At 37.2% G+C, this 72,089-nt stretch overlaps 4 protein-coding genes and 1 non-coding gene across 7 annotated transcripts; 3 read left to right on the top strand and 2 right to left on the bottom strand.

Annotated features, from left to right (window-relative positions):
- Positions 1-37,018: 37,018 nt before the first annotated feature.
- LOC141687131 (dormancy-associated protein homolog 4-like) lies at positions 37,019-38,558 on the bottom strand. Its single transcript, XM_074492298.1, has 3 exons — positions 38,113-38,558; positions 37,555-37,654; positions 37,019-37,472 (listed from the first exon to the last, which is right to left on the bottom strand). The coding sequence occupies exons 1-3, from the start codon at positions 38,324-38,326 to the stop codon at positions 37,445-37,447; spliced, it is 342 nt and encodes a 113-aa protein (XP_074348399.1). The 5' UTR covers positions 38,327-38,558; the 3' UTR covers positions 37,019-37,444.
- A 440-nt stretch (positions 38,559-38,998) lies between these two features.
- LOC141687130 (putative complex I intermediate-associated protein 30) lies at positions 38,999-43,317 on the bottom strand. 3 transcript variants are annotated; one of them, XR_012560940.1, is made up of 9 exons: positions 43,174-43,317; positions 42,898-42,979; positions 42,518-42,631; positions 42,132-42,188; positions 40,680-40,771; positions 40,214-40,294; positions 39,964-40,062; positions 39,782-39,882; positions 39,321-39,451 (listed from the first exon to the last, which is right to left on the bottom strand). XR_012560940.1 is itself a non-coding variant. In XM_074492297.1 (8 exons), the coding sequence occupies exons 2-8, from the start codon at positions 42,947-42,949 to the stop codon at positions 39,263-39,265; spliced, it is 684 nt and encodes a 227-aa protein (XP_074348398.1). In that variant the 5' UTR covers positions 42,950-42,979; positions 43,174-43,316; the 3' UTR covers positions 38,999-39,262. The 3 variants fall into 3 exon arrangements, 1 of the variants encoding a protein (XP_074348398.1); XR_012560941.1 differs by having other exon boundaries at positions 39,782-39,860; XM_074492297.1 differs by lacking the exon at positions 39,782-39,882 and having other exon boundaries at positions 38,999-39,451; positions 43,174-43,316.
- Positions 43,318-57,726: 14,409 nt separating this feature from the next.
- Positions 57,727-57,833, top strand: LOC141687612 (small nucleolar RNA R71). The gene has a single exon (XR_012561103.1). It is a non-coding gene; the product is annotated as a small nucleolar RNA R71 (small nucleolar RNA).
- Positions 57,834-60,662: 2,829 nt separating this feature from the next.
- Positions 60,663-62,414, top strand: LOC141685503 (uncharacterized). Its single transcript, XM_074490596.1, has 2 exons — positions 60,663-61,739; positions 61,920-62,414. The coding sequence occupies exons 1-2, from the start codon at positions 60,663-60,665 to the stop codon at positions 62,412-62,414; spliced, it is 1,572 nt and encodes a 523-aa protein (XP_074346697.1).
- An 18-nt stretch (positions 62,415-62,432) lies between these two features.
- Positions 62,433-63,095, top strand: LOC141685501 (uncharacterized). The gene has a single exon (XM_074490595.1). The coding sequence runs from the start codon at positions 62,433-62,435 to the stop codon at positions 63,093-63,095; it is 663 nt and encodes a 220-aa protein (XP_074346696.1).
- Positions 63,096-72,089: the final 8,994 nt, after the last annotated feature.

Below are 72,089 nucleotides of genomic sequence, written 5' to 3'. Positions count from 1 at the left end.
TTCCCATTGTCTGAAATGAGCTTGTAAGGAATACCAAACCTGCATACTATGGAGTTGAACATAAAATCCCTTATCTTTTTTGCCGTGATCGTGGCTAATGGCATGGCCTCTGCCCATTTGGTGAAGTAGTCCACAGCCACCACAGCGTATTTCACACCCCCCTTTGCTTTGGGTAACTCTCCAATGAGATCAATCCCCCACATGGCAAAAGGCCAGGGACTTGTTAATGAGGTAATGGTGGTTGTCGGGATGTTGGAATAGTTGGCAAACCGTTGGCAGTGATCACAGGCCCGGACAAAATTGAAAGCATCCTCCCTCATAGTCGGCCAGTAGTACCCTTGTCTGAGCACTTTAAATGCTAAGGAACCACCCCCCGAGTGATTTCCACAAATCCCTTCATGTACCTCTCTGAGAATATAATTTCCTTCTTCCCTGTCCACACAACGTAACAGTGGCTGGTTAAATCCTCTCTTGTATAGTACCCCGTCATACTCGACATACTTTGCAGCTTGGTACCGAAGACGTCGAGCCTGTAGTTTATCCTCCGGTACAGCCCCTGATTGAATATAGTTATGGATGGGGGTCATCTAGTTTTCTTTTGGGATTTCTTGCATTTGACACACCTCCACCTCTGGGATACTTGGAACTTCCTGGATTCCCAAGGGGATTTGTCCAAGTTGGACGCTATCCATCTGCGACCCCATCTTTGCCAAAGCGTCCGCATTACTATTCTCTTCTCGTGGAACGCTTTCCAGTCTGGCACTTGAAAATTTTCCCAGTAGGCGTCTTGGACATCTCATATACAGCTCTGTCTGCGGTCCTCGGGCTTGGAATCCTCCGTTGACTTGATTGACAACTAATTCAGAATCACTTCGAACTATCAAATTCACGGCCCCTACCTCCAGAGCTAACTTCAGACCGTTAATCAAGGCTTCATACTCAGCCTCATTGTTGGTAGCATAAAATTTGAGATGAATAGCACTCATCAAGCGGTGCCCCTCCGGAGTGATCAGGATTATCCCGGCACCGGACCCGCTGTTGTTTACGGCCCCGTCCACATGTAATGTCCACCACGGGTGGGGGAGTTCCTGCTTCTTTTCGTCCTGATGACTTTCTTGCGAGGTTGGTTCTGCCGGTACTATGGCCTTATCATCAATTTCCTCATCAAACTCAAGTACGAAATCGGCCAGCACTTGTCCTTTGATTGCTGTGCGTGGACAATATTCCAAATCGAATTGCCCTAGCTCTATGGCCCATTTTAACATTCTTCCCGACGATTCGGGTTTATGTAAAATTTGCCGGAGCGGATAAGCGGTGCGAACTTCTATTCGGTGAGCCTGAAAATACGGTCTTAGCTTTCGTGCCGCAAGAATAAGAGCGTACACTAATTTTTCCATGTTGGTATATCTGGTTTCTGCATCCAACAACCTTTTGCTTACATAGTATACAGGCCACTGGTAGCTTGCTTCTTCCTTTACCAAGACGGCACTGACGGAATATTCTGACACCGCCAAATATAGAATTAATGTTTCTCTGTCTTCTGGCTTGGTCAACATCGGCGGATTTCCCAGTTGTTCTTTGATTTTCAGAAAAGCTTCTTCACAATTAGGGGTCCACAGAAAATCCTTCCCTCTCCCTTTGATTGCTTTGAAGAATTCTTTGCACCTATCCGACGACTTTGACACAAATCGATTCAGGGCTGCAATCCTTCCTGTTAGACTCTGTACCTGTTTGACACTGGTGGGGGATTTCATGTCTAACAGAGCTTTTATTTTTGCCGGGTTGGCCTCAATCCCCCGGTTATTGACCATGAATCCCAAGAATTTTCCCGATTCTACGCCGAACACGCATTTCTGCGGGTTTAGTTTCATCCTATATTTTCTCAGGATATGGAACATTTCAGTTAAGTCGGCGACGTGGTCTTCCGCCCTTTTCGATTTCACGAGCATGTCATCCACATACACTTCCATAGTCTTCCCAATCTGCTTCTTGAACATTTTGTTTACCAACCTTTGGTAAGTGGCACCAGTGTTGATCAGACCAAATGGCATTCCAATATAGCAGTAGAGCCCTCTATCAGTGATGAAAGAGGTGTGCTCCTGGTCAGGCTCATACATAAGGATCTGGTTATACCCGGAATATGCGTCCATGAAGCTGAGCAGGGCATGCCCCGCCGTGGCGTCGACCAACTGATCAATTCTTGGTAGGGGAAAACTATCTTTTGGGCATGCTTTATTTAGGTCGGTGAAGTCCACGCACGTTCTCCATTTGCCGTTGGGCTTTTTTACCAATACCGGATTTGCTAGCCATTCTGGGTAAAAAGATTCTCAAATTAGTCCGACGTCTAGGAGCCTTTCTACTTCTTCTGCTAGGGCTATAGCTCTTTCTCCACTTACGGCCCTTCGTTTTTGTCGAACCCCTTTATGCTTGGGGTCGATATTCAATCGATGGCACATTATTTCTGGATCAATCCCCACCATATCAGAATGGCTCCATGCAAATACATCAAGGTTTTCTAACAGAAATATTGACAGACCTTCCTTTAACCTTGGTGTCAATTGGGACCCTATTCTCAGAACCTTACTCGGGTCTTTTTCATCAACGGGGATCTCGATCGTATCTTCTGCTGGCCCCATCTTTTCCGCCGGCATTGGTATCCGGGGATCCAAGTCAAGGGGATTATAGATCTCCTGATCTTGTCGAGAGGGTGCATTCCCTTCAGGAGGTGTGCCTTGCGTAGTAGAGTTATCAATTTTTTCAGTATATTTTGCGGGCGGGGGTGCTTCTGCAAGAGGAATGACGTCACCCTGTTCGAGGCTTTGCAAGACACCGAATCTTCCTTCTAAACGTTCCCCATGGAAATCTTCTTGGACTATGGTATACATCGCCTCCTCTTCTTCTTCCAACATCTCAATTCTGATTGTGTCTTCCAGGTACAACATTGTCGAGGGCAACTCAGAGGGATGTTCTTCTTCTTGCTCAACATAATAGTGGACTCGGATTTCCTCGGTTGGTTGCTCAATGCTTTTCTCTCGATCCACGTCCGGAGTATCATCGGCGTGGGAGTCTTTTCTGAACCCTTTCATTGCTTGCCTGTAGCACTACCGAATCATATTGGGAACCCCTGATGTAACACCCCCAAATCCGGGGTCGGGGATCCGGGTTGTCACGAGTTCCATTTCCCTTAATAACACCCAATCTTAATAATTACTCAACTACTTTGTACTGTGACCCCACAATAAACACACACACCACACGTTATAGTCTCAGAGATGAACATCCAAAAATAACCACAAGTCATTTTATTCCACAATTATATGCCAATACACCTTAAACAGGTTTCTGAATAAATTTACATTTCTTTGCCATTATTACAATTCATAAATATACATAATCTGATACATCAAAAGTTGAAAGCCTAGCCTATTGGTAGTTCCTACCTCAGCTATGGCGGCATCAGTGCTTCTAGAAAACTGCGGAACGTCTCCTAACCTCTTGCGAATCGGGAGCTTGGTCCGGTTCATCTTGTCTATCTGATGTTGTGTGATGAAAGAAGAAAGCAAGGGTGAGCAGCAAGCCCACCAAAATAATATGTATAATGATTAATAGTATATGAGCCTTCTCTTAGTACTCATGAAAGTCTTGGTCAAAAGAAATGAACCAAGTTGATATCTTAATGCGATGAAGTCACAAAATATTCAGTATATATATATACATATATACTTTTCAAAATATTGGAAGTCCTCTTCCATGCATAATATACACAAAGTCCCAGTGTATAACTGTATAAAAAATATCGTTGCAAGGTGATCTCATATATCTAACCTTGTCTCAATGTTTTTCTGAAAGTCTTTGTCATTCGTAAGATACTCATTTACTAGATATAAGTTTAAAAGATAAAGTTACAAGATACTCCAATATACTTATATCTTTTCTAAATATTACTTGAACTACCACCGTTCAAGTTATAATTAGTTCAAAAGTTCATCACATAGATGAGACTACAAGACCAGATTTGAATAGATTAAATCTTTAAAATATCATCAAAATAAAATGAAGTTACGAGATACTTCATTTGATGCAAACATCATTTTGAAAACTTGACCCTGCCAACACTCAACAATCGCCCAACCGTAGCCTTTCTATCGAAGTGCTCTGGGTAGTGTTGCAGAAATATCCAATTGGATGATGAAGTCATTACGGGAGTTTACCGCGCCAGGAAGACTACTTACGATGATCAGTCGTAGTAGTGCAACCCCACCATTTTCTACATGTAGAGGAGAACCTGTCGGATTTACTTGTCAACCGAACACTGAACTCCTAAGGAATGGACCGCCTTAGCGGAACTTCCAGGCCATTTGGGCCAATATAATAAGGCTGGGCCGGCGCTAATCGACCACTTACGCCACTCCTAGTTCAGATGAAATCCATGACTCTGAAACGTAAAGCTCGTCCCCCCTTTCCCCAAGTAGAAACTTGTTGATACGGCTCCACCAAGAAGTCGTATCTAGTTGGAAAGGAAAACTCACCGATATTTCCCAGGCGATGCCTGTTAATGGATTAACTTGTTCCAAGAATTTTACTTCCCGAGTATTGGGTAAGTAATCAAAAACTCTTTTATCAAGACAGCAACCTTATTGCGAATATAAAACACACCACAGAGCCGGATCCCTCAGGTTTTGAGCGAGTATTTAAATCCCCTTCGAAAGGAGGATCTTAAATATAAAAATGAGTTTTGGGATCCGCTCTAACTTTTAAAAATCATTTTGAAGACTCGCAAAACATTTTTAAGAATGTTTGGAGTGATGCTGATTTAACAAAATAAATCAGTCCCAATATATTAGAAAATATCTGAATATTATTATTTAAATAATATTCCCATAAAGAATAATCTTTATAAAAATAATTGAAGTAGAAGTATTAAAACTTATACTTGAAACGAGTAGCAAATAATCAAAGATATACTTATACGAAAGTAATATCTTTATTTGAATAATCAAAAATAAGTTTGATTATCGACACCTTATTCTTTAATACAATAAAGAATATTATTAAGTAATAAGCGGAGTCATAATACCTCGAATGAATACTATAAATAATATTCATAAAATAAAGGAGTCATACATCCTCAAATGAATATCCAAGTAATATTCAATAATAATATAAACTGAGTCATAAGCCCTCGAATGAATATTCAAATAATATTCAAATAATAAAATAAACTGAGTCATAAGCCCTCGAATGAATATTCAAATAATATTCAAATAATAAAATAAACTGAGTCATAAGCCCTCGAATGAATATTCAAAATAATATTCAATTAAGTAAAATAAAGGTATCGAATAAACCTTATTCGATCAATAGTTTTAAAAACTATATCCATATATATATATATATAATATACTCGGGAACATCGACTCCCGGTTTAGAAATATGTTCACCTTTTATCCCCTATACTAAGGGTATACGCAACTACTTGCTTATTTCTAGCATAGGTATTATGCAACTATAAGCATTGAAATCAACATATAGATAACCAGATTATGAAACAGACATGCATATATACCATATCAGCATGCTCCAATATATCGCAAAATTTGCTAATAACAATCATGCAATATCACAAGATAATGCATATACATATATTTACATCACAACAACAGTATAACGGGTAGAAAACTTGCCTGAGCGACTGGGGGTTACGAATGGCTCGGGACGAGTCTGGTAACCTATAAGCAACAAGTAAGTTGGAATTAAACCAAAGTCAGTTGTAAATCTATACTCTAACCGACTCAGACTCTAACGCTCGTTTTGCGCTTAACGATTTACTTAAGTCGCTCGAGTACCCTCGGCTCCACCATTTTTAATAATTTACCCATTACGAGTTTTAAGGCGATTCTTTCGCGAGTGTCTTATCAACTGCCTAACACACTCTACATAAATGTTTCATGCTCCAATTAGTCATTTAAGGGCCTTAACCAAGGTTTCAAAGTAAGGCGAGGGGTAAAGGTTCGTTCGCGAAACACCGTTACGTAAAACGGTCGTTTCTCCTAAACCGTACATCGGATTCAAGCAAACCACATATCAAAACGAAGCTTGAAACATAACCTATCTAAGCATGGAAGTGGTTAGTTTATAGAAGTGGGTGTTCGGGTCCAACAGTTAATCACAAAACAGTTTATAGAAAATCGGGCATTACGACGGCTATAACCTAACGATTTCCAAAGTTTAAACTACACCAAATCATCACCAATTCAACAACAATCCAACATCCATCAACATCAAACTAAACCCATTCATCTAAGCACTATTATCATCCAAACAAACCAAACTTAAAACTAAGGGTTCAAGAGTTTATACCTTCCTTGGAGAGTGGGTAGTCACTAACAAGCCTCTAGGAACCTTGATCTATGCTTAATCAACCTTAAGCTTTCATGAAAATCAAGAAAATCAAAGTAAGTTACTATTCACTACTATTCATCATCATCTTTGATGAGTGGATTAGCTATGCAAACCATGGAATCTTGATCTTAAACTCATGGTATAACTAAGTTATGAAATATAGGATCCAAGGAAACAAACCTTGTAATTTTCCATGGCCTAGAACTTGAGTTTTGAAAATCTATTTCTTTATTTCTTGAAAAGGCCGAATGGAAGAAGAAAGAAATGGGGGAGAGATTTTGCTTGCTTGTCTTGCCTTGATATTTGTGCAAAGAATGCATGGTTGTGGTTAATTATTGGCTAAATATCTTGTTTTCACTTGCTTATGTCATTGCTTGCATCACTACTTTGCCACATGTCTCATTCTTGTGGTGTGATGATGTCACCTTGCTTCTAACCACATGTTTTAGCTTATATTAGAAGCTTCCTTCTCATGTTACTTGCATGTGCTTGCCCCTTGGACGTTTATTTGTTTTACGGTTCGCTTAACTCTCTTTCTCGTTGATCGTTTGAGGAATCGTACCCGGGATCTTATTACTTGGGTTCCCTTAACCTTTCTCAATACATTATATTCCTTTTTATAATCCTCTCTTATAATCCTTGAATTTAAATCCCTTTAATCATGTTACCTTATACTCAATATTTTCGGTATCTGGTGGATTTTCGAGAAAAATCAAAGTGTTCGGAATTGGATTCTGACGATCTTTACATACACTTATTTACTTTATGGTATACTAATACGATCTTAGAATATCCATAACAGAACCCCTACATAGTGTGGCATGAAAAGTTTTCTCATTCAGCAAAAACACTATTCATAAGGGTTTCAAAAATTTCCAAAAATTGGGGTTATTACACCTGATACTTCCCACTCCATTTGGCGTTGGAAATTTGATTGTTAGGTGATGAATTGAAGTGATGACTCTCATCTCCCGTAGAAAAGGTCGTCCCATTAACACGTTGTGGGATGATTCCTGATTCAGAACCTTAAATTCGAGCATCTTTGTTACCGACAGTGGGCTTTCCCCTAGTGTGCATGGGAGCCGAATTGACCCCATGACTCTAACTCCTGCACCTGAAAAACCATAGACCCACGAGTCTTCCCCCGACATATCCTGATCAGGTAGTCCCATCTTCTTGAAGGTGCTGTAATAGAGGATGTTTGCGGAGCTTCCATTGTCCACGAAGGCTCTATGGACATTCTTTGTACCGATTTGGATGGAAATAACCAACGCATCATTGTGTGGGTGATGTACCCATCGGGCATCTGTTTCTCTGAAAGTGATATCCATGGACTCCCCTTTAAACACTTTGGGTGGCCGGGTTTCCACCCTATGAATATCTGTGAGAGGCCTAAACCGGGCTTCCCTAGCGTATTTTGCCAAGGCTCGGTTGCTGCATTCCATTCCGGGATCTCCCCCGTAGATTGTTCGGATACTGCCATCTCTGATAAATTTATTTTCCTCCGGGGTATCATTGTTTGTCCCGCGTGGGGCTCGTCTTTCCTCTTCCCTTGTCCTGTCATCCTTGTGCTTCCTTACTTCCTTGACTACCCATTCTCCGAGGTATCCTTCCTTGATAAGCGCTTCGATTTCGTCTTTTAAATGTCGGCACTCGTGCGTGTTATGTCCAGATGATTCATGGTATTCACAATATTTTTTCTTGTCTTTGCTTTGCCATGATGATAAAGCTTCAGGTTTCCTAAATAGCCCTTTATTTCTGTTTACCTCATAGATATGGTCGATAGATGCGACCAAAGGTGTGTACCGGCTTGTCTTGTAGTCATAGTTTGAGGGAGGGCTCCATCCCCTCCTTGTGCTTGTTGTATTTATCCGGTCTGGGCTTCGACTATTCCTTCGGTATCTTGGGCTTGGTGACCTATCCCTCTTCCTTCCTTTGTTTCTTTGACTCGACTGTGAAGTTGGTTGTACATCTGCCAAAGATTGTTCTATAGCTTTAAAGGATTCTGCCAAAGCGAAGACATCTGCGAGAGTGGCCGGATCTTTCCCTTGCAAGTGCTTCCAAAAATTTGAACCAACCCTTAATCCTGCGATCAGGAAACTCTTTAGGGCTTCGTCTGAGGCCCCCCTCACGCTAGTAGACTCGGCGTTGAACCTTTTAAAGTACGATGTTAAACTTTCATTTTCTCTTTGCCTAACATTGGCAAGAGTTGTGACAGAGGGAGCGTATCTCACCGCGGCTTGGAACTTAGTTAAGAACAAATTCTTCATCTGATCCCACGAGGTGATCACTCCTGGCCCGAGCTTTTGAAACCACTGCTGGGCGCTTTCTCTAAAGGTTGCCGCCAAGAGATGACATCGAGCCAAGTCCAAGACTTGGTACACATCCATCTCTATATTAAAATAACCCAGGAATTCCACCGGATCTGAGTTTCCGTGGAAGCGGAGATCGCTGGTAGTGTTGCGATACCCGGCCGGCAATTGCGCATCCCTTACTGCTGCCGAGAATGGGGACGGGATTTCAGCTGTAGCCGCCACCCTGCCTTCGAGATGGTTAAGTAGCCTTTTCAGATCTCCTACATTAAAAGTTCCCACGCCGGGAATGGTCTGCATTTGAGTCTGTGAACCTTGGGGTTGCAATGGAGGTATTTCCACTTGATTCCCCCCGGGAGGGGCTTGCTGCTGGTTTGTATTCTGGACATCTTCAGGTATTACAATTATTTCAAGATTTCGTCCCTGATTTCTCCCTTGATTCTCTTCTCCACCTTGGCCGCGGCCTCAAACCGTACCGCGGTCATAGTTTTCTATATTCCTGGGGTCATCATGTTCCACATAATCATAGCCATCTGCTTGGTTATTCCAGCGGGAATCGAGGTGTCTGCGGTAATTGTCACGACGGTATCCGTCTAAATATCTGCCTCGGCCTCCACCTCTTCCCCTCCATTGAGGCCTTCTCCATCGATCGTTTCCATACCCACGTCCATGATCGCGGTGCCGCTCCTGATTTTCCTGGGGATTCGGGGGCACACGCGTTGGATCGCGGTGCCGCTCCCGATTATCCTGGGAATTCAGGGGCACACGCGTTGGATCGCGGTGCCGCTCCCGATTATCCTGGGAATTCAGGGGCACACGCGTTAGATCGCGGTGCCGCTCCCGATTTTCCTGGGAATTCAGGGGCACACGCGTTGTATCATGGGGCATCACATCTCCGTGATCAGCTTCTCTCTGCCATTCAAGTAACACCATTCTCAAATCGTCATCGCCCAAGCGAATCCCCAAGCGATCTTTCAGAGCTGCGAAGCCTCGTGGCTGATTCTCCGGTATTGACTCCGCCTGCCGGCGTTCCTCGAGACTACGTCCAGAACGGTGTGGATGGGTGGCTCCCCGGTTATCTGTTCGCAGAATTTCCCGTCCATCAGCATCTTCTTCCACTAGCTCAACGATCGGGGACGTGTCATTAGAATAGTACAGGCATCGCGGGGTTATCGGCACGCGCCCTCTTTCACTGTGGCCATGGCCGGCCGAGACATCCCTGTCTGTCATGGGTGCTTTTCCAGGTGCCTGAGCCGCTCGGTTGTGGCGAAGACCTCTCCTACCCTTGCGTCGTTCCACGGTACTTAACCTTGAATCGAAACCATTCAAAGCATCGCCCATGCGATACAGTTGTTCCAACAAGTCAGCGTTGCTGATGAGCACAGGCGGCTGTCCTCCAACGTCCGGTGTGGGACGGTCAGTCATTGGCGGAACGTAGGGTTCATATTCATAGCCATGATCGGAATCTTCTTCAGAACTTCCATCGTAAAAACCTCCATCGTGATATTGAGACATCCTTCCTCCCAGATGTAGATCTTGTTAGGCCCCTCCTTCTAGCGCCAATTTGTTGACGGGGGAATTTGGGAACAACAAAACTTGAGGTTAGTAGCCGGAAACAAGATCTGTGATGGCGGTTCTTTATCGGAAACGTGAGCAGTAGTCGGTGGATCCGATGAACAATACTCGTCGGAAAAGATGAACAGTGTTTGTTGATTATTGGGGGCTGAGATTGTTTAGGGTTAGTGGTGACTCCTTTGTGCTCTCGCTCCTGACCCCTTACAATGTGCCTACGTACCCCTATTTATAGGGGATCAAGCCCACGTAGTTCTTGGGGAACAAGAAACCTAATGGGCTTAGATTTCTTATCCCGAGGCCCAATAGGAAACCTACTGGAAACCGTCTTCTACTAGCTTTAGGAATGTCCGCCGATGAGGCCCAACCACAAAGGCCCAAGGCTCGTCCGCGGCTTCGAGACTTCATGGATAAGGCATCTCCCTGGCCAAGGATAACCCTCCGCTACCAGCTGTTTCTCTAGTCCGTGGACGCAGGTATAGCCGTGGTTCACCCCAAATTTTGGACACATCCTTGTCCCCCGATAAGGAGCCCCTACCAGATTGCAGGACAAGTGATCCCAAGCTTTTGGGTGCAAAGTGCAGGATACTCCGAAGTCTCCCAACGAGGACACCCGTTGACTACAGAGACAGAGCTCTCAAAGCACACACCAGATTTCACCCCACATCCCCAATGAGGACACCCATTGACTACAGGAGGAGGCCTTCAGTCCAGGCATACCCCTGGAGGTCTCTGACCACGGACACCGCCTTTCCTGTAGATATGCTACAGGAAGGAGTTCCTCAATAGAGTACCTGCATCAAGTAGGTTAGTAATAATAATCTCCATCTTCCTTGAGCCTTCTAGAGAATCCACCTAATCAGCACATAAAAGCTATACTTATGTCCAAGTAGAAATTCAAGGCGCGCCCTAACATCTCTGTATGTTGGCGCCGCCCTGTATCACCAGCTTTTGGTTTCTCATACCATTTTACATCATAGGGCGCGCCCTAAACTATTCATCTTTGGGGCTGACTTTAATTCTGCCCAAGCCACAGTATGGACATGTCGAAGTAATCATGTCCAAATGATCCACCCAAGGAGCCTTCCTTACCTAGGGCGCGCCCTAAGGCTCACTATAGGACAGATTCCAATTAAGCCACTCATCTATCTTTTTTCAACAATTGGACGCGCCTCGTCATGTTCAAAGGTGCGCCTTTAAGGCAAAACGGTCACGGGCCACTCAACTGTTTAACCAATGCAGCGCGTTCTTAGGGCGTGCCATCTGTTTATGGAAAGTTAATCTTATCTTTTCCTAGTTTTTAGGCTTTCTCCTTCAATTTTACCTATTTTATCGATCTTAATCTGAATATTGTTTATACCAACATTTGGGCATAACACTACACAATCAAATAAGGAATACTATTCTATTACAATAAGGAATCATAAAACATATCATTAATTTGATTGCTACTAGAAGTAAATCCTTTCACCGACTTGAATTCTACAAACCCTTTCCTTCTTTGATATCTTCCGACTTTCAACTGAAGTGACTAAATACTGATGTTTATTTACTGATGAGCAAATGCTGATGACACATGTTGCTGATATCAAATGCTGACAATAAACTTTGATAGTTTATAACATGATATCATCAATTTCTTCTAACAGTTTTACTATTTTCTAATAAATTTATTTCTTTATTGATGGTGTATCTACCCAGTTATTGGGTTTTATCTACCCTTATCTGGGTTTGTTCTCTCTCATCGTGAGAGTTTATTTTGTTTTAACGTCCTAGATCACATATCAACGGAATTTTTATAATACTTATTCATTGATGAGTTACATGTGCTTGCAATCACAATTGAATTTGCGGATATGCTCAGGTAAAACAAATCTTCAAGTTTTTCATGACTATAACTAGACCTGGAAAAATGGGTCTAGATCCGAAAAATAAAACCGAAATTCATGAAACAAAAATATGAATCATATAATTCGATAATTATTTGAAAACCAAACTAAAGTGAACTAAAAATTAGCCGAGCCAAAAATTTAACAAAAAATGACTTGAAATACTAGATCTGATTATAAATTGGAACCGATCAAAACCGAATAATATATTATCTAAACCGAATATGAGTAGAAGTAAGAAAAATTCGTGCTTCAAATATTTTTTGGTATATGAATACAGAATTATTTAATATTATTTTTTTTATAAAAGTACATTATTTTATATTAGAAATACTGCAGTTAATGAAAATATATTTTTTAAGTCTCGAAAACAAGTTAGGATCCAAAAAATTCAAACTGAATTTTGTTCGATCTTAATCAGAATTTAATCTGATATTAATCCAAATTACACCAGAATCAAATCACATCCGATCTGAATGGTCTCCTAATATATCATTATCAGAAAGTGGTAACTATACGAAATAGATCCGTTCCGGAACAGATCCGGTTATCTCAATTGCCAGGTTTGACTACAATGGACAGTTAAATTGTCCTTTAGAAAAGGCTGTATGTTACAACGATGAAAGCGGGGGATACTACGCATTAAAGTATCTACTCAACTATTTGATGAAAAAATGTTGATTGCATATGTTTCGGTATATATTCGTTAACATTTAATTATTTTATAATTGATGTATGGCTTTTTCTCTGTGAATTAGTTTGAATTTCAAAAAAATATACAAATATATTTTTAATTTGAGCTTAAATCTGGACGCCCAAAAATTTAAAAATGTAGGACAATATCAGTTTAAATTTACATAAAAATTCATGATATTATATTATAAATATGATATTTTAACTCATAAATTTGACTATATTTATATATATATTCATTTTAATTTGCAAATATAAAATCATATAAAAAACATTAATGGTGAAAGAGTAGTCCTAAAATAAATGACAGATAATAGACGCTGTGTATATCAACCTTTACAATGTTATAATCAATACATTAAATATCCTGTTTGGTATAAATGTTCAGTGTTGGAAAATATGGGTATAAGTCCCATATTGGTAAGTCATATTTTTGAGCATTATGACTAAAAGATGTGTGAGATATGATGATATTCTCTTAATAATGGAAATTATTATTTTCCATTAGAATTTGGCTCAAATATTATGGCATAAATTAATTTGATTTTGTTTCAGATTAATTGATATGGTGTATGTCTTGATATATTTAATCTGATTCTGTTTCAGATTATTTATGGAATAGAGTAGCTTGCAAGTATTACACCGATTCCATAATTAATGATATTTAATTATGGAAAAGAGTAGCGCACAAGTCTATCTACACCTATATAAACACCTCTAAGGCGTTAGGGTTAGACACACCAAAAACATATTCGCCTCTAAACACAAATCTCTCTCTCTCGGTGATAGTTTCGTGCCCGTTCAAGCTCGCTGAAGGTGCTCGTTATCCGTAACGCCGCCGCTACCTCGTTTAATCCTGGGAGGCTATCGACTCGCACATACGGTGAGAGGCGAAATAGCTTTAAGGAGACAGTTTCAACTGGACTCGAGGATCTCTCTTCTGTTTATATATTTTCTTCCTCCGTTTGATTTCGTTTACTCACGCACACACTTGTTTGATTATTTGTATTAATCGCAGATTGTTTTCACAATCTTAAAGCTATTTATTTTATATACATCTGTGACTGATACATCTGTATCTGCTTGTTTTGTTGAGTAACAGATCGATGGAGAACCAAACTGTGAACGATTCGATGAACATGACGGCTGATCCCAATGCACAGATCACTGGATCTGATGGGGTTCACCAGCAGCCGATTAACCCTAACGCACGGATCGTACGATCTGATGGGGGTCAAACGCCTGTTGGACATGTGCCTTCGGGACATGTGCCTGTGGGACACACTGTCATTGGACAGTTTAGTGTTCCTCTTGGACAGATATCGGCAGGATTCACTCCTCCGATCATACCTGCGGTGCCTACTGGTGTGCATACACCTGTAGTATAGACGCACGTACCATCTGTTCCACCCGTGGTGCCTGCTGCACCTGTTATGCCAACTGTGCCTGTTGCACATGCTGAAAAACCTGAGAAGTTCAACAGAACGAACTTCAAACGTTGGCAACAAAAGATGCACTTTTATCTGACCACGTTGCATATGGATCGCTTCCTTAAGGAAGAACCACCGTTGCTCACTGCTGAGAGTAACATGCAGACTGTGTATGCTGCTGATGCTTGGAAGCACTCCGACTACATCTGTCGGAACTATGTGTTAAATTGTTTGTCTGACTCGTTGTATAACGTATATAGCGCGAAGCCAACAGCTAAGGTCTTATGGGAGTCACTTGACCATAAGTATAAAACCGAGGACGCTGGGGCAAAGAAGTGGATTGTTGGCCGCTTTCTTGATTATAAGATGGCAGACTCTAAGACTGTGGTCAGTCAGGTGCAGGAACTGCAGGTGATCATTCATGACATTCATGCTGAGGGAATGGTCATAAGTGAGTCTTTCCAAGTTGCTACTGTTATTGAAAAGCTTCCACCTGGATGGAAAGATTTCAAGAACTACCTTAAGCACAAGCGAAAGGAGATGTCTATGGAGGATCTTATTGTTAGACTTCGTATTGAAGAAGACAACAGAGGGTCCGAGAAGAAAGTTAACGTTGCCACTGAGAAGGCAAACATGGTGGAGCATGCTCAAAGCTCCAAGCCCAAGAAGGCTAATTCTGGTAAAGGGGCAAAGCTGGCACCCAAGGGAGGGATTTCGAAGTCAAAATTTCAAGGGAAGTACTACAACTGTGATAAAGTTGGTCATAGGTCTTCTGACTGCAAGAAGCCCAAGAAGCCCAACAAGAAGAAAGAAGCAAACATGGTAGAGAATATCTCCAAGGAGATGGGTGACATAGACCTCTGTGCTACGGTCTCTGAAGTGAACCTGGTCGGTTCTAATCCACGTGAATGGTGGATTGATACTGGTGCTACTAGGCATGTTTGCTCAGACAAGGCGGTTTTCTCTAGCCTCAAAGCTTCCGATGCTGGTGAGAAGCTCTACATGGGGAATTCAACAACTTCTACCATTGAGGGTGAAGGCACGGTGATCCTGAAGATGACCTCTGGGAAGAATCTGACTTTGAAGAATGTACTTTATGTGCCTGATATTCGCAAGAACCTTGTGTCTGGTTCTCTGTTGAATAAGCATGGCTTTCGCATTGTAATAGAGTCAGATAAAGTTATTTTGTCTAAGAGTGGTATGTTTGTAGGCAAGGGTTATTTAACTGATGGGCTTTTTAAGCTCAATGTAATGTCCGTTAAGGACGATAATGAAATGAAGAATTCTTCTGCTTACTTGCTTGAGTCTCCTAATTTATGGCATGCTAGATTAGGACATGTAAATTATGACACTTTACGATGTTTAAGTGCAAAAGAATACATACCTAAACTTACTATCGATCCAAAACATAAGTGTGAGACTTGTGTTGAGGCAAAATTAACGAGATCATCATTTAAACGTGTGGAAAGGAACACCAAAGTGCTAGACCTAATACATAGCGACATATGTGATTTAAAATTCGCTCCAACAAGAGGAGGAAACAAGTATTTTATTACATTCATTGATGATTGTACAAAATACTGCTATGTATATTTGTTGAAAAGCAAAGACGAAGCTATAGATAAATTTAAAATCTATAAGGAAGAAGTTGAGACACAACAAACTGAGAAAATCAAAACGATACGAAGTGATCGTGGAGGTAAATATGTTGAACCGTTTGGGGAATTCTGTTCACAACATGGTATAATCCATGAGGTCACTGCACCATACTCCCCTCAGTCAAATGGCGTGGCTGAAAGGAAGAATCGCACTCTGAAAGAGATGATGAATGCGATGTTGTTAAGCTCTGGGCTCCCACAATCGATGTGGGGAGAAGCCATCTTAAGCGCAAATAATATTTTAAATATTACGATGCGCAAGAATAAGGATGTAAGTCCTTATGAAATGTGGAAGAAAAAGAAACCAAGTTACCAACACCTGAAAGTATGGGGGTGCCTTGCAAAGGTACTGATCCCTACACCGAAGAAGGTGAAGATAGGTCCTAAGACTGTGGATTGTGTCTTCGTCGGATATCCTCCACACAGCACTGCATATCGGTTTCTTGTTCATGAATCCAAGATTCCTGATATTTAAAAGAATACCATTATGGAATCAAGGAATGCCTCATTTTTTGAGACGATGTTTCCCTGTAATCCAGGAAACCAACAACCTACGACGTCTAAACGATCTCATGAGTCTGTAGATGACGATAATGAGAGTGACGAAAGTGAACACGAAAATGTGGGGGTAGTGAGAAGGAGCAAAAGACAACGAACGGAGAAATCCTATGGGTCTGATTTTATGACCTATTTGCTCGAAGAAGGTGACCCAAAAACTTATAAGGAGGCGGTTACCTCACCTGATGGGCCTATGTGGAAAGAGGCCATCAAGAATGAAGTTGATTCAATTATGCAAAATCATACTTGGGAATTAGTGGACTTGCCAACTGGTTGCAAACCATTAGGTAGCAAGTGGGTTTTCAAGAAGAAGTTGAAAACTGATGGCACTATTGATAAGTATAAGGCCAGACTTGTAATTAAAGGATACAAGCAACAAAAAGGCCTTGATTACTTTGATACATATTCTCCTGTAACGAGAATAACGTCCATAAGGATGATGTTTGCTATTGCTGCAATGCGTAATCTAACTGTACATCAAATGGATGTGAAAACAGCTTTCCTAAATGGAGACATAGATGAAGAAATCTATATGGAACAACCTGAAGGGTTTGTTGTCCCAGGACAAGAAAGGAAAGTGTGTAGATTGGTGAAATCATTGTATGGTTTGAAACAAGCGCCTATGAAATGGCATGAAAAATTTGATGAGGTCGTGCTGGCCAATGGTTTCAAAATCAATGAATGTGATAGCTGTGCCTATTACAAGGATAACGAGAACAGCTATGTCAAGGAGAATGACAATGGCTATGTCATGATGACACTATATGTAGATGATCTACTTATTGCTGGAAGCAATGATAAAGTTATCAAATCTACAAAGGACATGTTGAAATCAAGGTTCGACATGAAAGATATGGGACTAGCAAATGTAATTCTGGGAATTCAAATTTCTAGAACATCAGAGGGTCTCGCATTAAGTCAACCACATTATGTTGACAAGATCCTTGATACGTTTCTTAAGGATGACTTTGAGAAAGCTAGGACACCTGTGGATATGACTTTGCACCTATCCAAGAACAAAGGTGTAGCTGTTTCCCAATTGGAATACTCGAGGATAATTGGTAGTCTGATGTACCTCATGAGTTGTACAAGACCAGACATTGCATACTCAATTAGCAAGTTGAGTAGGTTTACGAGTAATCCGGGAGCTGATCACTGGAAAGCGATTATAAGGGTACTAAGGTACTTGAGGGGAACTCGAGACTATGGACTGCACTATGGCAGATACCCAGCAGTATTAGAAGGATATACTGACGCAAATTGGATATCTAGCAAGAAAGCACTTAAGTCTACGAGTGGCTATGTGTTTACATTAGCTGGAGCGGCAATATCATGGAAATCCTCAAAACAAACGGTGATAACTCATTCCACGATGGAAGCTGAGTTTGTGGCACTAGATAAATGTGCCGAAGAGGCTGAATATCTACGTCAGTTTCTGGAGGATATTCCAAGATGGCCAAAGCCTGTAACTGCAATAGGGATTCACTGTGATAGTCAATCCGCTATTGGCAGAGCACAGAGCACGATGTATAATGGAAAGTCTCGTCATATACGATGACGACACAGTTCCATTAGACAATTGATCTCAACCGGAATTATCACTATTGACTATATACCGTCAAAGGATAATATCGCGGATCCACTAACCAAAGGGTTATCAAAAGAAGTGGTTGAGAAATCATCGAGAGGGATGGGCCTTAAGCCTATTGCTTAACGGCATCATGGTGGACACCCAACCATTGCTGACTGGAGATCCCAAGAACTTGGTTCAATGGGACAACTAAATCATGATGACCAAATCACTGTGGGGGTAACCTCTGGCATGTTCCTATGATGAGGAAACAGTGAGACCCGTAAGGTACGAGGTTAAGCTTTGAGCCTTTAATGATCTTTGATGAATACATGGAGCTCAGGAGTGAACGCATGGAATTCAGTTGAGTAAACGCGGGTTACTCTATAAGATAAAGATCACCTATGTGGGAGAGAAGTGGGGCCGCTTCAAAGGAGAATTGCGAGGCACAATTCTTTAGAAACTTCTGCAGAACCAGGACGATGTTCCATGGCCAAAATGGACATACTCATGAGAGCTGAACGAGTCAGAAACGATATAGTGATAAGTATATCATCGTTTATATAAACGGTCGAACAGTTCAAGGACAAGCACGTCTACTGTCTACCAGTAAAGTCGGTATGCTTACTCGAGCGAAGGTTCAAGGAGCATTCTCTACCTATCGTATGCTATATCTGATCGAAGAAACTATCACCAAGTCAAACTCCGTGTCTGTCTGTCTGTCTATCTGTCTGGTGTGTGCTACTAAGATCACCAATCTCACCCATGTGGGGGATTGTTGGAAAATATGGGTATAAGTCCCATATTGGTAAGTCATATTTTTGAGCATTATGACTAAAAGATGTGTGAGATATGATGATATTCTCTTAATAATGGAAATTATTATTTTCCATTAGAATTTGGCTCAAATATTATGGCATAAATTAATTTGATTTTGTTTCAGATTAATTGATATGGTGTATGTCTTGATATATTTAATCTGATTCTGTTTCAGATTATTTATGGAATAGAGTAGCTTGCAAGTATTACACCGATTCCATAATTAATGATATTTAATTATGGAAAAGAGTAGCGCACAAGTCTATCTACACCTATATAAACACCTCTAAGGCGTTAGGGTTAGACACACCAAAAACATATTCGCCTCTAAACACAAATCTCTCTCTCTCGGTGATAGTTTCGTGCCCGTTCAAGCTCGCTGAAGGTGCTCGTTATCCGTAACGCCGCCGCTACCTCGTTTAATCCTGGGAGGCTATCGACTCGCACATACGGTGAGAGGCGAAATAGCTTTAAGGAGACAGTTTCAATTGGACTCGAGGATCTCTCTTCTGTTTACATCTTTTCTTCCTCCGTTTGATTTCGTTTACTCACGCATACACTTGTTTGATTATTTGTATCAATCGCAGATTGTTTTCACATTCAGAATATTGAAACTCAAAAAAATTGATGGGAATCGCATAAACAATGGAACATGTAGTTTAATATAATGCAGGCCGAAGAACTTTATCAGGGTTGGCATGCCACGAATATTTGCGAAAAAAAGAGCGCCTGGAAACAGGTGGTTCACCTTTTTTTACTTAGGATTGGCCACCCTGAGATTCTTATTTTGGTTTATTTTTTTATCACAGCTCATGTCCCCACTTAGTCACTGCAATAATTAACCCGATTCCAATCTTTTCTTCCAAATCCTCGATTTTTAGGCTAAACACTCTCATTGGGACCTTCGAAGTTATCTCCTTGACTACACCCTCCTCAACGTTATTATCTATACATTTATCTAGAATAATCTCTTCAGTTCGGCAGTGTATGTAGCATATTTTCCTCTTCTTATTCAAAGTCCTCTAAAATCACAAAAAAGGTTTGGACCGACAAGGTCCAACGGCCCATTCGACTAGTACAATGATGTCCACCTTTCCCAATGTTATTATCACTAAAGGGCAGTTAGATTGAGGAATTTGATTATGATCTAAATATAATTAGAATTTATTATATTTATAACCTAAAATTTTCATATATTCTATATTATCTATCATAGAGCAACATGGGGTTGGATATGTATTATGTATGAAATGCACACGAAGGGCGGTGAATGTGTATTTCTTGATTTTTCTTTGAAACCTTGTAAATTACTTTCAAGAATATCAAGTTTTGTGTTTATGCTTTAGAACTTAACAGATTATAAAAAATTGCAGTGATAATTGATTGACTGTAAAATACACAAAAAACAATTACCAAAACTTGATCTTTATTTTAAAATTTAAATATATTGTGCTATAAATCTGTGTTCATAAATGTTTGTTATTTCTCTTGAGAGAATACAAAAAATCCTAGATTGTTTTGTTATTATTTTTGGAGCTAAGTACCTGTGACATGTTTTATAGATCAACATGCACATTTTACAGAAATTGCACTAAAATAGACTAACATATTTTCTAAAGTCCTTTTGTCTATTTCTATTTTAAGTGCTACAAATCTACATACAATCTTCTAGGTCTGTGACCTTCTTTTGTCCAGTTCATCTAGACCCTTGATATTGCACTCTTCAAACTACATTTGTAGACTTTCCATTTTAATGTTAAAATGATTTGTTGACAGATAATCTTAAATCTTCAAGATAGATGCATTCTGTAATTGACACTGTTATTGAGATCTTCAAAGTGTATAGATATGTCTGTATCGTGATGTAGAATGATGTAATAACCCCAATTTTTGGAATTTTTGAAACACGGATGAATAGAACTTTTGCTGATGATGCTGATTAAGGAAAATTATCAGACCACGCTATATAGGAGTATTGTTATGGAAATTCTAAGATCGTATTAGTATTCCATAAAGTAAATGAGTGTATGCAAAGATCGTCGGAATCCAAATTTGAACACTTTGATTTTTCCCGAAACCCACCAGATACAGAAAGAGTTGAGTATAAGGTAACATGATAAAAAGGATTTAAATTCAAGGATTTTAAGAGGGGATCATAAAAAGGAATATAAAATATTGAGAAAGGTTTAGGGGAAACCCAAGTAATAAGATCCCGGGTATGATCCCTCAAACGATAAACAAGAACGAAAGTTAAGCGAACCGTATAACAGATAAGCGGTCATTAGCCAAGTAATTAGGGGTTAATCAAAGAGGTTAGTGGATGATGATGTCATCACACCACAAGGAGAAGACATGTGGCAAATGGATGACATAAGTAGGGTGTTGTAAGCATGACAAAGTGGTAAGGATTGGTTGGTTGATTGTGAGCCACACATTTTTCACCATGGTAAAAAGTAATTAACAACAAAAGTATATCAACCAAGCCAAGGAAAATCATAACACATTTTTAAGGTTGACTTTGCTAAATAACCAAGAAGCTCTCGGCTTCTTCATTCCAAGCAAGAACAATAAATCAATTTCCAAGATCCAAGATTTGATAATTTGCAAGGTAATTATCTAAGGTCCCTTATACTTAGATATAGCTATCCTAGGAATCTAAGCTTCCATTTCCTTCACAATCTCTTTCAATAAATCATTGAAGAAGAGAGTGAATAGTGTTTTCAAGAACTTGAAACTCTTTGATCTTGTGTTTTTGTTTAGATATAGCTTTTGTAAGGATTTTCAAAGGTTGTTTCAAGCTCCTTAATTACTTCTACTCACCAAGGAAGGTATAATCTCTTAACCTAGCCTTTTTATTGAATATTTAGAGCTTTTTATGATTGGTATAGTTCATGGAAAGCATGATTCTTGTATATTTAGAGTTTGGTTGGATTTGTAATGAGTTGAGTTGTAAATCTTGGATTATTGGTTAATGAACTTAGGTATAGCTTTTAGTTCATGTTTGGGGGTAGTATAAATTGGAAAATCTTGAGATTTTGGGAGTGATGTAGTGAAGTTTGGATGGAGTTTGGTTGTAATTTTAATTGTGGGTTGATTTATGGATTGATTGGAGTAGTTAAAATTTGGTAATCGCGTAAACATAGCCATCGTAATGCCCGATTTACCTTAGACTGTTTTTGTTCTTAACTTCAGGACCCTTAAACTCACTTTTAGATTCTGACCATTGCCATTTTTAGATAGTTCATGTTACGAGCTTCGTTTTAATATGTGGTCGCTTGAATCCGATGCACGGTTTAGGAGAAACGACCGTTTTAAGTAACGGCGTTTCGCGAACGAACCATTACCTCTCGTCTTACTTTGAAACCTTGATTAAGGCCCTTAAATGACTAATTTGAGTATAAAACAATTATGTAAAGTGGATTAGGAAGTTGGTAGAGTACTCGCGAAAGAATCTCCTTAAAATTCTTAATGGTTAATTTATTAAAAATGGTGGAGCCGAGGGTACTCGAACGACTTATGTGATTCGTTAAGCGTAGGAGTGACCATAAGCGAACGTTAGGGTTCAATTGGTTATAGTCTAGTTTCTTAAGCAACCGTGGTTTAATTCTGACTTATGTTGTTATTCATAGGTTATCGGACCCACTCTAACCTTAAGTCTATCCGGGAATACTCAGACAAGTTTTCTACCCGTTATACTGTTGTTGTGATGTAAATATATGTATATGCATTATCTTGTGATAAATGCATGATTGTTATTAGCAAATTTTGTGATATGTTGGAGCATGCTGATATGGTATATATGCATGTCTGTTTCATAATCTTGATATCTAATTGTTGATTCAAATGCTTATAAGTTGCATAATACCTATGCTATAGATAAGCAGTAGTTGCGTATACCCTTAGTATAGGGGACCCAAAGGTGAACATTTTCTAAATCGGGAGTCGATGTTCCCGAGTATAATATATATATATATTTATATTTATATATATATATTGATATAGTTTTAAAACCTATTAATCGAATAAGGTTTATTCGATAACTTTGTTTTATTTAATGAATATTATTTTGAATATTCATTCGAGGACTTATGACTCCGCTTACTTGATTTAATGAATATTATTTTGAATATTCATTCGAGGACTTATGACTCCGCTTCTTTTAATAAATAATATTCTTTATTTTATTAAAGAATAATGTTTCGATAATCAAACTTATTTTTGATTATTCAAATAGAACTCGTACTTTCGTATAAGTATATATTTGGTTATTTATTATTCATTTCAAGTTTGAGTTGTAAAACTTCTACTTCAATTATTTTTATAAAGATTATCCTTTATGGGAATATTATTTAGGTAATAATATTCAGATATTTTCTCCAACATATCGGGACTGATTTATTTTATTAAATCAGTGTTACTCTAAACATTCTTTAAAATGTTTTCGAGTCTTCAAAATGATTTTTAAAGGTTAGAGTGAATCCCAAAACTCATTTTTAGATTTAAGATCTTCCTTTCGATGGGGATTTAAATACTCGCTCAAAACCTGATGGATCCGGCTCTGTGGTGTATTTTATATTCGCAACGAGGTTGCTGTTTTGAGAAAACATTTTCATTATTTGCCCAATGTTCGGGAAGTAAGTCCATCTATTTGAGTCGGCATAAGCAACATGGGCTCAGTGGGCGTCCATGAAAGTGTAAGTGGCTTAGTGGGAGTCCATCAATGCGTAAGTGGCTGAGTGGCAGTCCAGCATAGGTCCTAATGCGTCCAGGGTGATGACCAGTGGGGAATTCGTCCATCTACTAGTAGAAAAGGTTACTTATTGGCATGTTTGCCTGATCATCAAGATATCAGGTTTATGCCAAGGTTTTCTTCTTTCCAAATTCATTGGATATTATAACTCGATTTATACTTTTCACAACAGAGGTTTCCAAAGAAAGTATGAGATATATATAGGTATATACATATATATATCGGGATATAATGAAGTATCTCGTAACTTCATTTCTTTTGAATGATATTTCAAAGATTGAATCTATTCAAATCTTATCTTGTAGTCTCATCTATGTGATGAACTTTTGAAACTGATTATACCTTGAACGGTGGAATTTCAAGTAGTATTCGGAAAAGATATAAGTATATTGGAGTATCTCGTAACTTCACCTTTTCAACTTATATCTGGTTAATGATTATCTTATGCATGACAAAGATTTTCAGAAAAACGTTGAGACAGGGTTAGATATATGAGATCACCTTACAACGATATTTTTTATACAGTTATAAACTGGAACTCTGTGAATATTATACATGGCAGAAGATTTCAAGATTTTGAAAAGTATATATACATATATACTAAATATTTTGCGACTTGGTCGCATTAAGAGATCAAACTTGGTTCATTTATTTTTGACCAAAACTTTCATGAGTACTGTGAGAATGCTCATATTTTGTAAATTATTATGCATATTATTTCGGTGGGCTTGTTGCTCACCCTTACTTTCTTCTTTCATCACATAACAACAGATAGAAAAGATGAACAGGACCAAGCTTCCAATTCGCAAGCGGTTAGGAATGTTAGGGGGAACACACACAAGTATAGAACCAAACAAACAATGCAAAACACACACTCAATATATGACACGGAAAAACCCACGTCCCAACTTGTATTATTAATTAAAAACAATTATCAATAATACAATCAATCTCACCAAACGGTATTCACTCAAGCGATACTTAAGTCAAACAATACTCATGCATACATCAAAACAATAACATGACTATGTATATATAGCCATCACAAACTTAGCCAACAAGACATACCTAATCTGATTACAATAATAATTGTCTACCCATACAATTATTACCCATTCCCATTATAATAATAATTGTCAACACATACAATTATTACCCAACTCAATTATGATAATAATTGTCTACCCATACAATTATCACCCAATTCAATTATGTTTTCTATCACTAAGACCATACTACCTATTGGGTTTAACCCCAACAATCCTCCCCTTCAACCCAATATGATTTCATGCACAACCGAATTAACGGTCACCATCAAGCCATCGACGTCGATCGCCCAATACCTCCCCTCGAACAATAACCCCTCCTTCTAGTACAAAAAGATTTCTCTTATCTTTTCGACCTTTGAGTATCTCTAAATCTCCTTTAGTGACTTTCAACATATTGTTCTTCATCATAACAGTATATCCCAAATCAACTAATTTACCCAACGAAATTAGATTTCAATTTAACTCCGGTATGTATCTTACTTGAGTTAACTTCTGAACACGACCGTTATGACGTTTCATTGTTACCTCACCAATGCCAGCAACCTTTACCATTTTACCGTTCGGTCATCACAGTATTATACTTCTTCGGTAGAGACACTAGTAGTAGAACAGCTTTGTCCTCATCCTTTAATTTTTCATCCAAATTATTTAGCTGGTTGATTAAGCCATTAAAATGATTCAGATGATCTCTTAAACCTCCGTCTTCTTCCATCTTGAGCCCAAACAAATCTTTCTTGAGAAACAGCTTGTTGGCCAAAGACTTTGAGTGATAAGTCTTCGTTAACTTCTCCCACAAATTCTTGGGATTGTCCTCTTCAAGAACATCATACTTGATTTTCGGTGTAAGGGCCAACCGGATCGTTGATGCCGCACGTAACTTCATGTCTCCCCACTTTGTATCATCAACTGATGGAATTTACGGATGAGTGGAAGCGTGAAATAATAATTATTCCGTAAAAAACATATACCGCACATATAGAAAAAAACATATAAAAGGAAAAAGCTGAGGAATCGAAATCATACCTCGTGAATCGAAGCCTTTAAAAATTGGAGTGCTAGCAGTTGCTCCTCAGTGTGTGAAGCACTCTACCGGTATCCACCAAGAACGATCCGCTTCGATGAACCTTTTTATAAAACTAAGCTTTTATAAAAATGGAGTTTTGGGAGAGAGAGAGAGAGAAGAAGAAGATGGAGGCTAGGGTTTTCACAAAACCAAAATTGTGTGTTGTGTTTTATGAGCCATCCATCTCATTCTATTTTAGGACTCTCCTAGGGTTTTATAATATATCTTTATATATATTAACCCCCACATTTTATCTTCATAAAATGCTTTAATAATAATTAAAACTATTTTAATCATTATTTCTTTTTCTTAACTATTTAGAAAATAATTCTCTCTCTCATTTTTCATCAAAGAAAATATTCTTTTATGGTGTGACCCTGTAGGTTCAAAATTATGCCGGTAGTAGAAATAAATAATAATAAACTATTATTAATTATTTATATGAATATTAAAATTCACTAAATATAATTAACTGATTAATTATATTTATTCTACATCATGAGTGATGCTTCTCAACATATCGCGACTATCCGGATAATATGAATTCACTGCTTAGAATATCAAGAACCTGTCAGTGAATAATTACCGTACAATTAACTCCTTCTACCCTCCAATGTCCTGATTAAATACAAGGCATGGATCTTGTGTCAAGCCTATCTAATTTAATCATTTGCTTTCCCATTCACTATGCTCAGTTCTATGTAAATTAGAAACTCTTTTCTAATTTCATTCACTCTGGCCAGAGATTCCTGAACTAGCATAAGTGGATCAGCTATGAACATTCTCTTCCTTCACTGGAAGGGGTAGATCCTTTATTGATCATACACTATCTTCGTGTACAAATTCCTATACCCAGTAGAGCCCTAATAATTGTCCCTGGAGACTAACAACTAAACCAAAGCATAGTTCAGTGTACACAAGATGACTATGATGACCTCAAGTCTAAGGATACTTGTACAACTATCACTATGTGAACAACTGCTGACACGTGAGTGAACTCCATCAGTTGTTCAGCTGTGCGAGTCATGTTCAGTGAACTTATTCTATAATAAGCACCTACATACTAGCTATAGTGTCACCACACAAATATCTATGAGAACAGACATCCTTCAGAATGAAGCAAGCATAGTATGTACCGATCTTTGCGGATTATTAATTACCAGTTAGTAATCCTATGACCAGGAACTATTTAAGTTTAGAGTTATCATCTTTTAGGTCTCACTATTATGATCTCATCATAATCCATAAAAAGCTTTACTCTAAACTATGGTATATCTTATTTAAACACTTAAATAGATAGAGCCCGTAATAAAACAAAACAAGTCTTTTATTAATATCAATGAAATTAAAACAGATTACATAAAAAGTTATTCCTAAATCCTCATTCATGATTGGACTTAGGACATATCTCTTTCAATCTCCCACTTGTACTAAAGCCAATCACTCTGGTATCTAATACCCATCTTATCTTTATGATGATCAAAGTGACTTTCAGAAAGTGGCTTTGTGAGTGGGTCTGCTATGTTGTTATGTGTGTCAACTCTCTTTCAATACAATACAAGAAATGTTACCGCGCTCCCACTAACCCTTTTGTAGACACATGGTTCATCTACGTTTTTGATAAAACCAAACTCTTTGATTGTCTCATCAAAACGGATGTTCCATCTACGAGAAGCTTGCTTTAAACCACATAGGGTTCACAGAAGCTTACACACACTAGGTTTTCATTTCCCTTGGAAAGAAAACCATCTGGCCATTTGCCAGATCTCATAGTCGTAGTAAGCAGCAATCGCAAGCAAAATCCGAACTGATTTTAACAGGGCTACAGGTAAAAGGTTTCATCAAAGTCAATCCATTGCCTTTGTTTGAATCCTTTTGCCACAAGCCTGGCTTTAAAGGTCTCCACCTGGCCATCTGCTCTAATCTTTCTTTTGTATACCGTATACATAGATTCCATTTCGGATTTCATGGCACTTTGCCATTTCTCTGAGTCAACACTACTCATAGCCTCATTATAGGTCATAGGGTCGTCATCATCAATGATTGACAACTCATTGTCATTCTCAATGACAAGGCCATAATACCTCTCAGGTTGGCGAGACACTCTCCCTGACCTACGAATGGGCTGTTCCACAGAAGGTTATTCAGTCTGAACAGGTGTTTCCACTTGATTCGTAGTAGTTTGTGCTTCTTGAACTTCATCAAGTTCAATTTTGCTCCCACTATTTCCTTCAAGGATAAACTCCTTTTCCAAGAAGGTAGCATGTCTGAAGATAAACACCCGATGATCGGTGTAAAAGTAATACCCCAAAATCTCTTTAGGATATCCCACAAAACTACATTTTACGGATCGAGATTCCAGCTTATCTGGGTCAACTTTCTTGATATAAGATGGACATCCCCAAATCTTAACGTGTTTAAGACTCGGTTTCCTTTCTTTCCATATCTCATATGAAGTTTTAGGGACAGATTTGGAAGGCACCTTATTCAGTAAATATGCTGAGGTTTCTAATGCATAACCCCATAAGAATACTGGAAGATTCGCATAGCTCATCATGGACCGAACCATGTCTAACAAAGTTCGATTTCTCCTTTCAGATACCAATCTGGAGGAGTCCACTGGGAGACTATACCCTTTTCTTTGAGATAATCCATAAACTCTCCATTCAAGTATTTACCACCTCGATCTGATCGAAGAGTTATAATACCATTTTTGGTTTGTTTCTCCACTTCATACTTATACTCTTTGAACTTTTCAAAGGCATCAGACTTGTGTTTCATAAACACATATCCGAATCTAGATCTATCATCTATGAAAGTAATGAAGTATGAAAATTCACCCATGGCTTGCGTAGACATTGGTCCACATACATCTGTGTGTACCAATCCTAGCAAATCTGCAGCCCTCTCTCCATGTCCACTAAATGGAGATTTGGTCATTTTACCCAATAGACAAGACTCGCATGTAGGATAAGATTCAAAATCAAAAGGGGTCAAGTAACCCTTCTTTATACAATGTCCGCAGTCTATTTTCACTAATATGACCAAGTCTGCAGTGCCAAAAGAAAGTGAGATTTTCATCATCCCTTTTCTTTTATTAGTTTGTTCAATCTGAAGTAAATTATGTCACATACATACAGACCATTATTTAAAATACCACGTCAATAAAGAATATTATCTCTAAGGATAGAACATTCATTATTCTTAATAATAAAATGAAAAACCATCCAAATCCAACATAGGAATTGAAACAATATTCCTTACAATCGAGGAAACAAAATAACAATTATTTCAAACAATAGTCTTGCCCGTAGGCATATGTAAATGAAATGATCCTACATCTTCAGCAGCAACTCTTTCTCCATTTCCCATCAGTAGAATCACCTCCTCTTCCTCAAGAGTCTTACTTCTCCTTAGTCCCTGTAACGAATTGCAGATGTAAGAACCACAGGCGGTATCTAATACCCAAGTAAAAATTTGACTTAATGACATATTCATTTCTATCATGAACATACCTGAATCAGAAGCGGTAGTCTCACTCCCCTTCTTCTTCTTCAACTCTGCAAGGTAAACCTTGCAGTTCCTCTTCCAGTGCCCCACCTTGTTACAGTGAAAGCAAACAACTTTGCTCTTGGGGTCTTCAGCTTTTGGTGGAACCGGCTTTTCTTCACCTACTTTCTTCTTCTTGGAAGGGTTCCTCTTCCTTATCTTAGGATTGGAACCTTCACCAATTAGAAGAACAGAACTCTTCTTAGGGGGAAAATTCGATTCCGCAGTCTTCAACATGTTGTGGAGTTCAGCCAGGCTGACATCTAGCTTATTTATGTGAAAGTTCACAACAAACTGCGAAAACGAGCAAGACCAAGTCTTGGCTCAGCTCCCCATCCATGGCAAAACCAAGTTGTCCAAGACGTTCAATCAAATTGATCATCTTAAGTACATGGTCATTCACGGATGATCCCTCAGACATCCTACAACCGAACAGCTCTTTCGATATCTCATATCGAGCTGTCCTCCCTGCCACATCATACAACTCTTGTAGATGCATAAGGATAGTGTGAGCATCCATATGCTCATGCTTCTTCTGTAGCTCAATGTTCATGGAAGCTAACATGATGCATTGAGCAACATTTGCATCATCTATCCACTTACGATACACAACATGTTCATCATTATGTGCATCGTTAGCATGTTCAGTAGGCTTAGGTGAGTCAAGCACATATTCCAGCTTCTCAACCCTGAGAACAATTCTCAAGTTTCGAAGCCAGTCAGCAAAATTAGGACCAGTCAACTTGTGAGCATCTAGTATACTCCGGAGTGATAGTGCAGAAGACATAACGAATATAGTAAATCTGTAAATGATAAACACATAACAACACTTAGAAAATATTCAATTTCATTTCAAAACACTATATGAATCGGGTCTTTATTCATAAGTGGCTCCCACTAGTTTATCTAATTTATACACCCCCTAAGTCAAAATTAGGCATTCATAATGCTAGTGGGAATAGGGATCCTACATTCCATTACACAACCTCGGCTGTGGCACGAAACGTCATGTGATGTTCAATAGGCAGACAACTCTTGTCAATTACATCTTATGTTATTCCCTAATATAATTTTAGCCTCTTGAATAATTGAGTCATGGCTGTGGCACGACAAACTCAATTTTCTAATTCAAGTCTAACACAACATTCCGTACAATTGAATCAGTCTCAAACGGCCCACGGCTGTGGCACGTAACGACCTTTAGATTCTAATTCAATGTACACATCTCTATATAATAGACAAGTATTTCTTATTTCGAAATCAAAGCCCTCGGCTGTAGCACGAAACGATAATGATTTAAAAATAAGAACCACGTTCTATCATGTTGGAAGGCTATGACCGACACAAGCCTGTTGTGTCATTGGCCAATTACTACTTGATATTATTTAATTTTAGAGGGATTATATTATGTTACAATCATAATCATATTATAAAGAGATTCTTCCTTTTAAATTAAATATTTCAAATCAATAATCGATAATCATATGATTCCCAGATCGGGTGGAGCATTGTCAAGAGGCGTCACTTAATAACCCTTTCTTACAGATAGAAATCTGTTGTTGATAGAATTATCCTTTCTCTCAAAATTGAAAATTCATATTTAATTACGTGTTTCATAAACACAAGAATCTCATGATTGTATTCATAATATTATTGTCAAGGCAAGAAACGATTCCTATTCTAGATTTTCTAGAGCACGCCTCATATTGATTTAAGTTCACCTAAATCTATCATCGCATGGTAAATACAGGCATATATCTCATATATAAAAATAAATAAACAAGTAAGCATGCAATTAATATCATGTCACACATTGATATAATGATGTATGGATTTATTATAGCATTTAAAAGCAATTAAAACAATTAAAACATGCTTTAAAACACTTTCAGGAATATAAACAGTTCAAAACTTTTATATAAAAAATATTTGACCACTCCATTAGATCCGTCTCGGAAAAACGAATCCAACGATATATTGCACGCCCAAAACGGAGTTACGAAACTCCCAAAAAATCAAATTTAATGTGGACATACGGGCTGTAACGCATGTACGTAATGCGTTACAACACTGTTGAGCCATTTACGCGTGTAACACATTCCGTAAATGCGCAACAGTGTGTAACGCATTCACGGAATGCGCAACACACCCCGCGTGTGCGTCTCACGCGCCCGCACCTGGCCGACCGTTGGCAACAGCAGGTTTGTTTTTCTTGTTCTGTCAGCTTTTGTCTTTTCCTTTTCTGCTGTTACAATTAGGAGATGTAACCCCCCTTTCCCTTTACTCCCTTATTAATAACTCTTTATTAATTTATTATTTTAATTTTATTATTAATAAATTAATTAACATTTAATTAATAAATTAATAAAAATCAAAATAATATGATTTCTCAAATCAGGGAGTAGCAGAAAAATACCAGATCAGCCATGGGTCCTTGTGCAAATTTTAATCATAATTATTCACATGCATAATTATTTCATGAATTTTAATTAAAAAAATTTTAAAAATTCATAACAAATAATCTACACATCACAAAATTATGAAAAAAATACCTAGATGATCTACAACACTTGTAGAACCCAGATCAGTAGTCAAAATCTCATGCAAAAATTATTTCAAATTAATTCATAATTAAATCCAAATAAACTTGCAAAAATCATAACAAATCCATACATGCATTAAAAAATCTGAAATTTTTTTTATATGAATATCTATATGCAGAACCTAGCTCTGATGCCAATGATGGAATTTACGGATGAGCGGAAGTGTGAAATAACAATTATTCCGTAAAAATCATATACCGCACATATAGAAAAAAAACATATAAAAGGAAAAAGCTGAGGAATCGAAATCATACCTCGTGAATCGAAGCCTTTAAAAATTGGAGTGCTAGCAGTTGCTCCTCAGTGTGTGAAGCACTCTACCGGTATCCACCAAGAACGATCCGCTTCGATGAACTTTTTTATAAAACTAAGCTTTTATAAAAATGGAGTTTTGGGAGAGAGAGAGAGAAGAAGAAGATGGAGGCTAGGGTTTTCACAAAACCAAAATTGTGTGTTGTGTTTTATGAGCCATCCATCTCATTCTATTTTAGGACTCTCCTAGGGTTTTATAATATATCTTTATATATATTAACCCCCACATTTTATCTTCATAAAATGCTTTAATAATAATTAAAACTATTTTAATCATTATTTCTTTTTCTTAACTATTTAGAAAATAATTCTCTCTCTCATTTTTCATCAAAGAAAATATTCTTTAATGGTGTGACCCTATAGGTTCAAAATTATGCCGGTAGTAGAAATAAATAATAATAAACTATTATTAATTATTTATATGAATATTAAAATTCACTAAATATAATTAACTGATTAATTATATTTATTCTACATCGTGAGTGATGCTTCTCAACATATCGCGACTATTCGGATAATATGAATTCACTGCTTAGAATATCAAGAACCTGTCAGTGAATAGTTACCGTACAATTAACTCCTTCTACCCTCCAATGTCCTGATTAAATACAAGGCATGGATCTTGTGTCAAGCCTATCTAATTTAATCATTTGCTTTCCCATTCACTATGCTCAGTTCTATGTAAATTAGAAACTCCTTTCTAATTTCATTCACTCTGGCTTGAGATTCCTGAACTAGCATAAGTGGATCAGCTATGAACATTCTCTTCCTTCACTGGAAGGGGTAGATCCTTTATTGATCATACACTATCTTCGTGTACAAATTCCTATACCCAGTAGAGCCCTAATAATTGTCCCTGGAGACTAAGAACTAAACCAAAGCATAGTTCAGTGTACACAAGATGACTATGATGACCTCAAGTCTAAGGATACTTGTACAACTATCAATATGTGAACAACTGCTGACACGTGAGTGAACTCCATCAGTTGTTCAGCTGTGCGAGTCATGTTCAGTGAACTTATTCTATAATAAGCACCTACATACTAGCTATAGTGTCACCACACAAATATCTATGAGAACAGACATCCTTCAGAATGAAGCAAGCATAGTATGTACCGATCTTTGCGGATTATTAATTACCAGTTAGTAATCCTATGACCAGGAACTATTTAAGTTTAGAGTTATCATCTTTTAGGTTTCACTATTATGATCTCATCATAATTCATAAAAATCTTTACTCTAAACTATGGTATATCTTATTTAAACACTTAAATAGATAGGGCCCACAATAAAACAAAACAAGACTTTTATTAATATCAATGAAATCAAAACATATTACATAAAAAGTTATTCCTAAATCCTCATTCATGATTGGACTTAGGACATATCTCTTTCATCAACTTCAGTAGGCTTCTTCCCTCCGAGAGTCGCATATAACCCTCGTTGAATAAACAGATCTTTTACCTTACTTTGCCACAAGGTAAAATTGTTTCTTCCATTAAACAATTCAATTTCAAATCCCCCAACCTTCTTCATCATGAACCTTGGCTCTTGATACCAATTGTTAGGGGGAACACACACAAGTATAGAACCAAACAAACAATGCAAAACACACACTCAATATATGACGCGGAAAAACCCACGTCCCAACTTGTATTATTAATCAAAACAATTATCAATAATAAAATCAATCTCACCAAACGGTATTCACTCAAGCGATACTTAAGTCAAACAATACTCAAGCATACATCAAAATAATAACATGACTATGTATATATAGCCATCACAAACTTAGCCAACAAGACATACCTAATCTGATTACAATAATAATTATCTACCCATACAATTATTACCCATTCTCATTGTAATAATAATTGTCAACACATACAATTATTACCCAACTCAATTATGATAATAATTGTCTACCCATACAATTATTACCCAATTCAATTATGTTTTCTATCACCAAGACCATACTACCTATTGGGTTTAACCCCAACAAGGAAACGTTCCGCAGTTTTCTGAAAGCGTTGATGCCGTGTAGCTGAGGTAGGATCTACCAATAGGCTAGGCTTTCGACTTTTGATGTACCAGACTTATGTATATTTATGAATTGTAATAAAGGCAAAGAATATGTAAATTTATTCAGAAACCCTTTTAAGGTGTAATGATTTATAATTGTGGGATAAAATGACTTGTGTTATTGTTGGATATTCATCTCTGAGACTATAACTTGTGGTGTGTGTGTATAGTGTGGGGCCACAGTACGCAGTAGTTGGTTGATTATTAAGATTAAGTATTATTAAGGGAAATGGAACTCGTGACAACCTGGATCCCCGACCCCGGATTTGGGGGTGTTACAAATAACTTGTCGATATCTTTACTTCTCTACATGTGTAAATGACTTGTCAATATCTCCAATTGTTTACATGTATTTTAACTAGACCTGACAATTCGTTCGTGTCGTATACTTTCATGTCGTGTACTTTCGTGTTTCGTGTACTTGAATGTCAAACACAAAACCGACATGTTTAGCGTTCGTGTACATTCGTGTTCGTGTACTTTCGTTTCATGTCGTTTCGTGTCGTGTTAGTTGAATATTAATATATATTCAATTTAATATTAATATAAATTAAAAAGCAAGATTTTTAGGTTAAATAATTATAAAATATATGAAAAATATATATTTAGATTTCAATTCTATACAATTAAATGAAATCAAATAATATTTTAAAATTAAATATGCATACATTTATTATAATTCTACATATATTTATAAAAAAATATTAAAATTTAATTATAATAAATTATGCCGTATACTTCGTATCGTGTCATGTACTCGAAGGTTAAACACAAAACCGACACTAAATCTCGACTGTGTACTTTCGTGTTCGTGTACTTTCATGTCGTGTACTAAAAAAGCAAATACAAACACTAAATTTTCATGTCGTTGCGTGTCGTGTAAGTCGTGTCGTGTCCAAAATTGCCGGATCTAGTTTTAACTTGTCGACATCTCCACTTCTCTTCGTGTATTTTGACTTGTCGATATCTTCACTTTTTTATATGTACTATGACTTGTCGATATTATTACTTCTTTAGATGTATTTTAACTTATCAATATCTTCACTTCTATACATATCAGATTGACTTGTCGATATCTTCAATTCTCTAAAGGTCAAAATGACTTCCTTATAAGTAAAAACACTTCTCTGCAAGTTCACGATATATACTTCTCGACAAACCTGGAGTCGAATAATCGATTATTTTATTTAGTTAATATTTGAAATTTACATATTTAACGTATATGATCCGGTAATAAACTCACATGCTCGCCACATAAACTTAGTAAGTCGTGGTTCACTCGTGGTGATAGGGCTGTCAAAAAAATTCGAAAAATCCGATATTCATCCGAAAAATCCGCATTTGTATCCGAGAAAAAGCGGATATTATCTGTATCCGAGAAAAAACGGATATTATCCGTATCCGAATTCGGGATATTCCAATCTGAAACTAAATACATATATGATATTTAAATTATATAAATATATAATTATATATAATTTAAAATTTATTTTTTTAGTTTATAGTGTGTGTAAATGTATTAAATAATATGTTTATACAAATTTTATATAATTGTACACATACTTTATACATATATAAATATATTCTTTGTATTTAATCGTAGAAAATGTTCTATAATCATCGTCAAAACGGTAGGGGCAATAAAAAAATTTCAAAAATCCGATATTCGTCCGAAATATCCGCATTCGTATTCGAAAAAAACGGATATTATCCGTATCCGAAATAAAACGGATATCATCCGTATTCGAATCCGATAATTGCGGATGCGGATACGGATATACCTATATTCGTATCCGAATTATCCGTTTGGCAGCCTTACGTGATGATAACTGAGTGAGAGGGGTTCGGTATTTCAACCCATATTGGGCCGGGCCATATAACAGCTGGTCCTGCATTGCTTTGCCTGCCTGGGACATTAATGATGATTCATTTATTTTCATACAAATTCTATGCTTTTCTTTTTCATTTCTTTCTCAAACAATTCTGATCAAGCTGGACTTAAAATCCAGGAATGACCTACCCGGTTGCTTAAATGTTGACTTTTTTATTCCCCGAATAAGATGACAGTTGCTCCAGTTTCACAGTTGAGCAGTGTTCTAAAAATCGGCCTAGGCGTCTAGGCGGTGATAAAACGCCCTGACTCGGACCTAGGCGGTGATTTAGGCGTTTTTATAAAAAATCGGGTCAAAATCGGGATTAGGCGGGCTAGGCGGTCAAAAATCGGTCCTAGTCGGTCTAGGCGGAAAATAATTAAAAAAATATTTTTTTTACGTTTTTATAATTTTAAATCATTAATTTCATAATTTCACACAATATCATGTCAATTTATAATATAAAGTATTGGTAAGAAGTAACAAGTAATCTAATATATTTATTTTCTCACTTAAAATATAAAAATAACATATTATAATTAATTTAAAAGTGTGAATTAAAATATAGTTAATATTGTAAACTCAATAATTAGTACATAACGCATGTCAAATGTGTAGATATCGTTTAATACCATTTTAATTTCTTTTTTCAAACAAATATTTGACATGTTGATCATTATATAATATAAAAATTAAAAATAATATTTATATCCTTCCGATTAATGTTCCGATTAATCGGTCCGATTAATCTCCGACTTGCCGATTAATCTCTCGAAGGTACCCTCACCGCTTTGAGATTACTATTAAAAATTGTCGTGCTGTTAGAAAAAGTGCGGTTGAAAAAAGTGTTGTAAATATCAGACGATTGTTTGGCAATTTTACAGGATTAGAACAACACGGACCACGGATACAAATTTATAAATACAAAATAAAAATAGTAATAAATAGGCATCACTCCAATTTTATCATAAAGGAAGCAAGGCCCCAGGCCGAAATGCAGCTGCTGCAACTTCTCTTATCATCAAGAGTTTCCAGCTAAGAAGCATCAAACGATCCTCAGCGACGTCGATTTTTTCTCTCTGAACCATCCTTAATCATATATACCCTATGTAAATATGTGTATATCTGCTCATGTGCAAGTGCAACGAGTTTGATTGATTTGAATGTATACTTATGTATGTAGTACTAATTGTATAATTTGTATGTTTATATACAGATTAGCTTTGCTTCGTTTACACCTTCGAAAACTGTAAATTCCTCTCTTAACGATCCAGAGCGCTAAGAACAATCCTGCAACAATAGAATATTGCAAATAAATAAAAATTCTCAGCATAAATTGCGATGATTATACATTTACGATTGAGGAACCTACCAATCGTATCCAGTGGGACTCTTAGGCTGAGGTCGTTGTAATGCTTCTGATGTTGATTTTCTCCTTGTCAGTTTCTTGAATTCCCCGTTTGGTGAAGTAGCTGGAAAAAAACGGCGCATTACATTTACCCATTAAATTGTTTAGGCTAATAAAATATTACTTCGAATACACTATTCGCCCATAATCGACATGCATCTCACAATGTACACTGATTAGTGGCGGAACCATGATTGCCAAAATAGCCGAGATTGTTTTTTTTTTGAAGGACCAGGGCTAAAAATTTGTATTGATTTATGAAGATCGTTCCGGATTTGATATAAAATCCTCATTTTAAGGTCAGGCGGGAGGGGAGCGGGATCAGACTTCCCTGATGAATAATATTCCATCATCAATATTTTGTGCCGGTTAGGCCGGTGTACAATAATGATACGATAGGACTATAAATATCTACACTTTATTTTATTGGGAAACATATATGTAATTATTGTCTCTGCATTTCTCTTTCCTGATCACATATTATGAATCCAAGGAGAATAAGTACATAGTTTGATAAATTACGTGAAAATGGAGAGCCAGGAGTGGTTGGGGTGGTCGGAGAAGATGGCACAGAGTCAGAGCGAAGCATTGTGATGCTGCGGGAAACCGGAGTGTTGACAAGAGCATGACGACCAGATGATCGATCGGAGAGTGCATTGTTGCGAAGTTTGCTGCGGCCAGATTCAGGTGCTGGTCCAGCAAGCGTTTCATCCCATAGGTTATGAAGGAAGCCCATTTGTTCAAATTATTTCAAATAATATATATAAAAAAAAAAAGAATTAGTGAAATAATACTTCTCTCTTCTTCTTCTCCTTTTGTAACAATGTACCAAGTCAGAGAGGTGATGATATTAGTTTCAAGGAGGTGATACGAATGTTACTAATTAGAGAGGGAGAGGAAGGTTGTAAAATTACTACCTTTTCTTGATTTCCGAAACCGAAAAATATTATATTCAACGAGGGGAGAGATTGAGGGAACAATATGAAGTTCTTATAGACGATGTCAAGTTGGGGTTGACAGAGAATTAAGGAAGATTCGTAAGTTTTATGGCTTCAACTTAAGAAATGGCTCCGGCTAATATGGCCGTAATTCAAACCATATATTCATTTAGAAACGGTAACCTATATGTATCATGTGAACCCCTAACAAGGAGATTTAGTAATGCAGGTGACTCAGGGGGGGGGGTCAAATTACTATTTATAGTTATGTATTAGTTAGAATAGATTTTAAATTGTTTAGACTAATACCTCAGAGTATATAATTCTTTGATTTTCTGAAAAGGTCCTTTTTACTATCATCCAATCCAAACATTAAATGAATAAATAAACAAGTCATGTTCATTGGTGACTTGGTGTTAACAAAATTGTCTGCCTACAGGCAGCAAGGCACCAGCACAGACGCGGTCACAAAGATAGGTATTAACATCTTGATCAACTGGTATTGAATCCATAGATAGAACAATATTTCTCAGTGTTCAAGAATTTATTGTACAATCCTGGATGTTATCATTATTCAAGTTATTATGACAGAGTGCTTTGGCCTCCCTTGCCTTGAGAAGGCAACAGCTTATAAAAGAAATAACACTTACTACATTTTGTTTCTGACAACAGACCTGTAAGAACTAACCACCCACTCTCAATTCCTAAATAAAAAGCTGATGATCTATTCAAATTCAAACTGTTCTTAGAGCTTTCACCCAATCAATCTCAACATGAAAGTCACCTGGACCAGACTTAGCACCTGGCAGTCCGCCCTCTGCATTTACAGACAGTGACATGCCAAGAACTCGAGAAGGATTCATTTCCATTTGCGCATCAATCACATTTCCTCTCCATGTTGGTAGATAGCGAGCAAGAGGTATCTGTAGTAAACCTCGTCAATAATTTCTTTGAAGATATTGATTGTTAATTGGGTTTCCAAGGTGATTTGTGCAGATACATAATACAAGTCTTATATTCAACAATTCACCGTACAAGTAAATCATACAAGATAACACAGTCAATTGACCATCCAATCACAAAAAAGGGGAAAAAACGGAGCCCCCAAACCAAAATACAATCATCTATCTAGATCAAGAGTTAAAAGCATTTTTATTCTTCATCCAGGTAAGTCTCATGCACATTTTTATAATTAGATAAATGTCATTAGTATCATAGGCTAAATTGAGAACAGATTAAAGATAGTTTTTCACCTATATATTGCCTACGGCCGTGATTAGACAGATCGCACTTCAGAACAAATCGATGATCAGACCGAGGTTAGTTTTTAACCTAAATATTGCCAACACCATGTCTAGAAAGATCAAATTCCAGGATAGTTCAATTAACACTGATGATGTTAAAATTAACCAAATTTGATAGGAAAAGAACTTGCCTTCGCAATATACCAGTCATCTTTAGGCACAAAAACAAAAGCTTGCCATGAATTATCTTCTTCCTGTCCAGGCGAATTTACCCAGTTTTCTGTATAGATCTACACCAGAGTTTAATCAGATAAAGACTATCAGAAGATTTTTTCTGATTAGGTATGCTAGTGATACCAGAGTAAACTTATGATTAAATAGCAAGAGAAAAACTACAGATTCTGCTCTCTTTGTTACAATAATAAAGGATGATAAACTTACCGTGGATATGTAACATCTTCCATCTCCTTTAAGTTTAAGTGCTATTGTGTCATATGGATCCAAATCAATGAAGCCATTAAACTGCATAACAAGAGAATGAAAATTTGCCCAATTCCCCACGGCATTGTAAGATGAGGAAGAGAAAAGGAAAAATTCTTCTTTAACAAAAAAACTATGCATTCAAAATTGAGACAACCAATATCACCCAATGACAATATATTTTAAAGTTCACTTTGTGTATCACTGTATCTGCACTTTGTGTGTAAGACCACTTAGAAAAGTGTTACACTTTTTCTTCCGCCAAAAAAATTGATGAAGTCCGTCAATATCAGCAAATAAATTAATATATTATCAAAAAAAAAAGTACTGACGCAAGCTACATGGCTGTTTAGCATTTAAATACTTCAATTAACTTATAAGCCAGAATAAAAAAATCAGCAAAATGGATACTTAAAGTGATGCTTACCTTCTTTGACCGCATACCACAAAAGCCACTCCGGGAGATATTCCACTTTGATCCCGCAGTAACATCCAGGGAGAGATTCCCAGAAAAAATCCCTAATAAATTGAAAGAGTAATTAAATTAGAAATAAGTTTCAGATGCATTAACATATATGAAAGAAAAACTAGAAGTTGGCATAACACAATAATTTTGGTTTATAACACATACTACAAGGCGAAGTTTGTTTGCATAAATAATGCTGGGGATGGGACATTTTTCTCCAACTTCACATACAAGGGACTACTAATCCCAAACTCAATATAAAGAGTAAAAATATTGTCATGGGATTATTTCACATAGTATTCCTTGTAGTTTAATAATAGTAATAATTGTTCCAAGCCAAGCTTGATCTATTGTAATAACGCAACCTTACTGAAAAAAAGTAGCAGGTACAAAAAGTAAAATCATGGACAAGGTCAACTATGAGCTAAAATTAAACCATATATTTTAAATTTTTCAGGCAAGGACATGCCAATGTCCAAGAAAACGTCAAGCAAATTAGAATGTCTTGCTGGGAACATTTATGTTAAACCATACATGTTAGGCAAGTATGTGATCTCCTTGGGGATTATTTGTTAAACCATACAACTTAATCCTCAGTTTTCTTATCACAAGCTCTTCAGTAATTTACAACCCACGAATGGCATGTTTTCTGTCAACTCAAAAACCTTGGTAGATGCATTTATCAAAATAATTTGCAGATCTATCACACATTATTGTTTTTTTTTCCTAGGTTTATGCAGGCCGAGATATTTTACATATATAGAAGTATCCCAGAAAACATGAGCCAAGTCGTTTAGGGACGATATTAGGAGAACATTAGAGAGCACTGGATTAATGAGACAACTTGTATCAATGAAGGATCTATAATAGTTCTTCGATTAAACAATTTTGCTCACTGATGATACTTTTTTGTTGCATTGATTGGGTTTGGGCCATTACGGTTGATTATTTCAACTAAGAACCTACCTCTTTCTATCACAGTTGAATGACCAGCTACAACTTAAGCAAACATAAGAGCAGGGTATGAAAATGCACAAGAAGACGACATACTAACAAATCTTTCTACCATAGTAGAAAACTATAACAGAACTTTTAGCCTAAATGTTGGTTTTATCAGTATACACTGAGCTCGGTCTGATTTCAATTCTACATAAACCTACAAAAATTACGAATAAACTTCTTATTCAAACATAGATTTAGTAAATCCCAATCACATCAATATTTAGAATAAATATAATTTTAAGACATGTATAACGGAGAAGCTAAAAGAACTCATTGAAGGAGTTATATGTAATCCCAAGTAATGTATCTTGTTGTACATGGGCTAAAGATAAAATATAAAATAGATGTTTGAAAAGAATGTACACATTGTAGCCATAATTCAATATAGAGGAACATATAGTTTCCACTGACCAGTACTACTTGATTCATTTCTGGAATCTGTGATCTCCAAAGATGCTGAGGATAAACCTACAAGATGGCCAGCCATTAAAAAATTTCATCAGTCAGATAAGTGGAATTTATTACTTCCGAATCAACAAAATGAAGTCAAACCGGTGCTTAACAAGATCGGTAAGAACTAACCAAAAGAATAAATTACATGTGAGGTTTGACTTGTTGCGTTATTAAATTGCATCAATAATGATAAATTCTTGCCAAGTCAGAACATATGAAAAACTACGACACGATGAATCCTGGGACATTTTGTACTACTGTCACTTTTTTAAGGTCATATGCAAGATGTTTGTAGCAACTCAAAACACATGCAACAAAACCATCAAAATTCAGCAAGCACGCACCTCCATATTCAGAATCAGAATACAAATGCCACTTTTTAAGCTCTTCCTTTGAATTAAAGTTGAAAATAAGCCGTTCACTTGGAGGAATCAAGTCTTCAGCATTCCATGTCAAAGCTGCAAGTAAAAAACCAAGAAAATCACGCACCGTGTCATCAATCGTCATATAAACACATACATAATATCTAGAATCAACTTTCATATACATTACACACTTCTACTAAAACATTTCTTTTCATTTTGCTCCGAAAAGGCTATAAAATATGTATTACCACTAATAATTCTAGTTATAAAAATACGACATCTGTGGCAATAACACATAATTCCGAACAAATTTTCAAAAAAAAAAGGAATACTGATACTAATGATTTAATTGTTAATACCTCTTTTAGTAGCAGTGAGAGAAGCCTGCAAGGCTGCACGAAACCTAGACATAGCTTAGCTTATACAGCTTCTTTCGAGTTCCTACGATGTCGAAACAAGGTTTAAGCATACACATAATATAATGTAAAGTTTAGTCATATTTGTGATAGTTGCAATTAGATGTTTAACTAATTTTAATTTCAATTAGCTCAAGTGATGTACAATGTTTAAAACCTAGAAATAATGTTCAAAAATAAATAAAAACACGCAAAAGAGTTATAGGTATAAACACATACATACGAAGCCTGTAATTGCAGTTGCCGTCGCTGTGTTGAGCTGAAAATGATTGACTGAAGTTTAGACGGTGGATAAATGATGACGGAGAAGAAGCTACGACGACGTTTAATATGTTTAGGATTTAGGCCGTTGCGGTCTGATAATCATAAAAGGGTGTTTGGGCTGGGCAACCAGAGAGAAGCCCAACTTGTAAATTAGCACCTTTCACCTGAAGCCATGAAGCCCATTTGACAATTGACCTTTAATTTTTGATTTTTCAGATGAATTTTAATAATTTTGAATGCGGAGTAAGTTTGTAAAAATCAAATAATTTTACTATTACTGCATCTTTAAATTATATTTAAATTTTTTATGAAATAATTATGAAAAAATATTAAAAATATTATATTTTAAAAAAATCTAATTAATTACACACGAATATGTCAAAAAATTCTTGACTACACTTACAAGAGCTCAACGAGTGTAATGGAAGCATTTGTCATTTGTATCTTCTTTTTTCTTTCTATTTCTATCTTCTCGAAACATTTACAAAAATTATATATAATTGGAGTAAGGGAGTTTAGGTGATATGTTAAGATGATATGGTCGTCAAGGTTAAAAAACAAACACCACCAAAAAATCATATATGTACTAGATTTGCAAAAAAATCCTAATACTTATCAACCTAAAAAAAAGAAATACAAAAATCACAATAAACATTAAGTTGTAAAAATTAAAAAAGAGACACCAAAATTCACCCAAAATTTTTTTATTAAAAATTTTTTAATATAAAAAGTAGACAAACTAAATTAAAATTTACAATACTCACCATCTGAAAATTATAGAGTCAACAATATAAAATTTTAGTAAATTAAAAATTACAAAAAACATAAATTTCATGAGTAAAGCAAGTAAATAAATCCAAATTAATACTAATGAAAATAATATTAACAACTTATTTATGATAATTTACAAATTCTCATATTTTCACTCATTATCTTAATATTGTATTATATCCTATATATAATTGAAAAAAAGTCCTGAATGTCACTTTTTCCACACAAATGACCCTCAATGTCACACTTTATAGTTTTGGCCCCATATGTCACTTAATACCAATATCTCAAACTACGTTTTTATATATAACAAAAACGCTTTTTCGTTTACCGTTTACACCTTTTTTAAAATATAATCTCTCTTCTTTCTCCCGTACTCTGCAATTATACTATTGAGAACGAAACTCCCGTACTTTAATACTCTACAATTACACTATCCCGTACTTACAATCCGAACTTTTAACAGCAATTACCCTCTGCAAAAATTCCGTACTCTAGGTGAAGTGGATTACCTTAGTTTCATCTTCTTCATCATCAATTTAGGGTTTAAGGCCCTTCTCTTCTCCCCTTATGGATTTTAATGTATGTATTTCTACTCCTATACTTTTCTTTATTTGTTTCTTAAAAATTGTTTTACTTTAATTTGTTGATATGATTGTGTTTATGTTGTTATTTTTAGTACATATGCTGTTATTTTATATATTGTCCACCATGTGTTTGTATTATTGTTTGAATGGGATGATGATCAATTTCCCAACTCGTAGACCATTTAACAAACTAACTAATACGATTTATGTTGCTATTTTTAGTACATATGCTGCTATTTTAAATATTGTCCACCATGTGTTTGTATTATTCTTTGAATGGGATGATGATCAATTTCCCAACTCGTAGACCATTTAACAAACTAACTAATACGATTCACAGTTTTTGATAATCTAAATTACTACAATATTCATATTTGTGATTGTTAGAGACTTTTTGGGCGTGCTGGGATCGGGTGTGCAAAGAACTAAGTAGTTTCAAGGTTCCAATCTTTCCGAGTCCTCTAGCAGAATTTAGGTAGACCAGAAGTAATGTACTCAATTCAAGTATAAGTAGAAAAGAGTTTTTGTCCGTTTATATGAGTTTATGTACCTCATTGACAATTTTATTCTGCATATAAAATTCTTCATTTTATATATTTTGTGATTTCATTTGAATGTTCTACAAATATCTATTTGCAGGCAATTAATCCGGGACCTATTGATGATAGTCTTCTTCATCTTCAGCCCAAGCGTAGGTCTGGAGAGGTTTGGAGGTTAGGTGGTGGTGATGCTTTGAGATGTAGGCGGTCTAATCCTAATAAGGATAGTATTTCATTGGATCGTCGGATGATTCCATTTTTACAGTCTTCTGGATTTTATGGTGTTGTTAGGGTTTCTGCATTACAGCTTGATTGGAGTTTATTATCTGCTTTGGTTGAGAGGTGGAGGCCGGAGATCCATACCTTCCATCTACCTATGGGAGAGGTGACTATTACTCTTCAGGATGTTGTTGTCCTCCTTGGCCTTCCTATTGATGGGCGTGCTCTTATTGTTGATGATATCCCCGACCCTGGCGATGCTTTACTTGACTTGTTGCCTCTATATTTGGTACTGCACCTCCTTCGACTTTCCTTAATGGAGCCAGGACTTTATGTTCTTTCTTCTCCTCTCTTACTCCACGGATTCTTCCCGAGACTGCATCATTAGATGAGGTTATGCATCGCACTAGGTGCTATATTGTTCATCTTATTGTTGGTGTGCTATTTACTGATACTTCTGGAGGTTATATTCATCCAATGTACCTTCCTTTTCTTCGGGACTTGGATTCATGTGGTGAGTATGCTTGGGGAGCTGCTGTCCTTGCATTCTTGTACAGAGAGCTATGCAAGGGTTGCAAGACAGACAAAGAGGAGGTTGCTGGATGTCTTTTGTTGTTTCAGTTATGGGCATGGGAGAGGTTGCCTACTCTTGCTCCGATCCCTAGAGACTCACCATTATGTCATTCTGCTATTTTTGATGATCAGCTTCCGGGTCCACACGGAGACAGGTATGAAACTTTTTTTTTGTTTTTAATTGTTTTAGAAATATTTAAATATAATTTTACATTAGAATAAACTTTAATAAAAGCATTGTTGAGTTAGGGTTTACGGTTTAGGTTTTAGGGACCCTAATTATTGCTAAGGTTTAGGGTCGTGAGGCCCTAAACCCTAGGAACCGATGTTAATAAGTTAATGTAAGAATCATACTTTTAAATTTTTTAATTTTCTCGGGTTCACTTATCCCTTAATTGGGTTTTAGAAAGATTTAAATGTAATTTCACATTAGAATAAATTTTAAAAAAAACATTGTTGAGTTAGGGTTTACGGTTTAGGTTTTAGGGCCTTTAGGCCCTAAAACCTAGATCGTAAACCCTAGGAACCGATGTTAATAAGTTAATGTAATAATCATACTTTTAAATTTTTTAATTTTCTAGGGTTCACTAATCCCTTAATTGGGTTTTAGAAAGATTTAAATGTAATTTTACATTAAAATAAACTTTAAAAAAAACATTGTTGAGTTAGGGTTTACGGTTTAGGTTTTAGGGCCTAAAGCCCTAAAACCTAGATCGTAAACCCTAGGAACCGATGTTAATAAGTTAATGTAATAATCATACTTTTAAATTTTTTAATTTTCTAGGGTTCACTAATCCCGTAATTGGGTTTTAGAAAGATTTAAATGTAATTTTACATTAGAATATTGAATTGGTTTTATTTATTAATTTTGATTCTAGGTGGCTTGTTAGTCTTTCTTTTAAAGAAATGGTTGGTCGTACACTTTCTATTTACCGTACAGTTCTAGATGGGCTTGCACCATCTAACTTCATATGGCAGCCTTATTCTACGGAAATCATTGATTCTTTGCCTCCTTATTGCTTGGTTGGTCGTCATATTTGGCGTTATAGAGGCCCCATCCTTTGTATTTTTATTGTTGAGACTCATGCGCCTGACAGAGTTGCTAGGCAGTTTGGGATGGTGCAATCTATTCCACCTGTGTTAGAGTACACAAGTGAGTTACATTGGATGACTTTGAGGGGCAATCAGTTGATTAAGTGGAGTCAGAAATTTGAGTCATTCATTTCTCTATGGGATCATCGTTCAGATACTATCTTCCATGTAGATTTGATTGTTGATGATAGTACAGTGCTTGGCTATCACGATTGGTATATGCAGAGGACTGTGCGATTTATTTCTCGTACTGGTGCATTTCATCATTACGTTGTAAGTCCTATATACATGTTCATAATTTATTTCTCGTACCTTATATATATGTTCAATTATTTTGTAGTCTTTTTTCAATTGTTTTGTTTCTTTCCTTTTTTATGAACCATAACAAGTCTTTCATTTATTTGTTGTATTTAGGGAGATTTGTTGAGGAGTATAGTTGATCAGACAGATTCAGTTCTTCCAGGTGTTCATCAGTTAGTTGTTGATGGTTGTAATGTTTTTAGAGATTTTAGGTTGTATGGTTTTGACGCATTGCCAGTGGATGAGCGTAGAGTTAGAGAGATGGATGCGCGGCAGGATCCCGGGCGTCGTCCAAGACGTAGTAGAGGTCGAGGTCGAGGACGAGGAGCTGATGTACTTGATCAGATTGTTGCAGATGTACTTGGAGATGATGTAGTTGGAGATGATGTAGTTGGTGATGATCCTATGATGACAAATCTTGGAGATGTTCATATAGATGTTACTCAGGATATATCGAGGAATCCTTATCCGTCATTTGATCTTCATTTGACGCCTACTCCACACCCTTCTTCCGAACAGCTCACTCCACACTCTCGTCCCGAGCAGTTGACTTCACACTCTCCTTCTGAGCAGCGTACTATTGAGCATCATTCTACTGATATCATTCCGGAGAGACCGAGGGATATTTATCCTTCATTTGACTTACATCTGACGCCTACTCCTACCACTCCTCCTGAGCAGCCTACTACACACTATACTCATGAGCTTCATACTACTGACCATCCTTCTACTGATCAGCCTCCCCCTGTACGTCGTCCTGACAGGCCTACTGAGTGTTCAACTAAGGATCATTCTATTCCTTCTTTTGATCTTGATACTGTTGTTGGGTCTTCTCAGAGTTCCGAAGGTAGTAATGGAAGAAGAAAGTTTGGAGCTAAGTGTAGACGTTTAAAGAGAGTTTGTAAGCCTCCACGTTGTGGGACTGATGGGGAGAAGTGTGCCAGAAAGTGACTTGTAAGTATTGTTGCTTTTACTTTATTTGTATTCCTGTAATTGTATTATGCACATGAAAAACATAGAAACATGTCTTCAAAGTAATCATTTCTCAACTAACTCGTACATCATTCATTTCAATCATTACAATAGGTACTTGAATAGTGATGGAAAGGAATTACAATCCTGATGAGGGTGACCAGATCTTCTAACATTAGCAAAGGAAAGGATGGGTGATGTAACTGGTTTCATGTAAAATATTTTATGCATTAAAATATTTCGTTAGTTCTGTTTTTGCTAGTTTAAGTTGTTTGTTTTTGCTTGAACTAGTAGGCACTTGTAGTGATAATATCGGAGTTATGATCAACTGTCAAATGGAACTATTAAATAGTACAAATCTGTTCAACAGGGGTGTCATTTTTCTGATGGTTACTTGCAATCAATATTTCCTGACATAAACATGACATCAAACAGCGTTTTTGTCTTAAAAACTGTTAGGACGAAAACACGCACTAATATTCACGCAAGTATACGCGTTCGCAAGTAATATAGAATACTTTCTAGTTCGTTCCCTCAGAGACTCAGACTAATTTATTTTCTAATTAAACTCACTCACCAATGTATGATTACTTCTCAATGTTAAGATAATAACACTTAAAATTGTTGATCAAATATTAACTATAATTAACTACTTAATTAACCACTTAACTCACACTTCAATTTATCAATAATAAAACACCCATGAGATCACAACTTCATTATTACTTCCTTCTATAGCCATTGTTATTACCTTTAGCATGTGATAGTGATGACATTAATCGAATAACACGAAACTGATAAAAGCCAACTTTCATTGTACTAATACCATTCTACCAAGCATCCACAATTAAGATAGAAGTTGAATAGTCATCAATTATGTTGAGTTCCTATATGTCTACAGAAATTGACAACACAACGATTTAAGCACAAGTTATTCCTTTTGATTACATAGGGCAAATAAAACTGTTAGAGTTACCCACTAATCATGCACAACGTACATGAACCTATGCTAGCATGGCAAGTTCTAAATCTCAAGATCCACCGTCGCTTCACAAGAGATTAACACCCTATCTTATATGTTCGCGACGCACATAAGACGAATACGCACAACCAATACTAGATATCATGCAATCATCACACACTAAAGTATTAAACAATTAACTAAAGAATTCCATAATAAATCCGTTGTAACCCCATGATCACGATTAGCCCATAATAGAACTCATCGCCATCATGGGTTCATATGAAATCATGATAAATAAACACAAGAAAATAATAACTAAACTAATTATATTAAAACAGAGTACGTCACAAGAGTAAATAAGTCAAAGCAAGAAAACTAGCATCCAACGTTACAACGAAACAAGAATCACAAGAATATATGCTTCCTCTTCGTTGCGGTGTGCTAAATCGGTCTTCTTCCTTATCTCCTTCGCTCCTTGCGTAAAACACAATCTAAAACATAATCTCCTTAATACTCTCTATGAAAACGTCTCAAATCTACCTATATAATAGTCCCATAAAACTCAGATTACATAGAAGTTGGAAGCCACACAGAAGTAGAAGTCTAAAATAATTCAGTTTCTTTTCCCCCGACCCTGCGCGGCCGCTCAGCATTTCTGCGCGGGCGCGCAGGCTACTGCGCGGCCGCTCAGTATTTCTGCGCGGGCGCGCAGGACCCTACTGGAAAAATTCCAAGCTTGCTCCGTTTCTTCACCGTAATCTTTCCATTCCTTTCCTCTCGCAATGGTGAACACATGCCAAGGCTTATTCTTGATGATTCCTCCCCCGAAATGCAACTAATACCCTGAAATGCATAAACACTAGAAAAACGCATCAAATACACAAAATACTTGATTTCAAGACACCAATTTAAGCCATTTTAAGACGTTCTAAGTGGTATAAAATGCCACTTATCACACCCCCAAACTTAAATCGATGCTTGTCCTCAAGCGTCACAGACTCAAAACAAATAAAAATATGCATGAATGCAATCTATATGAAAATGCAACGATCCCCCTTACTACAATTAACCAACCAAATTGTCACATCTCAACGAATGCAGTTAGACATCTAAAGATCAATAAACTCATGCAACCGGACAAACAGCCAGAAACGTGGTGTGTGCAAATGCTTAACTGATATGCTTCAGAACTAGACCAATTACTATGACTAGACTATCCTCAAGGCAATCCTACGATTATACAAAGAATAAAAATTATAGGCACAAAGTGATATACAACACTACAAGAACTCTGGAGCTTACTACGGAATTGAGCTTTTTATTTACAACTCAAATGCTTATTTGACCGTGCAATGAGTGAGGTCCCCAAAAGACTTATACAATGGTATCCATGTAACGAGCGTTAGGTTAGCGGATCCCAGACTCTAAAAGCCTTAGGTCACTAGGCACAAAGTCCCCTAAGAACTTAATAACTCGAATACCAAAGAGCCCACTCTTGATCAATTATGCAGAATTTTTTTTTTTTATAACTTCTGAGCAAGTGTGTTTCGCTCCATCTTACGCAACCCTAGACTACTCGCAACATAAGCGAGCCGGCTACTAGCCATTTGACGCTTAGCCACAACTAGCAACAACTTTCATATTTTTTTTTTCTCCAAAAAATATTTCTTTTTCATGTTTTTATCACTAAGAACCTATAATCGAATTCTAAGCATAATAAATAGATTGACCTTGAAAACAACCAAATCATAACAACAATCTAGCCCTTACGCATTCTTTAAGACTCAGTGGATTTACAATTATTTCTAGCATGCATATCACCCTACACAACTTAATATTACTTTAATGCTATCACTACACTCGCATCAATATCACAATTCAGTCGAAAAATCATTGCAAAAGGGATCATAGTAAATGCATGAGCTACATGACATTCATAAAAAAAAAACTATATGGCATAAATTATGCAACTATATGAACTAACTATCATGAATATGCAACTAAATGACACACACACAATATTCCTTTAACTACCACCCCCAAACTAAAAATCTTCACTGTCCTCAGTGAAAGTAGTAGAAAGGAACACAGGGTATACCTACTCGGAGTCATCATCATCACCCTCAGCGGGTGGAGTATCAGGCGGCGGGTATGCAGAGTCCTCACCAAAAACTGGCCACTGGATATCAGCTCCCAGGCCTCGAAAAGCAGTCCCTAACGCAAGGGTGAGCTCCTGAGCAAACCTACTCTGCGTCTCATACATGGCATCCATCCGCCGTGAAAGCCTCCTATACTGGGCATCACCCATCCCAGCACCCTCCTGAGCTCTCGACGAACCAGCCTCACCACGCCCTGGCCTAGCCATAGTAGCACCTCGTGCTGGACGCCCTCCTGGAAGACGATAACCCAGCCCATGCTCCTCAGGCTCACCACCGGTCCACTCCTGCATCCCATTCAGAGTGCCAGAATCTATCAGAGCTGCTGGCAACTGCAACTGCTCATGAGCCGGCCAGTTCACTCCCACTGCTCGGCATAGCTTCGTAACCGTGGATGCATAAGGGATGTTCATATGCTTTGCTCCCCTCAAAAACTTCAGAATCCCTTGGTAGATAAACTCACCAAGGTCCACATAGTATTCCTCATTCAGAATTCCCCACAACAGCTGTGCTCTCTCAATTGTGACCTCGTGTGCATGTGAAGAAGGCAAAATATTAGCACATATAAATGCATTCCATGCACGGGCATACCTGTTCATGGCGATCGCCGGAAAGTGATGATACTCATTATTGGCTGGACTGCGGTTCCAAACTGTGCCCGGTCGACAGAGAGTCGCACAAATCAAATCCAAGTCAAAATCCTCAGCAGTCTTTTCATTCCAGTTCTCCTCCTCGGGCTTCCTCTCTCGCTGTCCAATCACACGGAAAATCGCCGCAGGATGATAATCAACCGTCAGCCCACGGACTACAGAAAACCCATTCTTTTCAGCCTTCGCGTTCGCGTAGAACTCGCGAACAACGCTCATCGGTACTGCTTCGGGTGACTCACAAAAAGCTATCCACCCCTTCTCTGCAATCATGGGCAACAACTCACCATCCCTCCCTGATGGTAAAAACCCCCTCTCCTTCAGAATCGGCTTCCCCAACAGCCTAGTGTACTCCTCCTCCGCAGTTTTGTCAGTTAACCGAGGCCTTGCAGCAGTGCCCCTCGATGAATCAGCAGTAGGAACTGTGCTGCTGCTGTCAATAGTGCGTGCTCTCTTGGGTGCCATTGATTCGTGAATAGAAGTGTGTAAGAACTGATTTTTGATGTTTGTGAGAGGGTTTAAGTGTAGGAAGTTTTGTGGGAGATATGTAGGATAGGTGTATGTATATATAGGGTGTGGATTAGATTAGGGTTTGGGAATTAAGGGATAAAATCATGGGGTAGTGGGAACAATTCGTGGGTTTATGGGCTAAAACTGTTTTTGTGTTTTTATTATTTTTTTTTTCTGAACTGCAAAAAATTTTCTGGAACTCGACCCCTGCGCGGCCGCTCAGCATTTCTGCGCGGGCGCGCAGCAAGCTGCGCGGCCGCTCAGCATAGCTGCGCGGGCGCGCAGAGGGTCTCTGGAAAAAAAAAATTTCAGCCCCTGTTTTCTGATTTTTTTGTGTTTTTGGATAGGTTATTAACTTCTAAGGGTTCCTGTAACAACAATTCATGGGTTGCCTCCCACGCAGCGCTTCTTTTTCATCATTAGCTTGACGTTCCGTACCTTTCTCAAGTAGTTAACAAAATGGCACTAACCACCTCTCGGTTTGCCATGTCCCCATAGTAGTGCTTCAACCGCTGACCGTTAACCTTGAATGCTTGGTCCGAATCATTCTCAAAAATTTCCACCGCTCCATGTGGAAACACAGTTTTGACAATAAAAGGTCCAGACCACCTTGATTTCAACTTCCCAGGAAAAAGTCGGAGCCGAGAGTTGAATAAAAGAACTTGTTGCCCTGGCACAAATAACTTAGGATGTAGCTTCCTATCGTGCCACCTCTTCACCTTTTCCTTATACATTTTGTTATTCTCGTACGCTTGAAGTCGAAATTTATCAAGTTCATTAAGCTGAAGCATTCTTTTCTTACCAGCTGCATCTAAATCCAGGTTCAATTTCTTCAATGCCCAGTAGGCCTTATGCTCAAGCTCCGCTGGTAGATGACATCCCTTACCGTACACCAACTGAAACGGTGACATCCCTAGTGGAGTTTTGTATGCTGTTCTGTAAGCCCAAACAGCTTCATCGAGCTTTAAAGACCAATCCTTCCTTGACGGACAAACAACCTTCTCTAGAATGCGCTTTATCTCTCTGTTAGACACTTCCGCTTGACCATTTGTTTGCGGATGATAGGAAGTAGCTACTCGATGATTCACATTATAACGCTGCATCATAGAAGTGAACTTACGGTTGCAAAAATGCGATCCTTCATCACTTATGATTACCCGAGGTGTTCCAAACCTTGTGAAAATTTGCTTATGAAGAAAATTTAGTACTACCTTTGCATCATTTGTCGGTAAAGCTTTAACTTCGACCCATTTTGAGACATAATCGACTGCCAGCAAGATGTACTGATTATTGCAAGACGAGATAAAAGGCCCCATGAAATCGATTCCCCACACATCAAAGACCTCGACTTCAAGCATCACATTTAATGGCATCTCATCCTTCCTTGACAAATTTCCCACTCTTTGGCAACGATCACACCTTAAAACAAACTGATGAGCATCCTTGAACAAAATAGGCCAGAAAAAGCCTGCTTGCAGAATACGAGCTGTCGTCTTCTCACCTCCATAATGTCCACCATAAACCGTGGAATGGCAGTCTCGTAATATCCCCTCCGTCTCACAGAACGGGATACATCTCCTGATGATCTGGTCAGCTCCCTGTCTAAACAAATATGGTTCATCCCACATATACCACTTCACCTCATGCAGAAACTTCTTCTTTTGCACGGATGTCAAATTAAGAGGCATTATATTGCTGACAAGATAGTTTACAATATCTGCAAACCATGGTTCTTCCTCCTGAATTGCAAACAACTGCTCATCCGGAAAAGATTCATTGATTAACGTCCTATCTTGTGAAGTAGAATCGGGATTCTCCAACCTAGAGAGATGGTCAGCTACTTGATTCTCGGTACCTTTTCTATCTTTGATCTCTAACTCAAATTCCTGAAGTAAAAGCACCCAACGAATGAGTCTCGGCTTCGAATCCTTCTTAGAAACCAAATAGCGAATAGCTGCATGATCAGTGAATACTGTTACTTTCGTACCAAGCAGATAAGATCGAAATTTCTCAAAGCCAAAGACTATAGCCAAAAGCTCCTTCTCAGTAGTGGTGTAGTTCAATTGGGCACCATTTAAAGTCTTACTCGCATAGTAAACCACATGGAAGAGATTTTTCTTGCGCTGTCCCAAAACTGCACCTACCGCATAATCACTCGCATCACACATCATCTCAAACGGTTCTGTCCAATCTGGTGCTGTAATAACTGGTGCAGTGATCAAACTCTTCTTGAGAGTCTCGAATGCTGCCAAACATTCATTATCAAATTTGAAAGACACATCTTTCTCAAGCAAATTGCACAACGGCTTAGATATCTTTGAAAAGTCCTTGATGAATCGCCGATAAAAACCCGCATGACCAAGAAAACTACGGATTCCTTTCAAAGAATTGGGTGGGGGAAGATTTTCAATGACTCCCACCTTGGCCTTGTCCACCTCCAGACCCTTGCTAGAGACCTTATGCCCAAGGATAATGCCTTCACGCACCATAAAATGACATTTCTCCCAATTAAGCACCAAATTAGTTTCCACGCATCTTTTGAGTACGGCACACAGATTATTCAAACATTCATCATATGAGTGGTCAAAGACGGAGAAGTCATCCATGAACACTTCGACGTTATTTCCAATCATGTCAGAGAATATAGCCATCATACATCTCTGAAAGGTGGCCGGGGCGCCACATAACCCAAACGAAACTCTACGAAAAGCAAATGTGCCAAATGGACAAGTGAAGGTAGTCTTTTCCTGATCCTCTAGTGCAATACAAATCTGATTATACCCGGAATAACCATCCAGAAGACAAAAATACTCATGTCCCGCCAATCTGTCAAGCATTTGATCAATGAATGGAAGAGGAAAGTGATCCTTCCTTGTGGCTTTGTTCAATTTCCTATAATCCATGCACACTCTCCATCCTGTAACTGTTCGAGTAGGGATGAGCTCATTCTTTTCATTTGCGACCACAGTGATACCTCCTTTCTTAGGTACACATTGTACGGGGCTCACCCACGAGCTGTCAGAAATAGGATAAATGATGCCTGCATCTAGCCAATTCAGAATTTCTTTCTTCACCACCTCCTTCATGATCGGGTTCAGTCTTCGCTGTTGTTCCACAGTTGGCTTACTACCTTCCTCTAACAGAATTTTATGCATACAATATGAAGGACTTATCCCCTTGATGTCTGCTATGGTCCATCCTATAGCCGATTTGAATTCTCTCAAAATCCTTAAGAGCTTGTCTTCCTCACTACCTGAAAGGTCAGCTGAAATAATAACAGGTAGCGTAGATGAATCACCTAAAAAAGCATACCTCAAGTGTTCAGGTAATGGTTTGAGCTCCAAGGTAGGTGCTTCCTCTATTGATGGTTTGAGCTTCCCTTCAGCATTCTTAAGGTCAGAAGTACCAAAAGATTGAAATGGTATGTCCAGCTTTCGCTTCCAGGGAGAAGCGTTCAGATATTGTAATTGCTCGTTGCTATCTTCATCATCACTGTCAAATTCCCCCACTAAGGCCTTTTCCAATGCATCAGACATTAGCATGTGCTCGAGTTCCGAAGTAACCGCGGAATCAATCACATCCACTTTTAAGCACTCCTCATCTTCTGTAGGGAATTTTATTGCCTTGAATACGTTGAAGGTCACATCCTGATCTTGGACCCGCATAGTAAGTTCCCCTTTTTGTACATCTATCAAGGTACGGCCAGTAGCTAAGAAAGGCCTCCCCAAGATTATGAGAATCTTCTTATCTTCCTCAAAATCCAGAATAACAAAATCTGCTGGAAAGAAGAGCTTATCCACCTTGACGAGCACATCCTCAACTATGCCCCTTGGGTAAGTAATGGAACGGTCCGCCAATTGTAGCGACATGTATGTGGGTTTTGGATTAGGCAGATCCAGCTTTTTAAAGATCGATAAGGGCATCAGATTAATGCTTGCTCCCAAATCACAAAGGCACTTGTCAAAAGTTAGATTGCCAATGGTGCAAGGAATGGTGAAGCTTCCTGGATCTTTCAGTTTTGGTGGTAACTTTTGTTGCAGAACAGCGCTGTATTCTTCCGTGAGAGCAACGGTTTCAAGGTCATCCAGTTTCACCTTCCTTGAAAGAATAGTCTTCATAAACTTCGCATAACTAGGCATTTGTTCCAGAGCCTCAGCGAAAGGTATATTGATGTGAAGTTTCTTGAACACCTCCAGAAACTTCCCAAACTGTCTATCCAGCTTTTGTTGCGGCAATCTCTTAGGAAAAGGTGGTGGAGGATAGAGCTGTTTCTCCCCTGTATTAGCCTCAGGCAGAGTGTGTTCAACAGTAGTCTTCCTTGGTTCCGCCGCTTTCTCCTTTTGCTTAGATTCTTCATCTCTAACTTCAGCTTCGACTTCTTTTGCCTTTTCAGCATCAGCTACTTTTCCAGACCTTAAGGTAATAGCCTTGACTTGCTCTTTAGCTTCCTTCCTGCCTAGTACTTCTGTGTCACTGGGAAGAGTGCCAGGTTGACGATTGAGCACTGCATTGGCTAATTGACCGATTTGATTTTCCAAGGTCTTGATAGAAACCGCCTGACTCTTGCACAACAGCTTAAGTTCCTCAAAATCAGCACTAGTAGGTGCAGCTGCACTTCCCTGTTGAGGATATGATTGCCTTGTAGCAAACTGCTGTGGTGGCTGGAATCCAGGTGGGTTAAACTGTTTACTCACTCCTTGCTGATATGGTGGCTGAATAGCATTCTGATTATTCCCCCAGCTGAAATTTGGATGATTTCTGTTATTAGGATGATAGGTCGCTGGCACAGGCTGCTATTGTCGCTGATAATTATTCACATACTGAACAGATTCGTTGACAAGAGAACACTGATCCGTAGCATGAGAACCTGCACAAAGCTCACAAACCATAGCTATTTGATTAACTCCATACGTAGCCAGAGAATCAACCTTTATTGATAGCGCTTGGAGCTGGGCTGCAATAGCGGTGGCTGCATCAACTTCCAGAATACCTGCTACCTTGCCTGACGTCATCCTCTGAGTTGGGTTTTGATGCTCATTTGCAGCCATCGTCTCTATAAGATTATACGCCTCAGTATAACTTTTAGCCCATAAGGCGCCTCCAGCTGCTGCATCGAGCATGGGCCGAGATTGGGCCCCCAAACCATTATAAAAACCAGTGATTACCATCCAATCCGGCATTCCATGATGTGGACATTTTCTCAACATTTCCTTGTAGCGTTCCCAAGCCTCGCACATAGATTCTGTAGGTTGCTGCGCAAACTGAGTAAGAGCACTCCTAATAGCAGCAGTCTTTACCATTGGATAAAACTTCACCAGAAACTTTTGCGCAAGATCTTACCACGTAGTGATGGACCCAGCTGGTTCAGAATGTAACCAGTCTTTAGCCTTATCCCTTAGTGAGAATGGGAAAAGCCTCAACTTGATAGCCTCATCAGTCACGCCATTATACTTAAAAGTGCTGCAGATCTCGACAAAATTTCTTATGTGCATGTTGGGGTCTTCAGTTGCCGCTCCTCCAAAAGAAACAGAATTCTGCACCATCTGAATAGTGCCCGGCTTGATTTCAAAGGTGTTAGCTTGAATAGCCGGATGAAGGATGCTTGACTGAATGTCATCAATTTTAGGCCGAGAAAAATCCATAAGAGCTGGATCAGCTTGAACAATACGATCTCCCATGTTTACTGGTTCTTTCTGCTCAGTTCCTGAATCTGAATCCTCAAAATCTAACTTCTCCGGAATATCAAGAACTTCGTCTGTCTCCTCAGTTGTATCTAAAGTCCTCTTGCGAGCACGAGAACGAGTTTGCATAAACGCTTACTAAAGTACCTGAAACACAACCGAAAAGAGTAAGTAACTACTACGTCCTAATCACTGAGTCCTAATGACCAATGATGGTAAGTACATAAACTAAACAAATACGCCGAGTCCCCGGCAGCGGCGCCAAAAACTTGTTAGGGCGAAAACACGCACTAATATTCACGCAAGTATACGCGTTCGCAAGTAATATAGAATACTTTCTAGTTCGTTCCCTCAGAGACTCAGACTAATTTATTGTCTAATTAAACTCACTCACCAATGTATGATTACTTCTCAATGTTAAGATAATAACACTTAAAATTGTTGATCAAATATTAACTATAATTAACTACTTAATTAACCACTTAACTCACACTTCAATTTATCAATAATAAAACACCCATGAGATCACAACTTCATTATTACTTCCTTCTATAGCCATTGTTATTACCTTTAGCATGTGATAGTGATGACATTAATCGAATAACACGAAACTGATAAAAGCCAACTTTCATTGTACTAATACCATTCTACCAAGCATCCACAATTAAGATAGAAGTTGAATAGTCATCAATTATGTTGAGTTCCTATATGTCTACAGAAATTGACAACACAACGATTTAAGCACAAGTTATTCCTTTTGATTACATAGGGCAAATAAAACTGTTAGAGTTACCCACTAATCATGCATAACGTACATGAACCTATGCTAGCATGGCAAGTTCTAAATCTCAAGATCCACCGTCGCTTCACAAGAGATTAACACCCTATCTTATATGTTCGCGACGCACATAAGACGAATACGCACAACCAATACTAGATATCATGCAATCATCACACACTAAAGTATTAAACAATTAACTAAAGAATTCCATAATAAATCCGTTGTAACCCCATGATCACGATTAGCCCATAATAGAACTCATCGCCATCATGGGTTCATATGAAATCATGATAAACAAACACAAGAAAATAATAACTAAACTAATTATATTAAAACAGAGTACGTCACAAGAGTAAATAAGTCAAAGCAAGAAAACTAGCATCCAACGTTACAACGAAACAAGAATCACAAGAATATATGCTTCCTCTTCGTTGCGGTGTGCTAAATCGGTCTTCTTCCTTATCTCCTTCGCTCCTTGCGTAAAACACAATCTAAAACATAATCTCCTTAATACTCTCTATGAAAACGTCTCAAATCTACCTATATAATAGTCCCATAAAACTCAGATTACATAGAAGTTGGAAGCCACACAGAAGTAGAAGTCTAAAATAATTCAGTTTCTTTTCCCCCGACCCTGCGCGGCCGCTCAGCATTCCTGCGCGGGCGCGCAGGCTACTGCGCGGCCGCTCAGCATTTCTGCGCGGGCGCGCAGGACCCTACTGGAAAAATTCCAAGCTTGCTCCGTTTCTTCGCCGTAATCTGCCCATTCCTTTCCTCTCGCAATGGTGAACACATGCCAAGGCTTATTCTTGATGATTCCTCCCCCGAAATGCAACTAATACCCTGAAATGCATAAACACTAGAAAAACGCATCAAATACACAAAATACTTGATTTCAAGACACCAATTTAAGCCATTTTAAGACGTTCTAAGTGGTATAAAATGCCACTTATCAAAAACATGACTTCAAATCACGTTTTTTCTTTTAATAACTTGTTTTCAAATCACGTTTTTAACATTTTACTAAAAAACTTTAAGACTAAAACAATTTTATACAATTTTCAAAATAATGTTTCGTGTTTTTAGAATTATAAATTTAAAATCCAAAACCAAAATTAAAACAGCGTTTTATAAAAATTATCCAATTTTTGATAAATTACAAGTTCTCCTGTTCCGTTTTGAAATTATCTAAGAGCATAATTTTATATGAAAAACGCAACTTCTAATCTTGTTTTTCCTGTAAAACAAGATTTCATGTTACGTTTCATAGTTTACAAACAATTACTGGTTAAACAAAAACAAACTCCCAAATCGTGTTTTAACTGTTTTAACATAATCTCAAACTGCGTTTTTGTTATTTAAGATTTTTAAATATACAACGATAACAACATATCAAACTGCGTTTTATTAGTTTAAACGGTTTTCCGTGTTCCGTTTTTGTCATTTTTTACTAATATATGTTCTGCCTGTATATCAGACCATTAACATGCTTTGAGGCTCCGTTTTTTGCTTTTATTCCATACACATATGTATTCAACAGCCTCTGCTACTCTACTGCTTCTTCTAAATAAAATCCAAAACCCTAGCACTTAAACATATAATATATGATATTTATATATATTTAATATACTGATATTAAGTGTAATTTCATAATGGCTTCGGGCTCGGGTTCGGGATCAAAATCGACATCGGTAATTGCGTGGATCTATATCGACGGTAATATTCAACATACTCAATTAGATGGTTGCGTATATGATAAACCCATTTCCAAGCATATTAAACTTCATAGTAGCATGAATTACCGTAATTTATGTGATTTGGTATTTTTGAAATTGAAAATTGATAAGGATAATTATTATTTGAAGTTGTATTTTAGAAGTCAAAATCCTAATGATATGAAATTCGGTATTATGCCTCTTGATGATGATGATGATGTTGATGTAATGTTTGGAGTTATTCTTTCAAAGGGACCTCCTTTCTTTGTGGAAATTTATATTGAAAAAATACCCAATTGCCTATTAGTTGATAGTAGCTCTAAAGTTGCCGAAAAGAGTTCTAGTAGATGCTTTGAAGGGTATACAGGTAGTAGTAGTAAATATTTGGAGGGGCAAATTAGTAGTAGTCGAGGTGTGGATATTAATGATGTTGTTGATAGTGGAATAATGATTGGTAAATCCACACTTAATATTGTTTCTTTTGATGAGTCAATTATGGATATAAGAGATGATGTGTCAACACCTATGGAGTTGAGGGAGGGTATGACATTTAATTCAAAAGAGGATTTGATTCATGTTGTGAATCAATTTCATATTGCTAGTCATCAAGAGTTTACCGTTACTAGATCAAGTGATTTGAATTGGCATGTTGCATGTAAGTTGAGGGAAGATGGTTGTGAGTGGAGTTTAAAGGCTAGATTGAGAAAGGCACTTGGTAAATTTCAAATAATGAAAACTTCCGGGCCACACACATGTATGAGCACCGCAATTACTCAAGACCACCATAACTTGTCCTGTTATGATATTGTGGAAACTATTAAGGAACAAATTGTAGCCGATCCTAGAATTAAAGAAAAAGTGTTAATGGCTACAGCAAAAAGTATGTTTAGTTATCTTCCAGGTAGAAAGAAAATTAGAAATGCAAAGAAACTTGTGATGGATGAAGTGCATGGGTCTTGGGAAGGATCATATGAAGATCTTCCTTATTTGATGGAAGCATTGCAATCCTTTAATGTTGGTACAAAAGTTGATTGGCTTTTTAAAGAGAGTCGGGAGTACATGAGAATTTAGAGGTATCATTTTTGACAATATTAGTAGTTCATTCTTTTTTTTTGTAAATCTAATTCTTATTCTTTTGGGTACATTGAAGTTAGGGTTTGCACTAATTAATGTTATAATATATGTGTGTAACAGGAAGTGACGTTCAAAAGATTGTTTTGGGCTTTTAAGCCCTGTATTGATGGATTTGAGCATTGCATCCCGATCATTCACATAGATGGCACCCACCTTTATGGTCCTTATCCCGGTGTACTATTGAGTGTTGTAGCAGTAGATGGTTTCAGTCACATTCTTTCATTGGCGTTTGCAATTGTGGAATCTGAGAATGTTTCTAGTTGGGGGTGGTTCATGGATCGGTTGAGGAGATTCGTTGCAGGTAGGAGACATGGCATTTGTATCATCTCTGACAGACATGCTGGGATTATGGCAGCTATACGGCAGATGGGATGGTGTGAGCCGTATAACCATCATAGGTTTTGCATTAGACACTTGTCTACAAATTTTGTTAATGCGCATAGAAGACCAGGATTGAAGGATAGATTAGTTGATTTGGCTTCTCAAGTGCAAGAGAAAAAGTTTGATTATCTGTGGGAGCAAATGCTAATTGTGGAGCCTCGGGCGGAAGAGTAGTTTACGGATAAACCATTGATGAAATGGTCTTTGGCACATGATGGGGGGAAACGTTTTGGAATTATGACCACCAACCATGCCGAAAGTTGGAACAATACAATTCTTGAAGCTAGAAGCCTCCCGATTAGTTCATTGGTGAGGTTTGTGTTTTCAAAGACCGTGGAGTATTTTGATGAAAGGCGGGTTGAGATTGCAACCCAATCATTTAAAGGTCAAGTGTTCACAAAACATGCACACAAAATGTTGAGCCGATCGAATAAATGTGCTACCGGGCATAATGTCACGGTATTTGACCGAGATTCTATGTTATTTCAAGTGGTGACTAGGAGGGTTGGCCAAAAAGGAGGAAATAGGCATACCGTCCGGTTGCAAGAGGGTATGTGTTCTTGTGGAAAGTGGCAAAACTATCGCATTCCATGTTCTCATTTGGTTGCATGTTGTGCCCATTTAAATATGAGTCATGAAAGGTTTGTAGGCAATTTTTATAAGTTGGAGAATGTTTCAAAGGTTTATAACGGTGTATTTGAACCAATACCAATCAAAGGGGATTCTTGTTGGCCATCGGGAGTTGACATTCCAAAGTTGGTGCATGATAAAGAAGTTGAGAAGAAGAAAGGAAGAAGAAAGTTTACACGTTATAAGAATGCAATGGACTTTCAAGCATCGCGCTACAAGAATTAAAGCAATTTGACTATTGTTCTTATTTATTTCAAGATAATTTAATTAGATATTTGAAACTTTTATTTTAAATTCATGTTAAATTTGGAGTATTGTATTTGATAATTCATCTTCTAATTTGTGTTTTACTACTCATTTGACATTTACTCTTATTTTTAATACTTTTAAATTTTTTAATTTTCTAGGGTTCACTAATCCCTTAATTGGGTTTTAGAAAGATTTAAATGTAATTTTACATTAGAATAAACTTTAAAAAAACATTGTTGAGTTAGGGTTTACGGTTTAGGTTTTAGGCCTAGATCGTAAACCCTAATTATTGCTAGGGTTTAGAACCGAAGTTAATAAGTTAATGTAATAATCATACTTTTAAATTTTTTAATTTTCTAGGGTTCACTAATCCCTTAATTGGGTTTTTAGAAAGATTTAAATATAATTTTACATTAGAATATTGAATTGGTTTTATTTATTAATTTTGATTCTAGGTGGCTTGTTAGTCTTTCTTTTAAAGAAATGGTTGGTCGTACACTTTCTGTTTACCGTACAGTTCTAGATGGGCTTGCACCATCTAACTTCATATGGCAGCCTTATTCTACGGATATCATTGATTCTTTGCCTCCTTATTGCTTGGTTGGTCGTCATATTTGGCGTTATAGAGGCCCCATCCTTTGTATTTTTATTGTTGAGACTCATGCGCCTGACAGAGTTGCTAGGCAGTTTGGGATGGTGCAATCTATTCCACCTGTGTTAGAGTACACAAGTGAGTTACATCAGATGACTTTGAGGGGCAATCATTTATTTAAGTGGAGTCAGAAATTTGAGCCATTCATTTCTCTCTGGGATCATCGTTCAGATACTATCTTCCATGCAGATTTGATTGTTGATGATAGTACAGTACTTGGCTATCACGATTGGTATATGCAGAGGACTGTGCGATTTATTTCTCGTACTTAGGGATGGCAAAATAATCCGATCTGACGGATATCTGATCCGAAACCCGAAATTTTGGATATACCGAACCCGATTTTTTGGATTTGGATTTGGATATGGATTTAATTTTTAAACCCGAAAATTTTTGGATTTGGATTTGGATATTAGGTATAGTGATCCGAAACCCGATCTGAAATCCGAAACACTATCCGAACCCGATCTGAATCCGAAATCCGGAAAAAAACCCGAATTATTAAATTTATAATATATATATAATATTAAAATTTTATAAATTACACATTATAATATTATATATATATTCTATAATTTACCTTATACATATTATTATATAATATTTTAAACATATATTTTTATATTTATGTTAAAAATTAACTAATTATAAAGTTTAATGAAATGTAATTATTCAATCATTTAAATGAGTGATAAGGTTTATAAGTTTAACAAAATATGTTTTAGCAAAAAATCTAAAAAACCGGGTATCAATTGGGTTGATTTTTTTAATATTACCTATACATATAATATCACAATTAATGATGTGGTGGAGTGGTTGAAGATGACACATTAAAACTCTTTCTCTACAAGTCGCGTGTTCGATCCCAAGTACTTGCAATATCAATCATTATACAAATTTTCAGATTTCGGGTTCGGGTTTCGGGTTCGGGTATGAATATCCAATTCAAAAATTTCGGGTTTCGGGTATATCCAAATCCGATCCGAAATCCGATGGATCGGGTTCGGGTATTCATTTTCGGGTATTTTTCGGGTTCGGATCGGGTTCGGGTATGGATAAAATTTTCGGGTTTGGATATGGATTCTGCAATACCCGATCCGATCCGACCCGATTGCCATTCCTACTCGTACTGGTGCATTTCATCATTACGTTGTAAGTCCTATATACATGTTCATAATTTATTTCTCGTACCTTATATATATGTTCAATTGTTTTGTAGTCTTTTTTCAATTGTTTTGTTTCTTTCCTTTTTTATGAACCATAACAAGTCTTTTATTTATTTGTTGTATTTAGGGAGATTTGTTGAGGAGTATAGCTGATCAGACAGATTCAGTTCTTCCAGGTGTTCATCAGTTAGTTGTTGATGGTTGTAATGCTGTTAGAGATTTTAGGTTGTATGGTTTTGACGCATTGCCAGTGGATGAGCGTAAAGTTAGAGAGATGGATGCGCGGCGGGATCCCGGGCGTCATCCAAGACGTGGTAGAGGTCGAGGTCGAGGTCGAGGACGAGGAGCTGATGTACTTGATCAGATTGTTGCAGATGTACTTGGAGATGATGTAGTTGGTGATGTAACTATGATGACACATCTTGGAGATGTTCATATAGATGTTACTCAGGATATATCGAGGGATCCTTATCCGTCATTTGATCTTCATTTGATGCCTACTCCACACCCTTCTTCCGAGCAGCTCACTCCACACTCTCATCCCGAGCAGTTGACTTCACACTCTCCTTCTGAGCAGCGTACTATTGAGCATCATTCTACTGATATCATTCCAGAGAGACCGAGGGATATTTATCCTTCATTTGACTTACATCTGACGCCTACTCCTACCACTCCTCCTGAGCAGCCTACTACACACTCTACTCATGAGCTTCATACTACTGACCATCCTTCTACTGATCAGCCTCCCCTTGTACGTCGTCCTGAAAGGCCTACTGAGTGTTCAACTAAGGATCATTCCATTCCTTCTTTTGATATTGATACTGTTGTTAGGTCTTCTCAGAGTTCCGAAGGTATTGATGGAAGAAGAAAGTTTGGAGCTAAGTATAGACATTCAAAGAGAGTTTGTAAGCCTCCACGTTGTGGGACTGATGGGGAGAAGTGTGCCAGAAAGTGACTTGTAAATATTGTTGCTTTTACTTTATTTGTAGTCTTGTAATTTTATTAAGCACATGAAAAACATAGAAACATGTCTTCAAAGTAATCATTTCTCAACTAACTCGTACACCATTCATTTCAATCATTACAATAGGTACTTGAATAGTGATGGAAAGGAGTTACAATCCTGATGAGGGTGACCAGATCTTCTAACATTAGCAAAGGAAAGGATGGGTGATGTAACTGGTTTCATGTAAAATATTTTATGCATTAAAATATTCCGTTAGTTCTGTTTTTGCTAGTTTAAGTTGTTTGTTTTTGCTTGAACTAGTAGGTACTTGTAGTGATAATATCGGAGTTATGATCAACTGTCAAATGGAACTATTAAATAGTACAAATCTGTTCAACAGGGGTGTCATTTTTCTGATGGTTACTTGCATTTAATATTTCCTAACATAAACATGACATCAAACAGCGTTTTTGTCTTAAAAACATGACTTCAAATCACGTTTTTCTTTTAATAACTTGTTTTTAAATCACGTTTTTTAACATTTTACTAAAAAACTTTAAGACTTAAACAATTTTATACAATTTTCAAAATAATGTTTTAGTGTTTTCAGAATTATAAATTTAAAATCCAAAACCAAAATCAAAACAGCATTTTATAAAATTTATTCAATTTTTGATAAATTGCAAGTTCTGCTTTTCCGTTTTGAAATTATCTAAGAGCATAATTTTATATGAAAAACGCAACTTCTAATCTTGTTTTTCCTGTAAAACAATATTTCATGTTACGTTTCATAGTTTACAAACAATTACTGGTTAAACAAAAACAAACTCCCAAATCGTGTTTTAACTGTTTTAACATAATCTCAAACTGCGTTTTTGTTATTTAAGATTTTTTAAATACACAACGATAACAACATATCAAACTACGTTTTATTAGTTTAAACGGTTTTCCGTGTTCCGTTTTTGTCGTTTTTTACTAATATCTGTTCTGCCTGTATATCAGACCATTAACATGCTTTGAGGCTCCGTTTTTTGCTTTTATTCCATACACATATGTATTCAACAGCCTCTGCTACTCTACTGCTTCTTCTAAATAAAATCCAAAACCCTAGCACTTAAACATATAATATATGATATTTATATATATTTAATATACTGATATTAAGTGTAATTTCGTAATGGCTTCGGGCTCGGGTTCGGGATCAAAATCGACATCCGTAATTGCGTGGATCTATATCGACGGTAATATTCAACATACTCAATTAGATGGTTGTGTATATGATAAACCCGTTTTCAAGCATATTAAACTTGATAGTAGCATGAATTACCGTAATTTATGTGATTTGGTGTTTTTGAAATTGAAAATTGATAAGGATAATTATTATTTGAAGTTGTATTTTAGAAGTCAAAATCCTAATGATATGAAATTCGGTATTGTGCCTCTTGATGATGATGATGATGTTGATGTAATGTTTGGAGTTATTCTTTCAAAGGGACCTCCTTTCTTTGTGGAAATTTATATTGAAAAAATACCCAATTGCCTATTAGTTGATAGTAGCTCTAAAGTTGTCGAGAAGAGTTCTAGTAGATGCTTTGAAGGGTATACAGGTAGTAGTAGTAAATATTTGGAGGGGCAAATGAGTAGTAGTCGAGTTGTGGATATTAATGATGTTGTTGATAGTAGAATAATGGTTGGTAAATCCACACTTAATATTGTTTCTTTTGATGAGTCAATTATGGATATAAGAGATGATGTGTCAACACCTATTGTAACGCCTGAGAAATATTATGTATTTATTTTTATCAATAAATAATTATTATGTGATTTTATGCGAATTTTGGTGAATTATTTGATGATTGATATCAATATTTGGATGTTTATTTCTGATGAAAATGTGAATATTTTAATTTTTAATTATCCAGAATTAAATCTAGATAATTTTGGTATTTTTCTAGTAAATTTTGAATGATCATATTATTTTATAAGGATTTATAGAATTAATAATGATTATTTTATATAATTATAAAATTACTTTTTAGAATCAGAAATCATTCCAATTCAATCGTTTTTGCGTTTTTACAACCCGAAACTCTTCTGAAAACTCCTTCCTAAACTAATCTGATAATTCCGAACACTTTCCGTGTTTTGACTTTTTCGATCTGGGGTACGGTTTGACCTGTACGAGTCCCGGTGTGAAATTTTCGATACGCAAATCATTTTATATATCGATAAAAGTCCATATTCTCAAAAGGCGAGACATTATAACCTTAATTTTGTATAAATAATTTTATAGGAAGCTCTGTTCTGATAATTCCCCAAATTTGGTATTAAAATCATATCGTCTTTTCAGTTACTTAGCGGCTAAGTAACCTATTTTCGGATCCAATATGTAATGTAATTATGGAATTATAAAGTAAATAAAATATGTGATGGATCTGTCGGCTATGTGTTGCTGTATTATTAATTGTTTGTGACTTGTTGGACGCGAAATTTAATTTTATAATTAATTATCGAGCGGTATGAATCTAATTCATTTTAAAATAATTTTATTGAATATTTATGCTCATAAATGCTAAAACTGCTCCTAAAATTATTTTTGTTATTTTATAATTTTATTTATTATTTTTAGGAGTTTATAAAATTTAGAAATTAATATTTTATTTATTAATTATATTTAAATGATTTTCCGACTCCATTTAATTGTAAAAATCAATATCTAATTTCAGGATGTTTCAAAAATCATGAAAATTTTATTTTATTAACTCTTAAATATTTTAAGAATTTTAAAATTATTTCGGAAATTTTCTGGCTTTTATTTAACCGTACGTATATTCGTAAAAATTGGGAAATACGGGTCTGAATGCGCGTTCCAGAAATGATTTTTGAATTATAACTTTTTATAAAAATTAGTTTGAGTTATCTCGGGAATTTTAAATAAATTCTTATAAAATTCTGGACGATGGTTACCGTAAATTATTTATTAAAAGACCTTAGTGGCGGTACGAAACAGGAAATAACAGGGATAAAACGAAATAAAGAAAACGAAAGAAAAAAAATTATTACTAACAAAACCCCCTACCCCCTGCTTTCTCCCACGCGCCCCCATTTTCTCTCTGGTTCTCTCGCTCTTTTCTCTCTCGAATTCTCAATTCGATCTCTCTCTCTCTCTCTCTCCAATCTCTCCTCTCTCTCGCCCTCTTTTCTCTCGTCTTTCTCTTCCCTGCCCCGTTTCCTTCTTTTCCGCCCGGTTCTCTCCGTTTTTCCTCTCTCTATTGTTGTTCTTCCGGTCGTTTTCCGGCGAGTTACCGCCAAACGGCTTGGTGGCTCCTGGGTATGCATGTATACTTATGTATGTATATGTGTGTGGTTCAGTCGGATGTTAGATGTACCGTATTTTAGCCGTTGTTATGCTGCTATGTCGCCTGATTTTTTGGTCCTGGTTGCCGGCGCGTGGCCGGTGTTGATTAATTTTCGATTTGTTTGTTCGGATATTCCTGATGAAAAAAAAATTTATTCAGTGTTTTCAAAATTAAATTTTTCTGCAGGATTTATTTGATTATCGTTTCGTGATATAAATAAATTATGCGGGAATATAATGATTAATCGGTGAAATACGCGTTGGACACCCGAACCTTATCGGGTACCCGCGAATTTTGCCGCCGTCGGCGATGAGCCTCGGCGAGCCGACGGTGGGCGATGATGATTTTATCTGAGTCCTACATTTATTATTTAAACAAAATTAGTTCGGTAAAAATATATGTGTGGAACGAAAAATAAAAACAAAAACGTAAAAGTACGAATGATAATAATAAGTAATGGAAATTGTAATGGTGTTTGGGATTGCAAATTGGATTGGATATTGTTGCTGTTGGTTGTGAATTTGACGTCGAAATGATTCGACGGGTAGGCCGATAAATAGAGGAAACGCTGCCCGATTTTCGGGGAAATTAATTCCGAAAATACGGAAACGTAACCTGTAATTGTCGGAAACGTCGAACAAGGATATAATTGAACTTTATGAAACCTATTTACGTGACGTGACGAGATATTTTATGAATAATCGATTACCCTATTTTGCAAAATGATAAATATACGTATTTTCCGAAATTAAATACCGAAGCGATTTTCGAAGATGTGAACCATAATTGCTATGTGTATTTCAATAATACATATAAATATGAATTCAGTTATGAAATCATATGGGTAAAATAGGATATTGATTTGATGTCAAGCTTAAGCGATTATCTGAATTAGGGTATTTCAACCCTGTAGGTTTTAGACGGAAGACCGAGACGTGACATCGAACTAGAAACGATCTAGTGATTAAACTTCGAGATCAACGAAGTTCCAACTGAAGGGTCTGAATGTTGGGATCGTATCCAGAATAGGATAGTAGTTTGACGATAAAGCCGAACGATTAAAGTCGAACCAAAGTCAATAGCGGTTAAAGCTTATTGAGGCAAGTATTCCTAACATTTCTCCTTAAATACTGCAAATATTTATTCGCTCATATTCTAAGTTCAGAATAGTTAACTGTTTTATATTTTGCTGCAATTACTCTTATTATGCCAGTTCTTTCCATTATTGTTCCTATAATTCGATTGCTCTCTTGAGCAGATACCCATTCTTTCGGGTTATTTGCGAACCCTGAATTGGGAAGTTTTGACTTCAAAACGGTTTGACATAAAAACACTCTACGGGCTGGATAGTGATACTTTGGGGATTAAGTTTTACTTAATCCTAAGGACCGAAACATAATCGGTGCTTGAGATGGGCCGTAGTGCCTGGGGACCCGACTGGATCTATACGGGTAGGTATAGATCTGCACTGTATCCTGACTGATCAGCAGGATATAAGTATGAACTAGTGTCCAGTCTAATTTGTTGTTGATTGCCATTTAATGGCATTCCTTTTCGAAAAAAAAATGTGATTATGGATTAAAGTTATTCTTTCTTAGTACTCAGTTTCGGAAAAATTACGGTTTTTCTAAATAAATTCGAGGTTCAGGTTGTTGCTGCAGCATTAGTTGCGCAGTGATAATTAGAATCTTGAATGAATTGAGATCTTCTTAATTATTCAACCCGTCCTTATCAGGCTGGTTTAGCAGGCTAAGTTTATGAAAACTTAGTCGATAATGATGGATACTGAATAGTTAGGAATTTCTTGAACGTCGTTTTATAATTAGTTATTGCATTCGTTGCTCAAGTATGAAGTGTTACCAGAAGCTATTTTGAAAACACGCGATCTTTGAAGCTCTTACAAAAATGTTGTTATTCCCTATGTGATTTATAGCAATGCAAATCAAATTGATTTTAAGTAGATGAAGTATATCCTTTAAATGATTTCATGTTTTGCTCTTCAAAATACTTTTAAGATTTTGTCCGGAAGTATTTCTGTGATATTAATGTTGAAACTCAAAATATATACTTGATGGGCATTTTTGGCTCACTCTTGCTTTGTAAATTCTTATTTCTGCCAGAAACAGATAAGGATAAAAATGAATAGCCTAGATAGACAGCAGAAGTTCGAGAAATCTCCGGTGCGAGAGGTTAAAGAAGTTAGAAGAATAGTGATACGAGCAATAGTTCGAAGGTATTTACATTTGTATTTTTAGTTGTTGTAAATAGTGGAAGGTTAGATTCTTGTTTCATACCATAACCTGTAAACGATCTGGATTCAAGGGGTTATTTATTTATTTCTTTATTTTATGTAAAGATTGTTTAGTGACACCAAATCTTGACCCCGGATTTGGGGTGTTACAGTTTGGTATTAGAGCTGCAGGTTATTGGTCACTGAAATAAGAATAGGTGAGAGTTGGATAGGAATGATAGGTCGTACAAGATAGGAAAGACCCTAGACATACTCAGGTTAAGTTGAGTTGAGTGCGAATTAGGGTTAGCAGATCCGATCTGAAGTTGCTAAGATAGGATCGTTGAGAAATTGTAAGGCGAATATCATAACATTTTAGGTATATTGAGTTCTCAGATTATACAATAATGAGGAATCGACGGATTGACGGAGACGGGGTATGTTACCCTATTTTTCCCGTGGTTTTGAAAAATATGCGATCTATTCTTGTGAGAATTTGTGTAAGAGAAGCTACGATTTAACTTAGAATTAGGCAGTAGGACGAGCTTCACGCCGGAGGCAACCAGTTGATGGAAGCTGATGAAGAACCAACGTTGCACATGTCGAAGGCCTCATCG

Source organism: Apium graveolens, chromosome 9 (genome assembly GCF_009905375.1).
Source record: "Apium graveolens cultivar Ventura chromosome 9, ASM990537v1, whole genome shotgun sequence".
In the NCBI taxonomy this organism is placed as follows: Eukaryota; Viridiplantae; Streptophyta; class Magnoliopsida; order Apiales; family Apiaceae; genus Apium; species Apium graveolens.
This window is presented reverse-complemented; position numbering and strand designations above follow the sequence as displayed.

Excerpts from the sequence above, each read along its gene's own strand:
- LOC141687131 (XM_074492298.1), bottom strand. The coding sequence starts at position 38,326 with ATGGGCTTCCTTCATAACCTATGGGATGAAACGCTTGCTGGACCAGCA. Across the intron at positions 37,655-38,112 it reads TCCTGGCTCTCCATTTTCAC|CTACTTCACCAAACGGGGAA; the intron begins GTAATTTATCAA and ends GTTTTTTTCCAG. Across the intron at positions 37,473-37,554 it reads AGTCCCACTGGATACGATTG|GATTGTTCTTAGCGCTCTGG; the intron begins GTAGGTTCCTCA and ends CTATTGTTGCAG.
- LOC141687130 (XM_074492297.1), bottom strand. The coding sequence starts at position 42,949 with ATGTCTAGGTTTCGTGCAGCCTTGCAGGCTTCTCTCACTGCTACTAAA. Across the intron at positions 42,189-42,517 it reads TTCTGATTCTGAATATGGAG|GTTTATCCTCAGCATCTTTG; the intron begins GTGCGTGCTTGC and ends GCCATCTTGTAG. Across the intron at positions 40,295-40,679 it reads GTGGTATGCGGTCAAAGAAG|TTTAATGGCTTCATTGATTT; the intron begins GTAAGCATCACT and ends CTTGTTATGCAG.
- LOC141685503 (XM_074490596.1), top strand. The coding sequence starts at position 60,663 with ATGGCTTCGGGCTCGGGTTCGGGATCAAAATCGACATCGGTAATTGCG. Across the intron at positions 61,740-61,919 it reads AAGCATTGCAATCCTTTAAT|GAAGTGACGTTCAAAAGATT; the intron begins GTTGGTACAAAA and ends TGTGTGTAACAG.
- LOC141685501 (XM_074490595.1), top strand. The coding sequence starts at position 62,433 with ATGAAATGGTCTTTGGCACATGATGGGGGGAAACGTTTTGGAATTATG.